General features: G+C 39.1%; 1 protein-coding gene and 1 long non-coding RNA gene across 4 annotated transcripts in view; one reads left to right on the top strand and one right to left on the bottom strand.

The window, feature by feature from the left end:
• Positions 1 to 520, bottom strand: part of LOC147602279 (uncharacterized) — a 6,569-nt gene extending 6,049 nt beyond the window's left edge. Inside the window, exons 1-2 of one of the 2 annotated variants that reach the window (XR_015257621.1) lie at positions 321 to 520; positions 1 to 10 (exon numbers count right to left, since the gene is read on the bottom strand). The exon at positions 1 to 10 is cut by the window's left edge and continues 38 nt beyond it. This is a non-coding gene — a long non-coding RNA (uncharacterized LOC147602279). The remainder of the gene's footprint in view (positions 11 to 320) is intronic. The other variant, XR_015257620.1, reaches the window with a different exon arrangement.
• An 18,638-nt stretch (positions 521 to 19,158) lies between these two features.
• PDK3 (pyruvate dehydrogenase kinase 3) lies at positions 19,159 to 70,094 on the top strand. Of its 2 annotated transcripts, none has more exons than XR_015261117.1 (11): positions 19,159 to 19,447; positions 37,686 to 37,827; positions 47,492 to 47,563; positions 52,649 to 52,833; positions 54,918 to 55,007; positions 58,653 to 58,730; positions 60,832 to 60,908; positions 62,122 to 62,223; positions 62,827 to 62,937; positions 65,679 to 65,756; positions 67,369 to 67,482. XR_015261117.1 is itself a non-coding variant. In XM_086766882.1 (11 exons), exons 1-11 carry the CDS (start codon positions 19,342 to 19,344, stop codon positions 68,691 to 68,693), a joined length of 1,221 nt encoding a protein of 406 aa, XP_086623008.1. In that variant the 5' UTR covers positions 19,159 to 19,341; the 3' UTR covers positions 68,694 to 70,094. The 2 variants fall into 2 exon arrangements, 1 of the variants encoding a protein (XP_086623008.1); XM_086766882.1 differs by lacking the exon at positions 65,679 to 65,756 and adding an exon at positions 68,550 to 70,094.
• The last annotated feature ends 1,734 nt before the right edge of the window (positions 70,095 to 71,828 follow it).

The raw sequence follows: 71,828 nt of genomic DNA, 5'->3' as shown, positions 1-71,828 counted from the left end.
CCCAGCAGTACTGGGGAAAAAAAAAAAAAAATAATTAACTCTTCGTGATTCTCCCAACATAGTCATGCACACACACAAATCCCTCCTATAATTTCTCTATTTTAAACCACTTGTACAGATTTAACAGTGACATGCAAAACTGGTATCAAAGCCATATTAAGTAACGCATGTACACTACGCTAAGCATGAGAAATGAAGTTTTTCAGGAGTTAGTTGTGTCCAATCCAACATAAAAATTACTTTACTGTAATTTTTACACTGATATTTCCAAACCACTATCAGCGCTACCAAGCTGTTCTCTGTTTTTAATGTAAATTCACCTGTTGGTAAGCGGTGGCCCAGCAGAGCATCCATTTGAAGGCAACAGGCAGGCACCTGCTTTGCTCACATCCTCCAACTCCTGAGCACCCAATGCCGCTCATCACTTTACAAGGCAGCAACCGGCAGCAGCTGGGTGGCATTAGAAAGCAGCTCTCAGGTTAGCCTTGCTTCCGCCCTACGGTGCCCTCAGCAACAGCTTCTTCAGGAGAACTGCGTTCACGAATCCCTTGCAAAGGAATGAGTTAAATTTTTCCTTGTAATCATTGTAATGAGATTGGGAATTGCTTTTGTAATGTTAAAGAAGAGACAATGCTAGTATCCGTACCAACACCCCCATCATCATTTTTAGCCTGCCTCTCCCTCTGGAAAAGAATGCTGATAAATTGAGAGATATTAAAAGGATTTAATTTGGATTTATCATTCTTAATTTTCTAGACTTAAACCCACCCTTTGAATGGCTCTTTTTGAGGAAGCGATCTGACTCCTTTATTAGTTTAATAGGATTTGGCTAAGATTATTGACCGTATCCTATCCTCAAGCTGGATTTCCACCGGTAATCTAAACAGATTTCCCTGACACTAAGGTAAATCCTCTCTGCAAACAGTTGTAGCTGCCTGAGACAAGACTTGCTACCCATCCTTTCCCTCCATTGTGAGTAAGCAATCTCTGCTGAAACCCTCTCCTAAGAAGAGGTGAGACAAGCATGACTAAGTGCCAGCTGGCTGTTTGGTTTTCTTTAAAATCGTGTGATTAATTACTTTCAAACGTTCTTATCTTCTGTTTGTATTCTTCTGCTACCCAAAGCTGGGTGAAGAACCCCTGTAATTGCATCACACTAAAAAATTTGTGTTGAGAGATGATTAGTAAAACTTAACTGACCATCTTCCGTTCCCCCCCCCTCCCCCCCCCAGCTCCTGTATTCCTGGGAAGCTACAGGCTGACTGCCCAGCAATGCACAACAGCTGTCCCCATCCTGGAGCCACCTGAGGGTTTTTCGTCTCTTTTCCAGTTATTGGTAATCACTGAAAATGGCAAGCAAGTGCAATGTGGTGTTTCCCCTCCCTCTTGCATCTCTTTCTGTTTCTTTCATATTGCAGGTAGAAGGACACCTGGGTTTGGAGTCTATACTGTGCCCTCTTTCAAATATTTTTAGCAGAGAACTCATATCCATTTTGCTTTTCTTTGCATACTCATTCTAGCTTTCTAGGAAAGCTAAAGGACACATTATATTAGATGCATTTTTTTAAAAAATTGTGAAAATAATTCTCAGAAAAGTAAAATATTTTTCATGGAAAAAAAATGTTAAGCACCCTCCATGATGCTCTCAATGAGCAAATTACCTCATATTGTTTTCCTGATTTGTAATATCTGCACTATTCTCACTGTGTGTGTGTCCCAAGCAAAGCCTGTTTGGTGTAGTCTTCCGTGGTTCTATACAGCAGTAAGAGCTAAATCAAGTTAACGTGATTATTTTTTTTGCAGCTAATATGTTTAGCTTTTTAAATTTGCATGTGCAGAAGTGGCAAACAGAGCAAGGGCAGGGGAGCTACTGGAGAACTGTTGGTGAAGGAGGGGCAGTCGCCAAGGGTAACGGCAAATAACAGTCTCAGAGGTTCCAGCACATCATCACTGGGACAGCAAAAGAGGCTGGAGTTTATATTTCTGCCACAATGGGAAATAGGCTTCATCCCTGTTCAATTTATTTTTATTCTACATTGTCTACAGGGGCTTTAGTGCTACACCTTGAGAAGGAACTTCATTCTGCTCATGAAGTCAAAATCGCTGTATTTGAGATAATTCCCCGCTCTGGTTAGAAAGGAAGAAAAAAAAAAAACCCGAATATGACAAAATAATTGTATGTCACCCCTCCTGTTTCCACATTTTGTCACAGCTGAGGCGTTAACTGCAGCAGCCGCAGGGCAAGGCAGTGATTTCCCGGAGGTACAGAGCGATGCCGACTGCTGGGCGCCCAGCGCCTCCGCCGAAGAGCAAGCAGCCTCCAAGGGCGGAACCCGCTCCCTCCCACCTTCCCCAGTAACCCCGCGTTACCAGCAACCGCGGCCGCGCCGGCAGCCTGAAGCATCCAGCCTAACATCTGGGAGCCGCCAGATGTTCCCAGGAAGAGCGGCGCGAGGCACAACCTCTGCCTGGGCGCGGCGAGTGGCGACCTTGGCCACCGGCGGGGGAGTTCCCCGAGGAGTCACTAGATGGCACCCCGAAACAGCGCACGGGGCCTCCCCGCCCTCCGCTGCCGCCCTGGGGTGCAGCCCACGGGAGACAAGGGACGCCGTGACGCGCGGTCTCGTTCTGTGGACGTTGTGGTTCTCTTGCCTTCACTGGTGAGCTCACCATTTATTATTAGCAGGCAAAGCTCAATTTCATAGCATCACAGAATGGTTTGGGTTGGGAGGGACCTTTAAAAGTCACCTAGTGCAACCCCCCCTGCAAGGGCAGGGACATCCTTGCCTTCAGTTACAGTTAAAATAGTCTTTAATTTTGCAGGGCGGCTCGTTTCGGCTGCTGTGAGGAATGTTCGCACGAAGCGATATGAACCGGGCTTGTCGCTCCAGCAGCCGTCACACAGCTGCAAGGTTAGGGAGATCTGGGATTTATTTTAGGAGAAAAAATGCATGGTCACAGTCTCTCCTGGATACTGTTTTGAATGAACAATATCTCCCTTCCACCATTTTACTTACGCTCCTCAAAGTATTTAGTAGGAGTCACTGTTGTTATTGTTGCTACCCATAGCGTAAGCAGTAAGAATGAAAACCTTCTAACTACCCCTGTAGAGGAAAAATGTAAATCAAACTTGACGGTCGGCAGTTTCAGTTGTTCTCGCTCAGACCCTGCTGTACGAGTCCTGCCAGGCGGGCACTGCTGCTCCTTTACCGCACAGTACGCCTTTGTGTCGCAAAAATCACCAACGCAGTGAAGTCACTCCTATGGCACCTTTAACCCTGACTTCCAGTCTGGCCAACACAGGATCTTTTGTGGTCTGTGAAGCTATACACACACGGAGCTCTTCACTCCTGCCCTCCAAATGGAGGCACCCAGGGCGGGGACTCTGGTTCTTCGGCTTGTGTGGAAGTTGAAGTTCACCCCCTGCCCGGCACAAAGCAGATAACTCCTCGGGGATGCATTTTTACTGCTTATCAGGCTGGAGGTGTTTACGCTAATGTTTCAAATTGGATTAGTGTTTGTAGAACAGATCTCCTAATGGTGTTTCTAATGATGCCTTGGGCTGCCCCGGAGGCTGATCTCCGGGCACTCCAGCGGGATGCCTTTGGGATGAAGCTCAAGGGAGAGATGAGCTCCAGGAGTGCACCTACCACTCCTCAGCTGCCAGCAGGCTTTCAGCCCACGGGACCAGCCTAGAGCTAGGCCAAAATGTGAATGATGGAGATACAAAGTCCTCAGAACGAACCATCACACTGTACGATTTACCCCTAAGGGTGGCACACTGCCGGCCACATGTAGGTGGAGATACTGTTCCTGATGCTCAGTGTGACATTTCCCCCGGTCTTAATTTGGGAGCCATCCTTGAATTTGTCCCTCAGTGATGTCTATACTATATGTTGTTTCCTTCAAGTTAAAGCTTTTAGATAATTTTGCCATCCATTAGTGAGAACATGCCTACTGTCTCATATTTTTCTTTCCTTCTTTTTCCTTGGCCCTGCACAAAGTACCACTCATGGCTGTCCCAGGGACTTGTTTTTCTGCAGCACTGATGGACATGGTACCAGACACAGGAAAAAATTTATTTAATACAGAGAAGTAACATAACTCACTGCCCTACCCTGTAGCTGTGGTGCCTAGGGGTTGGGGCATTTTAAAGGCATGCTGCAATTTGCCATCTAGGAGGATTCAGTCGCACAGGGTCGCTGTTTTCAGCCTTGCTGTTCTTCACCTTATCACTCTGGTTTGGAATAGGATGTATAAAATTCAAGCTCAATGTGCCCTCTAGTGAGAGCCTATTCCTTCCTTCTTCTGGTTAAAGAGGCACTGTCAGAATTTAACGTCTTAGTTTATTCTCCCTTTAAATATGGCTAAAGAGAGCCTGCTGATGCCACTTACTTGCGTAAAAAAAATTCTTCACCCCTTCACAGCAGCCCCTTCTGTTAGATAGTGATACTACCTAGTGATCCATGTTATCCATCTCCATTTTACTTGGTGGTATGTGATAACTTCAGATCTTAAAGTCTTTCTGCATGGCAAGAAGAAATGCAGCAGGGGCAGAGGGAGAGGAGGAAGAGAGCCAGGATGAGCGCTCACACCTGCAACCATTTCTCAACGTGTCATTTTGCCTTGAGCACCTTCTGCTATGACAAAAGACTGCAAGGTTTAAAAACATACAGCAACTATGTGTATCAACTAATGCGTACGGTACATAGGTATGATTAACAGGCTATTCAGCTAAGTATTGCTTGAGTATTAACTAGTACTTAAGTATAGGCTCCTCAGCTAAGTATTACAAGTCAGGCAGGCAGCTGTTCGTCAGGAGGTGAAGTCTGTATTTCCATGGCTCTTTGGAGAGGATCATAGAATGACAGAACAGTTTGGGTTGGAAGGGACCTTCAAAAGTCATCTAGTCCAAGCCCCCTGCAAGGAGCAGGGACATCTCCAACCAGATGAGGTTGCTCAGAGCCTCATCCAACCTGGCCTTAAACGTTTCCAGGGATGGGGCATCCACCACCTCTCTGGGCAACCTGTGCCAGTGTTCCATCAACCTTATTGTAAAAAATTTTTTCCTAATATCTAATCTTAATACACCTCCCTCTATTTTAAACCCATTACCCCTCGTCCTGTCACAACAGGCCCTACTAAAGAGTTTCTGCCTATCTTTCTTATCGTGATCCCTCATCCAGCCAAGTTGCTGTCTGCTGAATCTCTGCCTTCTTTCTTAGGGTGCTGCATCTCCCCACTCCCAAGAATTTTTCCACTATTACTGCCTCTACAATTGCATTTCTGCCTGTGTACTTACTTTCACGTGGCTTTTGCTTACACTCTCTCTTGCGGCTGGACAGCAACTTTCTAAGCAAAACTCAGCTCAGGCATCACAGCTGTGCCACCGCAAAAGCAAGCCTTGGGTCACAGGCACCTGAACATCTGGGCTGCTGTTCAGTGTTTGAAAGTTAGCTGCACATTCCCATCAGAACAAAGGTAAAGGCATAATATTGCTCTCTGTTGTGACACCTAGACCGATGTGACATCAGTCATTAACATCAGAGTTTTTAAATTGTGATTAGGGCAGGTTAGACTACTGTTCCTTCAGATGTTTTCAGTACCATCATGAAGAAGTTCAGGCTAGACAACTCATCATAACATCAGCAACAGACTCCTTGAACTAACCATTGATTATAGCACAGTCTTTCAGATAAACACAGTGAGTTTGATTTCTGAAAAAAATCTTCCAGTGATAGAAAATGTCCCATAGGCTCAGATAAATTGTCCTAGTGCTTGCTTTAACACCTTAAGAAGGACCAAGTGCACCAAACGCTTTTAGCAAGACGTGCTGGTTTTGAAACAGGCTGTAAAAGATCTGAACCACAAATTTTGTGGGGGAGTCTTCCGTAGTGAACAAAGAGAACGTTAGAATCCACCTTTTGAAAGTTCACAAATACAGGACAAAGACCAAACTTTTTGGATAGCAGAGCTGAAAAGCCCCCAAGGTACCTGATAACAAAAAGAAGCATGCATTTATTAGAAGCCACACATGGAAAGAATGAAGAATGTGATCTTGGTGGAGCAGCTAGAAAAAAAACTCTTTGATTCACCAGTTAATCAGAATGTACTACAGAGAAATAAATATAAGGGTAACCTCATTTGCTATTTATTTCTGGCTCATATTTTCACAAGCTTTGAAATGTGCATTTCATCAGTCATCTGATGAAATGTCATCTCCATCTACTCTGGAGAGGGAGAGGAACAACATGAATTTCAGTGCTTCTGTTTTTGCCTGCAAAATATCCAAAATGGTTTCTGCAGAAGCCATGGGCAGCAGTGGGGAACATTTATTTAAAGAAATTTGGAACAATGGATCACTAGTGATTAAAATAAAAATGGAAATTACATTCTGGATGCAGGAGGCAAATGAGAATTGCATTTACAATCTTTTGGCATTTTGCATGTATGAACTATTCCCAAGTAGTTGCATTTTGAAAATTTTGAAGCCCGGTTGTCTTTCGAAGGTTATGAAAAATGCAGATTCAAGCTCTTCATTTTATGCTAATGTAAACAGGTGAAGGAGAATACTGGTTTGTTGAAACGAGGGAATTAGCATGTGAATGGGGAGTATTGGACTTCTCCCTCTTGAAAAGGCAGTTTTCAAAGTAGAAACAACGACTTAAATATCAGACTGTGATTTTTCTCTTTTCATATCCTGAAATCATGTCACTTGCAGTGCATTAACAGCCTTCGAGTCCATACCATTGGGCTACAGGTGCTGTCATTTTGACTAATAGCCATCATCTACAAATCCAACCATCAATGGCTCAACTTGTTTTCTCTCCCCGCTTCCTAATTCTTTTGGATCTCAGTTGCAGTTTTCAGGACTGACAGTTATAAAAATACTTACAAAGTAAGAATCTGACTGGAAGACCAGCCCTTGTCAAATCCTTTTTTTTTCAGAGGACTGCATTGTCAGCCTTGCCAGAGAGGTTTGCTTTTGGTGCTAATGGATTCCTTGAGAACAAATCAAGCTTGCAGTAGTATGTTGCTGAGTAAGCTAGATTGCAGTGACACAGGCGAATTCATGCCTACTGAAGGGAAAAGATTTGTGGAGATAGTTTCACGAATGTTTCCAGCACAAGGAGCCATCCATGTGTCTAAAACTGCACAGCTCAGCCAACCCAGTCACGTACTGTGATGTGTCAAGCCACCTTCAGCAGAGACTACGACATTCTTCGCTTACATGAGGTAAAAACTCAGGAATCTCTGCTGTGAATGTAATTCCCCAATGAAAGCAAATTTTTGCCTTTCGAGCTCCTCTCCTGCCTCTCCCTGACCTCCATTCCTCCAAATAAGCCACAGTAACCTGCCCTGCGTTTCAAAAACCATCTTGAGTTTGTGCGATGGTGTGCATGTTTACTCTCCTTCATGGTGTTTTATTTGCCTCTGATTAATGACTAAAGCAAACCAAACCCACTGCAGCTGGTTTTAAGTGCCTCCTTTGGCAGAGAACAGTGCTTGTAGTAAGTCTGCTCTGGTGGCACGACTGCTCCTGCCTCCGCCAGCCCCAGAGCTGGGCCACTCAGAAGGACGGAGCACAGCACCGCTCTCCAGCCAAGTCCTGCAAATGCAACTTGATACGATGCTCCCTGCCCCGCCCAGCCTGCTTTTATCTGCAAATACATTCACATGATTTTGAAACCAACATTTTATTTGACAATAGCATGGAGGTTTTTCAGTTTTAGCCTGCTTATTTGTTTGGGGTAATCATGGTAGACTTCTTATGAAGGAACACTGGTCTGAGCTCCCTGGCAACTGGATGTTCTCACTGCAATACCTGAGAGCGGTGGCTAAAACCCACTTCTGCTGCACTGTCGGTGGGAAAGGTGGCAGGAGGTGCAGCTATATTATGCTGCTTTAAAGGCCATAAAAGTCTTCTTTCTCCTGGCAATGCCAATGTTTGCCTTTCTCACTAAATGACTGACTTCTTGATGCAACAGCTGCTTTGCTCCGTAGGTGAAATGTAAGTCACTCAATAAAACAAGTGTTTACAGTCGTAAGATTACAAAGGTTGTTTGGTTTTGTTTGTTGTTAAAACGGATGTGTACTTGTCTTGATTGCCTTACTGGGCAATAAAAATTTTCTAATTAGGTCAGCGAAAATCTTAATTGGTACAGAATGGGTGTTGTTGCTGACTCGTAATGAGATGTAGTGTCTTCCAAAAGGATTTACCCTAAGACACCTGTAATCTTCTCAAGAGAAGGCAATTTAGGTGGTAGCTGGTGGGAGAAAACACACCACTTTTCAGTTCAAGTCGCTCTGACCGTCTTGTGAAACCAGTAACTGGTGTCACATTCCTAAATCTGCTTTACATTGTGCTGATTTAAATGAAGTCCCACCTGATGGCTGAATTGGAAAGCTACTGCTGTGGTTACAGTCAGGCTGTGCTTAAAGACGAGATACTTTAATACGGCTGAGCAAATCTCACGCTGAAAGGAGTGGCTCTAGTATTACCCTGGTTCCTTCGCAGCTCTGGAGAGGATCTGTAACCTCTTCTCTTTGCCATTTTGGTGAGGAGTGTAGAAGTGGGAGCACTTCTCTGCTTCTGCAGATTAACTGCCCAAGATGGCACAGCCTAATGTTGGGTTTGTGCCCTCAGTGAAGCAAGGAGGCAAAACCGGGAAAGGGAGGGGGGGAGGCGGGACAGCCCCTCTCAGTGGTTGGAGGTGCCTGTGGCAGGGTGGGAGCTTGATACAGCCACAGGCACCAGCTGTACTCTTCACTGGTTAGAGCAAAAGGCTCAAAATCAGCTGGAACTGCAAAGTTCAGCTGTTTGCAGACAGCACTCCATGACAACTCAGTACCGGCTTATCTGGAGCCGTGAACTGCTGGGTGCCCTTTGATTCTTAAGCCTGAGCATTAGCAAGGCAGCCGAGTGACTTTCGGCTGGGGCCAGGACACAGATTCTTCCTCAGAGCTGTCTCACCTTCCTACCTTCCTTGAAATTATTTACCAAGAGATGTCTTAAGCTATTTCTCTATATCGTGAATATTATTCTTAGGAGCTCCTTTTGGTTGTTCAGTGTGCCAAGGCAGAATACTGTGCTGTATTGAGCTGAATGTTTTAAGTGCACTTTTCTCCCATATCCTGCGAGAGTACATGCTTATACAGACATGCCCCGCATTTGTCTTTGTCTCTTTGTGAACCTACATCAAATAACAAGGATTGAGAGAAATGTCTATATTTTACTAAAAAGAAAAAGAAGCTTCTGTGATACCAGTATATATGGCCAGGAGACGTTTTGGCAGAACATTTTAGTAAAAAGTATTTGTTAAAAATTGAGATGTTGAAATAAATACATTAATTTTATACAAATTTCTTGCTGGGGGAATGGGCTGAGACAATAAGTAAATATGGGAACATTTACAAAAAATATCTCAGTGTTAATGCTGAGTAACAATAAATATGAAAATCAGCTTCATAATTCCTATTCTATAACCACAGGATCACAGACTGGTTGAGGTTGGAAGGCACCTCTGGAGGTCATCTGGTCCAAATCCCCTGCTCAAGCAGGGCTGTCTAGAGCTCGTTGCCCAAGACCACATCCAGACGTCTTTGAATATCTCCAAGGAGGGAGACTCCACAACCCCCCTGGGCAACCTGTGCCAGGGCTTGGTCATCCTCACAGAGAAAGAGTATTTCCTGATGTTCAGAGGGAACCTCCTGTGCTTCAGTTTGTGCCCCTTGCCTCTAGTCCTGTCACTGGGCACCACTGAAAAGAGTGTGGCTCAGTCGTATTTGCACTCTCCCTCCAGGTATATACATTATATACATTGAAGAGATCCCTTCTGAGCCTTCTCTTCTCCAGGCTGAACAGTCCCAGCTCTCTCAGCCTGTCCTCACAGAAGAGATGCTCCTTCATCATCTTTGTGGCCCTTCATTGGATTCCCTCCAGTATGTCCATATCTCTCTTGTACTAGGAAGCCCAGAGCTGGACACAGCACTCCAGGTCTGGCCTCACCAGTGCTGAGAAGAGGGGAAGGATCTCTTCTCTCAACCTGCTGGCAATGCTGGCAATAATAATAACAATTGAAATATTTAATTCATTTTCACAAATAAAATTATTTAGAAGGATGATACTAAACAATTTTGTAGAAGAAAAACATTTTACACTTAGGTTTTTTGATAACCTAAGTGAACTCAAACCTGTAAGATCAGAATTGCAACTGTGATACTCAGGAACACGTGACGTGATTTGGAAGGGAGATGTAGTTTGAATGAAAAAGACAGGAAAATATCTTAGAAATGGTGTGCATTGCCTAATTTCTACAGTCAGAATCTAGTACCCTGCTGACCATCACTGCAGCACATTTAAAATATTTCACACACATAGTAGTCACATAATCAGTTTGTGTCACTTATAATGTGTCTGTGAGAAGGAAAGGGGCTCAGTTTCACTTATATAGTAAGAAATTTATTTGGGAGGAACAATGTTTAATATTCTTATGGCATTAATTTTTCAGCTGTTACTGAACAGCAATGAAAACATTTTTAATGCAAAAATACAAACTACAATAAAATAATCAAATTCTGATGTTTACAGGTGGAAAATTATACAATAGGTCTAAGTGTGACAAACAAGCTGGTAAATACCATACCGTTATAACCAGCGAGTCAGGAGACAAAGGCAAAACACCTGAAAAATGCATCCTTACACTGAGTATTGTTATCCTTCCCTTCACTCTGCCTGGCTCAGAAAGATTATTTTTCATGTTAGCAGAATGGGACTCCAGCTTTCACTAAAATACATTAAAAAAGGACAGTGAGGAGTGACACGAGTGCCTTTATGTCCACCTCAGAGTGATGTGAAAGTACCAAGCAAAGGATGATTTCTTACAGCAACTCCCCCCAGTGCTGCTTGATCTCAGGTGATTGCTCATCCCCAGGCTATCTGGATGCTTTCTGTAGAGAAGCCCAGCTCCTATTTGACACTGGATCTTCTCTGGAAATGTGAGATTCAATAGCTGTGCTCCTCCCAGGGTAATAGCTGTAGCACAAACAAAACACAGCCCCTTTGAGCTACAGGTTGCAGATATCTAGGCCTGCTTATGCTGTAGCTTCAGTCATGAGTGCACCTGATGAACCTTTTTTTTCCTTTCCCCTGACTTAGGAAAGTCATCTTGCATTTGTATCTTATTCATTATCCACATGTAATACCAAACTACCAGAAGTCAGTATTGGCCAAGTGGTTAAGGGCTGGTGAACATCTGCTGAACACAACTGAAAATGGCTTCAAAAGGCAAGCATTCAGCAACCTTAATAATAAAAATGGCCTGTGCTCTCCATTCTGCTTTTCGTGTGTGTCCATCACACACTGCTCCTGGCTTCAGCAGAGAAGAAATGCATTAAAACTACACAGACATGGAAATGTTGTTAATTATGTAAGCGTGACACCCTCATGTTTAGTATTTGGTCGCTTAACCAAGTGTAAAGATTACCTTGGACCACCAGTAATTCCATTCTTATCCATGTAAACATCCATGTCCATATCTAATCTTTCAAAGCTAATCCATCCTACAACAAAAGTGTAGATCTGAGCGATGGTGCAACATGGAGAAAGTTAAGACTTCCAGGTAGTCAGGTCTCTGCACAGAATCCATTTTCACCTGAAGAATGGCATTTTATTACTCCTGTTATCTCAAAGCACACACCTACAAGCAAACACTGAAGCAGAAGTTTTCTCCCCATCCATGAAGCTCTCGGGCTATGCTTTCCCAAATAATACTTTGCAAAGTAAGCTGCATATTATGCTCAGTAGGTAGAACAGTTTAAAAATATCTGTTTGTTTCTCTTGGTAAGTTACAGTATTTTTCAGTCACCTTCTTTGAGGAAGCTCTGTATAGACACCCAGAATATTTTACCAAATGATACTCCTGGAAAAGCCACCAGCTGTTGACAGCAGTCATTCAAGCCTGAACCAAGGCCTACTACATTTACCAAGATCAGACGAATGAAGATGCCAAATGAACGCGATGCATTTGCTTTTCCCTTGGACTGCGTATATAAAGACAAATTAAAATGTTGTGGGATTCTTATTTGGCACTGATCTTGAGCCCCACTACAGGCATGGATCTGAGCAAACACACTTGGATCCTGATGTGAATCCCCACTGTTACGAGGAACTGGAACCTACAATCATGATGCAAGAACAGCTGTACGATACATACCAGAAAGCTCATCTCTAACCAAAAACCAGTGCTATCATAACCCCAACAAAGATTTCTTGTGTTAGTGAGGAGAAACAATCTTCCTTTAATGCTTCTTTATTCTTGCAGAACTTTATCAGCTGGAAGTCATGCTTAGGGTTAATTTGTTAAATTACTGTAAATAGACATCATCAATGTATTTGCCTATTTTCTCATCTAGACCAGTCTACAAGCTACAGTTTGCAAACTGTTACAGAAAATCAAATTAAATAAGTCTTGCTCTTTACTCTACAGTGAAGAGGAACTCCAGAATCTGGCAAAAAGCAGTACCAGCAAAAGGTGCAAAAGTATAGTTGAAGTTCAGGATGTCACAAAAAGGTTGAAGATCATGTTTAACTTCTGCTATGTAAACCTGTTCAATTTGTTTACTGTACTTCCAAATCTATAGTAAATAAAGTGAATAAATATATGAAAATGGGAACAATAAAAGCTTATTTGTTGAATAAATGTAGAAAAGTGGTTTTAACAGAGAAACTACAATCATTAGTTTAAACTTTTGATGGCCTCAAGTTAAGATTAAAAAAATCACCAATTAATGTGTAAGTCTATAGAGTGAAAAGCCCAATAAACAGGAAGAACCAAGGGTTAATAAAACATATCAGGTCAGACAAATCTGATACCCGCTGTCATTGCCTCTGTGTTATATAAAGGCATCCTAGTGCATCTAATGCTTATTGATTTCAGAAAAAGCACTTGATATGATACCGAGTTATAAAACTTTTAACATTTGGTGCCTGACACACAGGAAAATATCCTAATGGGGTGAAAGGAGACTGGTCGATGGAGAAAACAAACTATTGTATCACTGCATCCTCAGAGGGCAGAACTGCTATTGGAACATCCCATTTTCTACTGCCATGATCTAGGAGAGGAGGCAATCAGAAAATGCACTTGTGTTTCCCTAAAATGTCTTTTTTTTTGAGAGGAAAATAGCTGATAATTCAGTACAAGGGTGTATTTGGACTCCCAAATTTTTAAGAATTGGTTTGTTTCTTAGCATACAGATACCTCTGGACACCTCAGGAGCAAGAATTATTCTTGGAAAGATTTTTAACATTCAGAAAGCTCCACAATGACAAGCACAACAGCCCTTCTTACCAGTTGTTTTTGGAGCTGAACTTCTATACTATTTTGTTCAAAGAGTCCCAAGAAATTTGTGGATTCTCAAAGAAGAATTTTTTGATGTTTCTATAAAAACTATGATATTTCCTGTAATCTTTAGTTCTCACGTCACAGGTCCAGTGAAACCCCAAAGCCCCAGTTTCAGGACAGTCCATATGGCACCGCTGTGGAGGCTGGGGCATAAAAACCTTGGAACTATATTTCTCCAGTCCTCCAGCCTGCTTGATAGGGTGTCAAGTACCAGCATAGATGGGAACAACTTCCGATGAGATTATGGTGCTTTTCAGACAAAACTGGTGGTTTTGTCTTGAAGATTTGAGTGCATGGATAACAAATGTTCTATGCAAAATGAAAAAAAAAAGTGCATTTCTCTCCAGCTGAGACTTTTCAGAGCCAAGATGGCCCAAATCTACTCCCCTGAATAGCAGATCTTATTCAATTTATCTGAGGATACAAGAACTTCTCCTGCCGCAGCATAAATTCCATGTAGCAAGATCTAACTCCTTTTCAGCTTTTTCCTCACAAGGCCCCTGTAGGCTTCAATTTCAGTGAACAAAAAGGTGCTGAGATGATTTTCCCCAAAGAAAAGTTATGCCAAGATGCGGTTACAGCTACTCAAACTGAAATAAAATTTTGAATTTTCCCCTAGAAGACTCCCTAGCAAGGCAAGACAAAAAAAAATATCAAGAGATGGAATTTCTTTCAGGGGCACTCCCCTTCTACTAATGCCAAACTAGTGCTGTCCTCCTCCTTGAAGTAGGCTGACAATCCCATTTTAAAAGATCTAGTACCAAACCCAAAGATATATTTCTTGCGTGCATCCAGTGACTCTTCCGCAGCTGGTGTTCTTCCAAGCTATGTCTGGAAGAGAAGATTAAATGTAAATCCTTGGCGTAAGTGTACTGACTGCTGGTTAGATTCAGTTTGCATGTTTTAGATGTGAGTTAGGACCTAGCTGTAGTTTTTTTTTTTTGTCCATTTGACTGGTAAAAGGAGCACCAAGACATAGTCTTATGGGGAAGGGGTTGTTCTAGTATGGTTCTGTGCCACCCAGTACAGCTCTAACTCACTTGTTCCAAAGGTCGCTCTTACGGCACAGGCAGGACAAACTACATGGCAATAAGGATACTCCTCCTAGACAGTTTCCTTCTTCCTTTCTGACAAGTTATTTTGCTTCATCCTGTCTGTTAGGTTATATTGGGACTTTCCACCTCACTGACACTTTAACCTGCCTGCTGGGAGAACAGCCCCCTGTGACAGGAGCATGTGGGTCAGAACTCTGCTTATGCCTTTGGGGTGCTGGTAGGACAATCACAAAGTCTGGTTCCTGCCTAGAGGAGCCCACAAAGACTTGTCCTCCTTCCACTAAAATGCATTTGAGTAAGGGGCAGACGTGAAATTCTGTTGGGGAAAAAAAGAGAGAGGAGCATACACAAAACAAAAGGAAAAAGCGGGGCTAATGGTGCAGTGTTAAATAAGAGTGGGTAAACTCACAAACTTAAAGTGAGCTTTCCTCACTGTCGAGAGAAGTTGGTAAACTCTTTTTCTCTGCATTTACTGTCAGTTATCTCAGTGGCAAGGATTTTCTTTTTTTTTTTTTTTAGCATGCCTTAACAATTTCAAAAGAAAATAACCTATTTGTTTTTCCTTAGAGATGAAATTTTTATGGGCTATTAAAAAATAATGTAGCTCTGTCCATTAATATTGGACACACAGATGGTGTTATCTGATAGAGGGCTGACATGGTCACCATGGTGGCACCACTCTACTTACTCTGAAGCAAATTACTGAGGATAGCTATGGAATTGAAGGAGTCGTGGAGTACATACTGTAAAAACCCCTAATACATCTGAGCCAGCTAATTAGAAACACTTTGACAAGCCATGGCATTTTAATTTACAAAGAGAGTCAAGATTTTCTTAGAACTCTTGTTGAACATATTTTTTTGTAGTCCCTGATGGTTCCTCTAGAAAGACTGCTGAACTTTGCTGGTCAACTAGCTAGGATGAGGAATTGCAATGACTACCAGCTTTTGCTGGCAAAAAAAAAAAAACTTGGTAAAGAAACTTTGTTTTCTTTGGTAATAGACAAATGGCTGAAAATGTAGATTACTGTATTTACTTTAAACTCATGCCTTGAGTGTTATCAATCTTCTGACCATTATGGGTAACAGTCCATCCAAACTTACCCATCTGAGTGCATAAATACTAGGAAAAGATAAATTAATAAACATGAAAATAGGTCTTTTTTGAAGTTTATCAAAGCTTCTTTAAGAAACCTTATCCCTTTCTAACTCCATGGGTTCCCAATGTGGCTTTACACAATCCACTACTTGAATCTACCCTTGAAAGCATATAATGGCAGGTGGGAAAATACAGCAGTGTTATTGAGAAAAATTAGTACTCCAGACAGAAGGAATTTGTATGAAATATCACACTACTCTATACTAGCTTTTCCTGTTCTGTGCTGGATTTCTGTCATCTTGTAAAATGTACATTGGGACTATAATTCTCTGTGTGAAATTCCCCCAAATAACTGTTATTGGTTACTGTTATTGTTAGCGTTTCAATTGTATTATACCCATTCTCAACGAGTGCTTCTGAACATTGAAGTGTAGGGGTTACAACTTCAATATGGGGGGGGGGGGTTAGTTAAAAAAATTACCATGAATTCCACAAAGTCAATGTGTCTAGAAAACACTAATAACCACGTTTTCTTGTTTTACAGTTTAACATTCCTTTTCCTCTTCTATGACATCCATACAAAGAAGTTCATTATGCTGAATCCCCTGCAGCTAGTTTCTAGACCAACTTGAGTATTCTGCAGTGAAGAAAAACAAGCTTTGTTAAGGAGATTATGCCTCTAGTGTTTTAACAATCTGAAATTCTCTCTGTGAATAAATCTTAATTGGACAAAACATTACATGCAAAAGTTTTGCTCCCTGAAAACAGAATTACATATAATATAAAGGTTCAGAAAGAACAAGATCTGAAAATGTAACAAAAATGTTTCTTCTAAATTGTCCAGATGAACTTTTTCTACAAATTTCTCTAGGAGTGAATCTCTAATCGTAACTAAGCGCTAAGAAAACTCAAACTTAGAGAGACCTTTCTTTTCCAGTAACTTAATTTTGTGACTGTTAGTCATATAAGTGTTCCTTATTTATCCCTGTGTATAAAGACCCGTCCCATACACAGAGAAGCAAAGGCTCTTCCGTGTACGCTCTGCCATTAGGGTACACAACCCCAGCTAAAACACAAAACTAGAGCAGGGCAATTTTTAAATACTGTCACCAAAGTCAATGGGAAGCAGTCAGCACTTAAAACTTCTGAGGGTAAGAAACACCAAAAAGCTTTTGGTTATGTAAATACGCTTTATGTCATATCCTGTGTTTTAGGGAATCACTCTGCAGCAAAACGTGGTATCGCTACTTTTCCCTCCCAAAGTTTCTATGGTTTGTGAGTCAGAAGCATTGATTTTACACCAGCTCCAATGCAGAAAACCAAGAAAAATAACTAAGGCAAGACTGGCTACTCAGATTCCTTTACCCATCTCCTTTGTCACAGCAATGACCCAACAAACCCTGATCAGAGGTGTCAGGGTGCCGTGAAGGCTAGAGCTGATGGAAGGCGTCCCTGGGGTGGCTGGGCAGGTGCAGTGGGGCTGGGTGGTGCCCTCGGGGCCAGAATACCCCGGCCATCTCAACCTCAGCATAGGGTTCTGGCAAGTGTCCATACCAAGACTCTAATTCACTTACAGGTGCTGAGGTTTCCGATTGCCTGCATGCCCAACATTTTTTTACCTGAACAGGGACTAAGATGTTCTGTCTACTAAAGGGCCACGTAAAACTGGGGCATCTTTGAGCCCCTAGCCTACTTCTAGATACTCCGGCTTTGAACTTCCCTGGAAAATACAAAAATAATACCCTTGATAAAAGCGAGATGCTAAGCGCCCAAGAAATTCAGTGGTGTTAGATGTGTTGTCAATGTTGTAATTAACTTTTCCTTTCTCCCCTGCACACCTGTAGAGGTTCTTCAGCATATAAAAAAAAAATTCAGGGAGGCACTTACAGAATGAGTTGCAGGAAACATTTCTACACCATAAGTGTGCTGAAATACATAAAGGAGGCAGGTATGAAGCACAAGAAATCCAAATGGCCCAAAAACCTGCTCTTAGCAAAACTCAGCTTGTACTTTTTAGCACAGTTTATGCCACTAACTTATCTTTATTTAGGTGGATTGTTTAAGAACTAGGTTTGCATGCTGTCTTGCACGGGTAAAACAGCCATAGATTTACCTAATGGTAGCATTTTATGTTCTCTCAAGCAAGTCTTGCATCTTCATACACACCAGGTCAGGCAGAGTTGTTGGGTCAGTTTGGCGTGAGTGATGCTGTGACAGAGTTTATATTGTGAAAGAGATTTTGTGTGTAGAAAGACAACTCAGTAGTTAAATGTTGTCTTGCTGTTTTTGGAGGCTGAAGTGAAATCACACTAGGATTACTTATGAATGTGAAAGATATATAAAATCAAGTGGCTTAAATTTTTACCTCGCATCATCCTTTGATGAAGTTGCTAATTTCATCTTAATTTGGGGAAACATCATTCTATCTTTAACACAAATGATATTATATTCTGACAGATAATTCTGCAACTCATCTCGGAGTTATGCTATAAATAAATCAAAATTAAATCCTGAAGAGTGTATAACAAAAGTTTTAAAACACTTTTCCTCATCTTCTAAAAAAGCTTCAGAATTACAGGAGATGTTTCGGTTTGGCAGCCTTGATTACCTGTTCAAAGCGGTAATTTTGATAACCTGCAATTGAAGTGATTTTAAAATGTTTTCCAGCTATTAGAAGTTATTTTGTACATTAGGTTAGGATTTCTCAAGTTCCAATTCTGTAGAGCAAATCACGATCGGAAGGATGAAGAGAGACTTTCAGTAACTGAAGAGTACCTGTTTCTCCTGTGAGTCATTTATAAAATTAGGGCAGTATTATCTTCTATGTGCCGAAGTTTATATTGAATCCATTGGAGAAAAAATAAAGGAATTTGTGACCAGTTATTTGTCATCAGATGCATTTGTTATAAATGTATCTAAACCACGTAACAGCAAAGCAGGAGAAAATGGACAGCGATTTCGTTCAGTGGTACCTTTGAGCTCTCAAATACCTGGCTTCACTTTGGGTTTTAGCAATCAAATTATTTTTAATTGTATCCAGGTGCTTTCTCAGATAGAAAAGGACCTCTCAGGGAATTAGGTATAATCAAGAGCTGAAACTTGGCGGACACTGGACAGGGGCTGTCTTCAAAGGGAGCACAGGCTGTAAGAGCCAGTAGGGCCCCACCCACAGCCACGGTAGGCCTCGTCTTACGACATGGTGGAGTCTTCCACCGTTAAACCTTGTCCCCTCCACTGATCCACCCTGAACCGTTGCCCAGCGCCTGCAGCTGAATCAGTGTCACAGGCTGGGAACGGGCTGTGCCCAGAAGGTGCGGGGGTCACCCCGCCAAGGCGGGGGGGTACACCGTTCCCTGCCCCCGCTGCCCCTCAGCCGCCCGCCCCGCCCGCCCCCGCGCAGCCCCGCGGCCGCGCGCCAGGGCGCCCCGGGCCGCTGGGAGAGGACGGCGGAGCGACGACACGCGCCGACCCCCCGCGCCCGCCCCGCTCCGCTCCAAGCGCTCCCTCCGCGGGCGCGCGCGTGCGCGTGCGCCAGGCCGGGCGGGAGAGAGCGAGCTCGCGGGGCGGGGCGGGTGCCTCCGGTCGCCCCTCCCGCCGGGCCGGGCCGGGCTGCGGAGGGCGACGGGCGGCGCCGGGCCCGCTGCTCCCGCCGCTCCCCTGGCACCAGCGCGGGTGGCTGCGCCGCCGCCGCCGCCGCCCCAGCGCCCTACTGCCGCTGCCGGGGAGGGGAGAGAAGCGGCAACCGGAGCGGCGGAGAAGAGCCGGGCGGGCCGCGCCGCGCCATGCGGCTGTGCGGGGCGCTGCTGAAGAGCCCCATCCCCAAGCAGATCGAGTACTACTCCCGCTTCTCCCCCTCGCCCCTCTCCATCAAGCAGTTCCTCGACTTCGGTGAGTGGCGGGGCCGTCCGGGGAGCGGGGTGGTGGTCATCCCGGCTCCTCCCGCCGCGCAGGAGCGGCGAGGGCCCGGCCGGGGCCGGGGGGAGCGGCGGCCGGCGCCTGGGCCTCGTCTCCTCGCCCGGCATCAGCGTGCGGCCTGGGGAGCCCGGGGTGCGCAGTCACGGCGGGGGGCGGCCCGGCAGTGCGCGCTGCCGCCGTGGGGTCGGCCCGGCCGCCGTTCCGCCGCCCCGGGAGGCCCCGCGGGCTGGTGGGGGGCCGTGGTGTGCAAGGGGGGCGGCTGCGGGGCCGGCCGGCTGTGCGGAGCCGTGTGGTAAACACCGGCGCTGCGCTGCCTGGTAAACACCTCGGCGTGCTGAGGTGCGGGGCCGGGCGGCTGGAGGGGCAGGCTTGGCGCCCTCTCTTTCCTCGCGTTGTTCCCAGGCAGCAAGCTCCCTGGGGAGGGAGGGTCGAAATAAGGGGGTTTGGCCCTAAAATTTGTGTGCTTAGCAACTGAAGATGAGAGTAAATTACTTGTCAGGAGTGTGAAAATTTTAATCTGCGGTGCGGAGATTGGCTTACTTCAACTTCAGGCATGAACTGTGACAGTACTTGTGTAGGAGACCTGTTCATGGGAAATTCATACGCTTTAGGAAGCATTGCTGATGAATAAATCGCGTTTTTCTTTTCAGAAGCACTGAACTGAAACCCAGGAATGACTTGTGGTGTTATTAGAAAACTGACGTTTTGATCTAGAGAACAATAAACTTCTCGTGTCTGTATCAGAGGTTGTTTGGCTCCTGCTCTCTGACACAGGAGTTGTTTAGATTTTATTATCCTATGAATGGTGCTAGTAGAGTAAACAAAAAGGCTGTACATAACACAGTGAAGCTTAATAGAGCGTTCCTTCATTCCAGTATTACACTAAAGGTACAAGGGGACAAAAATGAGCCAGTCGTGTTAAGCCAGAAAGTGATTAAAAGTGGAAACAATTGCACATTTATGGCAATGGTATTAGTGAAAGAATGCTGCAAGTATAAAGAGCCAGCACTGGGCTTGCTACCACGTCTCAGTGAGACAGGGTTTTCTACCATTTTAAGAAAAACAACATCACACCATGTCCTATGTTACGTTAAAAGGAGAACCTGACTAGAACCCATGCTTTCCTCCTTTGGTCTCCGGTCATGTGCGTCTGTTCTCCTCGCTTGCCCACCCCATCCGTTGCTACTGTGCTTCCCCTACTCTGGCCTCTGTGCTCCCTGTGCCATGTCTTTCTGTACTGGCAAAAGCAATGACCTAAGAGTTAGAATGACTTTATTTTAGCCCTGGCACTAAATAAGTAATTTCACCATCATCTTTGAAAGTTGGGTTTGTAAATTGTTGCTAGGGAAGTGTTAGCATTAATGGAACTTTTCAGTTGTAACTAGAGAAGTGTAAAGATTTCAGTTTTTGCTTTAACGACTCAGGTCTTCTGGCAAAACTTTGCTTTTTGGTAAGGATTTCTACAGTTCTGCATTGTCCCTGCATTACTGCTTGATTTTGGACATCTCTTGCGTGGCAGCCTTTTAATAATGCTGTTGGTTTTTGGGTTTTTTTTTTAACACTGTAGTATCTATTACTGTATTATGATTTGAAGAATGTCTCATGATTCTTCAGGAAGAAGTAGTCCTATTTTATGCTTTTAAGCCTGGTTTATGTTAGTGGAAATGAACAGGGTAAGAACGGTATGTTACAGCCTGGCCAGCCATGTCCTTTGGATGTGTTCCAGTCTGTTGTCACTGAATGTGTCCATGGAATTTTGTGTGTGCGTAGGCTGTATATTTAAATGTATTCGTGTCTTAAGACTGACAGGAAACTAATTGACATTTAAAACTTCTGAAATAAAAAATGCCTACGATTTAGGCTTCCAAGACCACCAGGAGTTTTTAAGATTAGTAATCTTATGTCACATCAGCCTTGCTAAAACTATCAGCTTGATCTTAATAAGCCTTATAGGCCACTTAGCATCTCCACTTACTTTCTTTTTAGTGCCTGTATTTATTTAGGAAACTGCGAGTAGGAAGTTTACAGCAGTTTAATCGAATAGATAAAAAACCAATGTAGTTACTTAATTTATATGACCTTCGGTGTTGACAGCTTTGGGTAATTTCAAGATCTGTTGGAGCCTTTAGAGGCCTGGAGGAGAAACTGACAATAAAACGTAAGATGTTGGTGCAAGAGTTTCGTCACTTGAGGCATGGAAGGCCTGGACAATATGCACTGTATCAGGAGGCTGTGTTACTTATGCCTAAACTACCTAAAAGAGAATTTGCTGGTGGCTTAGAACACAAGTATTCAAGAGACCAAATATGCCAAGCATGAGGAGCATGGTACTCAAGGTGCAGTTCAGTTGTGTTTGCCTAGCCTGAATGTTTGATGGGAAGAAGACACTCTGCTTTGTAGTCAGCTTATAGAGGCTACCTAATGTCTCACTTAAAAAGAAGTGATGTTTTTTGTTGAGCTACGTAAATGTAGTGCTTGTATTACAAAAACATGACTAAATTTTCAACAAGTGTTAAGAATAAGCCTGAAGGAAATGAGTGAATAACCCTCTCATGGCAGTCTGTTATTTTGTTATCTGATGTACGTGTGTTTCTTCTGTTAAAAAAAAAAAAAAATTCTACTTATTGTAATTCAAATTTATTTGGAGAAGGATTTTTTACTTCATTTCTGACAATAATGAAACTACAATATGATTTTTTTGCTGTGTGCATAGTGAGGCTGTAGAGTCTCTATTCCTTTCCAGTGATAGAAATTAATGCCGTTTATTTTGAAACCTTCTTGGGTAGCTTAATTCAGTTAATTAAACCACTGTAAAAGAGAGTTTGGCTGTTTAAGCTAACTCACTAGTACTAAAAACCTGTCAAAACAGCAAGCAATAAAGCAGTGATTCTCAGCTGGTTTTTATAGCTGAGTCCTATTTGTGTCTGCATACCATGCTCTGCCATATGTGATTTAATTTCTGTTGAGCTTGCAGCTATCTTTGTAACTGCCACAACTGTGTAAGAGGTTACTGTGTCACAGGCTTGGGACTTCTATGTTGCAAAGTATGGTTTCTTTTTTTCTTTTCTTTTTTTTTTTTTTCCTCTCCTGTGTTCATTTTCCGTTTGCACACTCTTCTTGAATACTGTTCTTTCAATTTCTTTCTTAAAAAGTGCATTTCCCAAGATTCTTGTGCAATCTCATTCCTTTGCAAAAGAATGACCTTCTGTAAGTGTGTTTTAGTGTAAACAAGTTTTGACTTTGTTTAATGTTAGCGGATCATTCTAGGTTTATCCAGGCCTTTGTGATTGTTCTGATCTAGAAAAAACAAACCCAAACCCCAGCCCACTGGATTCAGCTCTGGAAGTTATTTTGGTAAATTTCCAAGTGCAGGCATTCCTAAATGACCTTGTCTGCTATAATTACTAAAGTATCTTTTCTGAAATAAACATGTACTGTGTGGTTTTGGAGCTTGTTTACTACTAAAGCTATCTTGGCCAATTGTACTTAGCTATATTCTAGCCTTTTCTGTTTTAAGGTTCAAACCAAATGTTTTGGATGAATTTTGTACCTATGGGGTTAAACTTTGCTTTTCATTAGCTCTTTGTACATATAGGTAAAACTTCACAAAATGGCACTTACCCTTCCTTATTTGTCATGTGTTAATGTTCATGTAGCTCGTAGTTACTAATGAGTTTGGACAAAAATGTCATGTATATACTTAAGATAGAAGATAGTGAATCATAGCGATTCTTGTGGTGGAATGTGGCTTGGGAGAACCTGATTTCATAGGTTATAATCAAAATATCTGTGGCAACTGCTACAGCTACTGGCATTGAAAAAATATCACAAAGGTTGTAATTTAGCTATAATTTTACTATACTGTGAACAGCTGAGCACACAGCAGATAATCACAGTGAGTGCATGCAGTTTGGGAACTGCTATGTCCTGGGGCATATATGGGGAAAAAGATGAGCAATGGATCATCCTCACTTTAAAATATAATTTTTGGTATGAAATTGTTTAGTTTATTAAACTTACCTGTACCTATTAAACTTACTTGTCTTGAGGAAACTTGTAGGCCTGTTCCAAGACTGATATAAAGAGTAAACCAGGCATTGACGTTGCTGTTGATTGCTGTCGGTCGTATGTGCAACATTAGATCAGGTTTCTGCAAGAGTGCTTACACTGCGTGTTGCGTTGTTGGCAGCGGGTGTGCACCAGCACTGGAACTGAAAGCGTGCCACTGAAAAGGTAGCTAGCACACACAATTTGAACAACAAGATATGGGGGTAGGAAAATAAAGATTGAAAGCAGCCTTATGTCTCCAAATATAATTATTAATCCTCTGATGGAAGATGACTGTTAGAAGATTTTTTTTTTTTTAAACATAAAAATATGTTAGAAGTTTAGTGGGCTTTTTTTTTTTTTAACACAGCATTAATGAAGAGACTGTGCATCTAAGATACTTTAAAAAGTTTAGGGCTGAAAGATGCTGATAAATTACCTGCTATTTATTGTCTGCAACTGTTTTTTTTTTTTTCTACTGCTGTCTGTGCATTGACCTTAAAACCTTACGCTTGATTTAAATTGCGTCTGCAGAAAATGTTTCCTCTTAACATGAATGTTAACCATTGGTATGCTAACCATTGAATCGGATCAGAAAGATGAAAGCTAGTCAGACATTATTGTCTCTTATTTTCATCTGACTGACTTCAGCTTCCAACCAGCAATTTTGTTATAGTTTTCGTTGGCAGGTTAGGATACTTTGATGCCTGGATTTTTTTCACTATGGCGTATTTGTACATTGTGATAGAGTATTTTGTCTTGATTTTGTAAAGCTAAATATGTTGAGTTATTTCAAGCCTTATGAGAATACCATGGAATTATCTTTTTTTGCTTTCTCAGGATTTTCAATATTATCCTTCAAATATGTCTGTTAAAGCTTTAAATAGAATTCTGATAGGAGGAATAGGATCATTTCACTGCTGTTTTGTTTTTACCTTGAAAGGCTAGACTTTTGTCACAGTGAAAGCTGGACGTGTGGGCTGGATTTTCTGTCTGCTTTTGGTCTTGAATTATTTTGGGGTTATTACTTTTCTGTATTCGATCTTTCATTCGTTAGATCTAAGCATGGATAATGTTTGCATTTCATAATATAAAAAGGTTGTCTTTGAATGGACTATCGCACAGCAAGTAGCTGGAAGCCTTTATTTAGTGCAGCTGTTGTTATTTATAACCTGTTACTGTTTACAACCCTGCCAGTCTCTCACAGGCAGTAATGTTCCAGTGCTGTGTACAATATTGAAGGGTTTTATAAGGCCTAATATTGATTGTTGTGAAGGCCTGGAAGAGTCATTGCAGTTAGATAACTTTGTTCAGCAGTCACTATTGAACTGTGGTATGATTGAGATATTTGTGTGTGTGGGAGTACTATGTAATGTTAGATCATGGTGCATTTCATTTACAGAATTATCTGCATCAGTCACTTTTCGAGGCTCTTACATGGATTAAGTGTGCTTGTTTGATAATTATCTTTTGTTTTTTTTCAGAAAAGGTTTGTTTTCAAATTTTATACTGCTAGTTAAATCTTTGTTAGTGCAGTTCTGCAAAGTTCTTAAGAAAAATGTTAGTTTTGGTTTAAATTCTAACTATTAAAGGAATACTTCAATTCTATAAGTAATTGAGACTTCATATAGTCTGAATTCAGTATTTTAACATAGTTATAGTACAGATTCCATAAATTGCTTTGGATGATCGAACTGGATCACCAAGGCAGTAGATTTTTTTTGACTCCTATAAAGCCTAAGCATTGGAAATTGTGCCTTCAGTAGTTGATTTGATTGGCCACTTCTTGCCTGTAAGCACAGGCTAGTAGTCTGCAAGTGAGCATCCTCCAACTGATGGAGTTGTGTTTTGTTTCCCTAAACAGCAGAAAATTTCTTAGCCTGCATTCTGTTTGTCTTTGGACTCACTGAAGGTGCTGCTGCAGTCCTCTGCCTTCAGGTGCTTGGAAAGGGTGATGATGTTATGTTGCACGCCTACATGTGTGGATACTCAAGCATTTTTTTTTGCTGAAGCTGATGTGGCATTGAAGCAGACAGTGGAATGTCTTTTAATGAAAGAAAGAAGATGAGAATGCCAAATCTGCATGAAGCAGTAAATAATTTTGGTTGCTTGGTTTTGGGTTGTGGATGTTATTTTTTTACCAAGTAACAGAAGTGATAGAGAGTACAACTTGACATAAATTGGGAACTTGGCAAAACTACTTTCTGGAAGAACAAAAATACAGGATTTGTTCTTGAAGATCTAATACTGTTTGGGACACTTCCCCCCTCCTCCCCCACCACCCCCTGTCCCCAAACTGGTAGAAATTGTTGAAGTGCCTGAAACTTCGTTGAATTTTTATCAAAATGATCATGAATTTATAGCATTCCATTCTCTCAGGAAGGGAAGAAGTGACAGCTGGTAATTTTTAAGTAGCATAACTTTTACGAGTAAGGGAATAGGTAGATAAGATCTCTCTTACAACGCAGGGAATATAAGATCGTTTGTCAATTTCAGAAAGGTAAATTCTGATGCAGGCGAAAGACAGAGCAGAAGAGCAATGTTAGGAATTCTAGAAATACTGTTCGTTATAAAAGAATCATACGAAAACTAGAAGCAAGGACATATCTCGGGTGCAGTACAAATAACAGGGAAAGTGAAAGGTCAGGGGATAGAAAAGCAGAGAAAAAGATGCTGAGATAACTTACGGTAATTGGGGAAAACGCTGAAGTGTAGTATTTACTTGATTAAAGTAAGTACATAATGATAAAGACTGCTTTGTTCATCTTTGCTTTGATCTTCAGAAAAAGATAAATTGTATCCAGAACCTTAAGGGAAATCTCAACTTCCCCCTGTTCCTGATACAAATTTTAGATAAACTGAAATATCTCTAGCTCCTCTTGGCTTAGCGTGTGTCAGTAGAAGTAAGCCATTGCTGTGTTTTGTGAGTAGCTGAGCACTTTCTTCTGCAAATATGAGTGGCCTGGTGCGGCACAGCTGTTGCTTTATGGGTTTCATGGAAATAACTGATAGTGATGGGCTCAGTGTTGTGGAAGTGGGAAAATACACCACTTGTCTTTCAAAGATGACGTTAGTGAGTCAGGTTGGGTGAAGCAGCTGAAAAAATGATAATGATAATAATGAAGTAATACACAGATAAGGACCAGGAGATAGTAAGGTGGTGAAGAGACAATAAATTGCCTTGAGGCAGTCTGGTTTAGAGTCATAGAATAGTTTGGGTTGGAAGGGACCTTCAAAGGCCATCTAGTCCAACCCCCATGCAAGGAGCAGGGACATCTCTAACCAGATCAGGTTGCTCAGGGCCCCGTCCAGCCTGGCCTTGAATGTTTCCAGGGATGGGGCATCCACCACCTCTCTGGGCAACCTGTTCCAATGTTCCACCACCCTCACTGTAAAAATTTATTCCTTATGTCTGATTGCCAAGTAAATTTGATGCTTGTTAATGCAGTAGCAGTAGATACTATACTTGACTTTTTATAAAGTTTTGGCACAGTCCCATGTGAAATTCTTAACTTTTAAAAAAAAAAAAAACCACTAAAAAACCTATGGAGTAACTTTTGAGATGAGATTGCTGTGTAGCATATGTGCAGCGTTCTGGTGAGTTGACCCTGTCCAGCAGCTGAGCACTTACGCAGGTCCTTGCTCCCCTCCTCCCAGCCCACACTGGCATGGGAAGGAGAATACAAAGGGCAAAAGTGAGAAAACTTGTGGGTTTAGATGAAGACAGTTTAATAAGGAAGGAAAGAGGAACATGTGATGCAAAGGCAGTCACTTGTCACCTCCCACAAGCAGAACAATGTCCAGTCTATCTCTGTGTAATGACTATCTTGGGAGACAGAGACACCTATTTTTTTTTTTTTTTTTATTGCTGGATATGATGTTGTGTGGTGTGGAACATCCTTTTGGCCAGCTTAAGTCAGCTGTCCTGGCTCTGTCCCCTTCCAGCTTCTCACTCTCCCGCAAACCTACTCGCTGGGGTGGGGGGCCAGTGCAAGTACTACTCTGCAATACCTAAAACACAGGTGCGTCATCAGTACTGTTCTGGTCACAGATCTGAAGCCAAGCACCTTATGCGTTGCTGTGAGGACAACTCCATCCCAGCCAGACTCAGCACACATGTTTATGAAAAACACTGCATATCTACTCTGCATTTCACTAGCAATTACTGACCTTCACAGTACCGTTCTGCGGAGAGTGAGTAGTATTTCTCCAGGTCCCCATGGTCCAAACCAACATAATCCATAATAGAATTTGGCATAGATTTAGGAATTTTTATCTACTTCCATAGGTGCTATATTAAAGCAGCTTTTCTTTATGCCAGTTATCCATAATGTAGTAGTATTTTTAATAAGTCACCTTCTTCCCAAAATTGCTGAAGTGTTTTATAGGCTGTTACTTATCCATTTAAAAATATGTTTATGATTTTTTTATTTTTTAGAGGCTGCTTGTGCTTGGTTAGGGAGGGAGTCTTTGGGTTGCCTGGATAGCTCTAGGATCAGGAACCTGATCTGGGCCATGGTTTCTCCTAAGAACGTTTTGGCTCTTTGCATGTTGTACTATGGGAGTGTGTGTGATACAGTCAAGACAAAGCTTAGGTGCTGAAAGGATTAATCTGACTTCCAGCCCACTCTCAAAATGTCCTGACAAAAGACAACCTTGAGCCTATGTGAATTGATCTAAAAAATGATACAGCCTGTGAGTGGTTGCGTGAGCATCTCTGCATTAAACTTTATAGATCCTAACATTATTATAACTAGGTTATTTATTATTACATTAGTCTATAGCTAATGTAATAATAAGTTTAATTATTTCATTCATGTTGAGCTGTCCAGTTGTGCTAATGACAGCTATCTGACATTTTGTCCTTAAACTGCATTTACATGAATGCATGAACTGACTTCCTCTTGGCACCAGTGTTATTCATCTATATGGCCATGATGATTAGTACACATAAGACATAAACAAGTGGAATCTTTAAAGTAACTGGGGATAAGTATGTTTTTTTTCTGTGCACAAATTGAAGAGTAGCTGTACTTATTTAATTTTGAACTTTTTAGGTTGAAATCTAGGCCTTTGGCTTGACAGTGGGATTTAGTCTGGTCATTTAAACAACAGAATATAGGCTAATGCATTCTCATTAGTGAATGATATCCTGAAATTTTCCTTTGGAAATAGAAAGCAAATGCTGCAGTTGGCCTGGTAGTCAAAGTTGTAAGTTGAATTGCATAAATCAGAAATGCTTTATTGAGCTCAACTGTTTCTGTACTTCAGCTCTGGAATTTATGTGTGCTGTGTCACATGACTGTTGGAAAGTTTAACTGGAAGCATGTGAGCTTGCTAGTTTGGATTGCACTTAGCAATGAAATGGCACAGACTGGAAAGCAATAATTGTACAGTGTAACAACTAAGTTCTCATTTATGAACATAAATAATTTAGATTGAGGAGATGTACCTCTATCGGTGCGTTTTCATTCAGATTGCAGAGGTGCAAGCAGTAACGGGAGTTGGACTGAAGGCCAGAAACAAGTTGTGTGAAAGTTTACTCGCAGACTTAATTCCTCTGGCTTTAGCTGGTTTTCTGGCAGTAGTTGTTTAACAAAATTTAATTGTTCAGACTTCATAAAAGTGATACTTTTATTATAGTCCAGTAAGATCTAAAAATATTTTCCTGTCCTTAATTCTTCAACTTTCATTTTTTGAGACTTCAGAGTTTCTCCAGTTTTCTTACTGACATAGAATGAATCTCTTAATATAGAATCACAGAATAGTTTGGATTGGAAGGGATCTTTGAAGGTTATCTAGTCCAGCCCCCCTGCAAGGAGCAGAGATATACATGACAAGTGAAAGCATGTCCTTAAAATAGGGCACTTTAATTAAAAAATCGTAGGTGTTGGTGGAAGTAGCTTTAGAGAGCAGTGATGGAACTTGAGCTGAAGCTTAGATCTGGGATATCTAAAAACAGGCTGAATACCTAAGGTTAGTGTGGGCTTGAGCCTTAAATTTGGCCATCCGCTGCTGCATGGGTTGGAACAGTTGTACAGGCTGTGGTAGCTATCCTGCAGCACAGTGTGGTAAGTTGGAAAAGGGAATCCAGTTTCAATGTACAGCTTCCTTAGAGGCAACATGTGGTAGAGAGTGAGGGTCAGCATCTCCAATTACGTTGTGTATGTTCTTTTTCCCTTTGCTCCATCATCTTCACTGGGTTTACAAAGCCCTGTCTTTTACCAGGCAAACAAACCCTGTATGCTTTTTGTGGGATTGGTATTTTTAGTGGTTGGTGAGATAAATACCTAGAGAGTATGCTGAAAATGTCTTCATTTCTGTTGGGGAATAGGAATCATTTTGGAGTTGGGGTTGTTTTGGGTGGGTGGTTTGGTTTTTTGGTGGTTTGGTTTTTTTTTTTTTTGTAGCCACATTTATTGAGGCTGTGCAAGCATAGCTTGTTTGCCTTTTAATATATAGCCCATGCTCCTGAGATGGTGTAAAATCAGTGAAAATAATTGATCCATCTTTAGTTGTGTTTTCCTCGCTTCAGCAGCAAGTTATTAGTTTTAGCCTTTGCTCGGTCTGCTCTGATGCCTCAATATTTTTGCGTATTCTTTTGAAGATTTCTCAGTTTCTCTACTTCATTTTTTTGTTTGTTTTATTTTGTTTGCCTGTACAAGTATTCTGGAATCTCAAGAGGGTAGATATGGTTGATCACTCCTGCCTTCTCATGTTTCTTCCTTTATTTTGTCCTAGATGAAAGCAATAGTAGTAGTTTCACAGAGACAGGAGGTTAAAGGCTTCTTACCTTGTTTTTATGCATTCTGAATGGAGTTCCTCTTCTCAGACGTACAACAGGTGTGACTTTGCTACTTTTGAGTCTTAAAATGATGTGGTATCTAATCTCTGAGCTTGGTGTTAAATACCTTGTTAATGGAGAGAAGTAGACCTCTGGGTGTAGTGAAGAGACTGAAAGGAGCATTTAGTTTCTTCTTTGCCTGTCTTGTCTGACAGATAAGTGTTAATACTCAGGCGCTACTAATGCTTTTGTGCTGTAACCATGGCAGTCCTGTACCTGCTAGGGATGTGACAGCCGTATGAGGTTTTCAAAGCAGGTAGCTTTGATCATCATCTGTCTGATCTCACATGGATATTTCCTGAATGTGGGAATCTGGCAGCTGAACTGAGAGCATTTGATAATGTTCTGGAGGAACTAGAGTTCATGGTCTCATGCTGAGTTTCTGCTCTCTTCTCGAGCAAAATTGAGATTTGCGTACAGCCTTCTATATGATACTAATCCTTTTGTAATCTGAATCTTAGCGTAGTATTTCTCTGGCAATTTGTAGAATTTGCCAGAATTGAATCAGTCCACTGCTTGTGTGTGAAGAGCCTCTACGTTTGTGCCTCTTGTTGCAGGGCCCAGAACAAGTTTTTTCTAGGTCCAGCTTTGCAATAGCTGTTTAATTCTATCACTGCAGTGGAAGGAACTGAAAAGACACTTGTTCAGAGAGAGCACTGTGGTGAATGTTCCAGTTGAAAAATACAGGTTTTTTTCCCCTATATGCCACAGGCGTATGATCCCTAGAGCCTGAGGGGACCTTGTAATCAACATTACATTTGTTTTCCATTTCTTAGCACTGTGTGGTAAAAGATGAAAGAGGAAAACAGGGAAGAGATGAGTAAATGTTCAGAGAAGAGTTGAATGTCAGAGAGGGAAAAATAGATTAGTAGAAAAAACTGTCTGGAAGTAGAACTCTGCTTCCTGAATTCCCTGTGGGTTGAAGGTCCACCAGTGATAATATTGATGTATAACCCCAAGGCATTCCACTTTTAATCTTTTCCCATCTGATGGTATCGCATTTGGAAGACCTAATGCGTTCAAGCCTGCTTTTGTGACCTGCAATACCTTGAAGCTTCTGGGTCATGTTTTATTTATGATCTTTCTTACCTTTTTTTTCCTCTTCTGATACCTGTCTAATTGAATAAATGGCATGATTTATTTTTGGTGGAAATGTTTAACAGTTTTTCACATCTAAGAAAATGAGTATTAATATTAAATGCCACTTTCTGGGTGAACTTCTTATGAAATCTTAGTGTCTTTTTTATTTATATAATTTTACCTATATTCTCTACTTAAACTTGAGCAAGGACAGTTAAATAGTTCTTCAGGTGTGTCATACTTCACTGCTTAAGCAAATCCACCAAAATTTAGAGACAGACACTCTCATGGATGGTGACCATTCCAAATGCAGCAATGTTTGTTGAGGTACCATGCCCCACTGTGTTGTTACAAACCCTGGCTTGTTTCTATCATGTCTAAGGTTTATTGTCAGTTTGTTACATTGACTCATACTTAAACAAAAGAATCTCAAGATTGGCATCACAGTCTTTGGTGCTCGATTTGAACTGCAGATTTGAAGGTGACAGAGGGGAGGCCATGAATGTGCTTTTCTATGTAACTTTTGCATAGGGTGACTGACTAGCCCAGACAGGTAAGATTGCTCAGAAGACTCAAGGTAGTAGAGCGTTTATTAAGCAACTTCTTTTTTAAAAACCTTTTTAAAGACCTACTGTGGTGACACTTGGCATTTCTTTCAGTTTTTGCACTAGGTATGCATGCAGTAGTAATCATCTGAAATAATTTGAAGATTACTTCCTGCGTAAATGTCTTGCTTTTTATTGCTGTTTTTCTGTTAAAGTAACTGCTATTGTATAACTTAATTTACACAGTCTCTTCTGCTTTTTTACTAACCCTCCTTCAGAGTTCTCACTTTTTGCTGGTTTCTCTCCCTGTGCAAAATTGCACTGTTTTCTTTTTGCAGGTGATTGACAAAGTACACGGTGATCACTTTCTTCCTCTTGAGTGGTGAAAGAATTAGGGCTACAAAGGATGTTAGGCAGTGTTCAGTCTAATCTCCAGTTCAGAGGCTGAGTCAACTAGCTTAATATAATTTTGGGGAGATGTCTAACTTAACTAGTGAAAGAGAAAGGAAAAAAACCAGAGCAGGTTACTTTTTTTTTTTAGTGTTCACTGTCAGGAAGTTTCTGTCAAATTATGACTTGAATCTTCTGCAGTTTGAGTCTAATACTTGTTTGGTTCTTGATGGACTAGGTTACTGCTGCCTCCTCTATAGTGAACTGTAAGGCTTTGAAGAGTGTTGCTATATTCTTTATCTATATCTTCTTAGGTAAATCCACTCGGATTCATTCATTCCTTTGTCACAGACTGTTTTACTGTTGTGGTCATCTGGTGGTCAAATTCTGGGTGAAGTTGTAAGCCCTGTAGGTATGATCTGGGAGTTTCTTAACCAGCTTGAAAATATAACTTTCATTAAGAAGAGTAAAAATCTAAAGATAATCGAGCTTCTTCACTCTGAATTAAAATCTAGTCCCTTAGAAAAGGTAATTACTTCATAGGATTATTTTCTACCATGAAGAGTAGTGCAGGGCTGCTTTGTTCACTACAACAGAGTAGACCTATAGTAAAGAGGTAGTATGTTGCACGATTTGTTCTTTATGTTGCCTTAATGTGATACTCCTCACCAAAGGAAACCTGTTTCAGTGCCTAACTTGAGAATTCGGTCTGCACAATTTTTCCACTTAAAGCAACAAAATTGAATTATTGTTCAACTGAAATAAAGTGTTACTTTATTACAGACACTGGGAAATAAACGTTGATGGTGTGTGTAAAATTGTGAACCCCCTACACCATGTGATGTGTTCTGACGTGCAGAAAATTGTCAGTATCTTGAAATATCACTCTGAAACTTTTAATCTGCTTTAAAATCTTTAAAAAACAAACAAAATGATTTTAAGTCTTCTGAAATGCTTTACTTTTAAGTATTAAAACCACAAGTTGAACAAACAACTTTTTGTTGTGCTTGTTTGTTACTAGTGCTTGAAACCTAAATTTAAGTATTTAACAACTAAGCAGAAGTACATCGTATATCCTTACTGAGTCTGTAGAAACAAACTGCAATGCCATCTCAGCAGATCAGTCTTCATGTAAAGAAAATAAATATATATTTATGTTGTAACACTCTTTAGGGTGAAATGTTAACCTAGCCTTTATTGAAATAACTCAAACTCAGCGTGAATATAAAAGTTGTGCAGAAATCCTTAGTTATTAAAGGTGTAATACTTCAATGGAAGCGCATCCAACACATGGAGAAAGTTGAATCTAAAAGTTTGGAAAGAATCTTGGTGGCCAGTTTGCTGTTTTTAATTTGAACATACTAATTTTGCTTAGAAAAATGTAGATGGAAAGCACTAGTAAAGAAGGAGAGACAAAAAAAATAACCCTAATTAATCACTAATAGTTAAATAATGACTAGTGGAGTGTCAAAGAGAAGGCAAAGGCCTTGCCGTGGGTTTAATATCAAGGTGGGAATGCTGTATGGATAACCTTATTAGAAACTGTTCTGACTCCAGCAGTACAGATTCTGTTTTGTCATTAGTTGAACAGTGAGGTCCTGCTTCCTCACCTTGGAGCTCAGTCTGTTGCTGGCCATTGACAGGATGGCTGTTCTGAGGCAGACTCCACATCTTTTTGTTTCTTCTTAAGTGTTGAATGCTTTTCCTATTTATATCCTGTCTCTGGAAGAAACTTAATATACAGTATTTAACCAGTAGTTGCACTGATGTCTGTAGGACTAATCAAGACATTAAAATTACAAATAAAATATGTATGTGAAGTTTTTTCCTTTATGCCAGTGATCCTTACATCGCATCTTCTAACCAGACTCTTCTGCAGTATTCCTGTAGTTCAGTGATTCAGTGATTTAGAAGTGAAATTCGTGACTCCTTGGAGTTAAAAATTGTTAATTTTGTATAATTTAATGAGATAGCATACAGCAGTATTTGCAGTGCATTGCTTCAGGTATAAAAGCAGTGAGCCTTTATTAGTAATTCATAACAAAAGCTGTACTCCTAATGTATTATAATGCCATGTTAGCATTATACTTCCACGTTATTACATTCTACTTTGAAGTCTGTTGCTACTGTTGGTCTTCAGTGCACCATAATTAAACAACGCTCTGACATCTGGCACAGCACCTCCTGTTATTGGAAATAAAGCTAAATACAGTCCTTGATGTCTGGTGCAGTGTAGTCTGCACTAGGGCATAAAATTACTGTATTCTTCCATTTGAATTCATTGAATTCTTCAATTTGAATTCTCTTCTACAAAGGTAAGCACGTCATTGTATGATTGAGTAACTTCTTGTGTAACTTCTTCTCAAGGAGAGATTATTCACAAGTTTCACTTTCACTTTAACCCTGAGAGAGTGACTTTAAATTCCCTTGAGCTGAAACTGATGGATTTAAACTATCTTGAGCCTACAGTGTTTAAGACAAAAGCCTGATTCTGGCAATGTGTATTGACCTAGTTGGAGTGATAACAAAATCAAGAAAGAATGCTGTATATTTTGTAAAAAGATGTAATGAATAAAGCAAAAATAAAGCCAATCTATAAAAACAGAAGATATTTGACCATCGTCTGAACCTGCAAAAGTGGCATTACAGCTTGCTAGAATGCTGTTTCTGGAAAGATCTTTAGAACTTGGACTTAACTTGTGTATGATAAGTTATAATAAGAAAATACCTTACCTTAATAGACACACATTTTATTTTTTGTACTTTGTAGAATGTCTCTTGTTTGATGAATGTGGTTGTACAGGTGTTACTGTGAGGAACAGCAGCCAAGGAGCAACAGGACACAGTATGCTTTTTGTTTTGAAAGCTGGAGGGTATCTGATTATTGCTGATCTTGGTGAAAAGTCATTTTCTCTTCCCACGCACACACTGTTTGGTAAGCAGGTAATTGACTATGCTAGAAGCCAAAGCAACTCCATGGAGGTTCTCAGCTAAATGGCATACAGCTAAGCAGCCACTATTGTGACTGCACACCCCAAACCAAAAAGATGTACTGAAGTTATGGTGAAGCAAGTCTTCAAGCTAGGCAGACGAAGCAGAACTTCTTTCCTTTTCCTGCCCTGAACATGCAAAAGGACTCCAAAGGGCTCTGTACACAAAACATAGCTGTACGTTAGAGCAAGGCAACTCCTTAAAAACGAACAGTTTAGAACTGCTGGGGTGAGACAGGTTGGATAAAGTGTGACCTTGCACATGGGAGGCGACAAAATGGGTCTCTTCTGCCAGTCCTGCTTTCCAGTCTAGCGACTTTTGTTGTCTACCTTGTACAAACCTGCGGACTGTGTCCGTGAGGGGCCCCCACGCCCTTTCACAGATGGGCTGTGAGTTCTTGTTCCCCATTTCCTCATTCTCTGTCTGGGCTGGTTTTCATTCCTTTATTGCCTAGAAAATAACTGAACTTGCTCTCAAGTCACTCTTGGGAAGAAGCAACTGTCGTCTTTGTTCCTGGGGGTTTTTCCAGCCCAGAAGGTGTAGGGTGAGCTAGTTGGAGAGTTTTTTCCTGCTGTCCAGCCACAGTCTTCCTAAAGCCCTGCTATATATAATGACTTGTGAACAAAGTGTCTATTCTCTACCATAGGTGAATTGATATCTAACTTAATTGAAGGATTGAACTTGGAATTTATTACTGTGCTTCACAGAAAACAATAATTTAATGTAACATTTCCTCTGTCTAATTGTGACGGGATGTGTGTATTTGTAATTGAAGATGTGAAAATGCAAATAAGTAAAATAGGTGTCAATGTTTGCTGGAAGAACAGTAATAGAATTGCTGCCAGTAATAGAATGTAATGATCCACTGATTGATGATACCTAATTGAGCAAGATAAAAGGGAAACCCTAATCCTTCGTCCATATTCCCCTAAGCTTGTGTTAGGGTTTGGTTTGGGAACTAATCCATCACAGCATGTTACCTATGCAAAGAAGGTGAAAACTCTACTGTTCAGCTGATTATAATGAGACTATCTTAGAAAGTAACACCTTGATTGTGCTGATTCCATAGTACTTGAGTCTTTCAAAATTGCAAATCTTGGTGATTGTGAGCCTTGCAATGCTTTTAACACTTTCTGGTTTGCTTGAACATAATTTATAGCTCTTGTATTATCCCTTCACTCACAAATTTTGCAGGCGATTGTGCTAGTTATCATCACAAAAAGACATTTGCTGTCTTTCTAGACTAAAGCAGAATAATGACTGTTCATTACAAGTAAAACATCATTTTTTTTCTTTTAATTTACTTGGACTCTTTAGAAATTAGTTATGGTGGGGAGTTCCTCCACTTGCAAAAGGCTGCAGAATACAAAAACGTGTGTCAAGTCAGATCTGATCTTCCATCTGAACTATTTGGGCAAGAATCTTAGCATCTCATACTTTCAAATATTTGTAGTTAAAGTTCTATAGGTATCTCCAGTAACTGATTTAGCTTAAGAATTCTGTCAGTCATGTCAGTCTTCTGGTTCGTGTGGGGTGGCTGCAGAGAATTCTCGTTGTTCCGACTATATCTGCAGCAAAGTATTCTTACTTTGCTGGGTCCCTTTTGTTTGCTTTCTGAGGACTGGGAGGTTTTTAAATTTTATTTTCAAAGTATTGTGCTGGATAAACATGTTTTGCAAGTGAAAGTCCAGGATAATCTCAGCTGCAGCGTTTCCAAATTGGAATGTGCTGGTGAGCACTGCACTTTCCTTCCGGGTGGCTAGTGAGCATCCTAGTCATAGGAGGGATGATGACTTTTGCTGATCTTTCCAGGTGCTACTGAAATGTTTAAGTACTTAGCAGGTTTGAAGAGGTTGTGTCATGAAACATCAGCCAGCTGTTGCCATTCTGTTTTGTCCCTTTGTTTTTACTGCTCATTGTCTGTTATGTGTGCAGCATGCACTTTTTAAAAGCTCGCTTTAGTAGAAAAGTCATACTGATAAAAGCTAGTATTTTAGGGTCTTATTTCCAACTAATATCAAGTCATTGGTATTTGATTAGGATGAGAGATTTTTATTTTTAGGAGAGAGGATGAGATTATGTGAAATGAAGAATGTCAGATAAAAGGGATTAAGCTCTGGGAAGGTAAAAGTATAATATGTGTCTTGGGAGTGGAAGAGGAGTGAAGGTGGATACTGTAAGAAATTATTTTTAAACTGTATTTCCACAAGTTGTTTGTTTGTTTGGTTTTTTTTTTTTTTTAATTTTCTAGCACTGGGAAGTCTGCAACTTTATCTGCTGCAATGAACATCTGTTTTTTCCTTCCTTCTAACAGGTCGTGACAATGCATGTGAGAAGACTTCGTACATGTTTCTGCGGAAAGAACTTCCTGTACGACTAGCTAACACTATGAGAGAAGTCAATTTGTTGCCTGATAACTTACTTAACAGGCCTTCAGTTGGGCTAGTACAGAGTTGGTAAGTTTAAAAAAAAAAAAAAAAAGTGGCTTGAAAAAATTAGTGTAAAACTAACACTACGAGTTGCTTTACTTGCAATTCAGCTTGAATTGTCTTGAACTGAAGTCTCTGTTTTCTGTTTTGACTTGTTTATAATATGTTTCTTGTCAAATGAAGTTTCATTTTCTTCTATCTAACGTTAAGTAAATACTCTAGTATGGATCTTAGAGATAAGAATTGTAAGTTAGTAAAAGCGTACTGTTGTCTCGCAGATAATTAGACTCAGTCAATAACTTCCAAGAGCGAGCTTCTACAATATTCCTTACTGTGTTACACCCATGACTCTTGAAATAGCTGTTCGTTCTCCTTATTCTTCCTTTGTAAAAGAAATACTGAAAGAAGATTTAAACCTCGTCTGTTCTTTTCATTGCTAAATCTTTAAAAACATAATCTGTTATTCAGTGGAAGTTGTGGAATGAGACAAAAATCTGGTGTCATCCAGTAAGTAACATTCTTCATTGTAGTAACTCATGTACACCCAAAGTGATTCAAAGTCCTGTCATCTTTTTCACAGTAAGTAATTTCTAGCCAACTTGTGTGTTCAGTGAGATTTGGAGACTACTGTCTTTCGTCTATTAAGTTCTAAATATTAAAATATTCATCGGGTATTTGTTGTCTCTCTACCTGCAAGTACTGGATCCAAAGAATTTATGTAACAACGTTTTTACAGTATACAACAAACTTCCCTTTCATCTATTAGGTGTGTGAGTTGCAACTAATGTTGTAGGCTTCTGTTAGTTTCTCAGTCATAGCCCTTGAGCCAAGAAGTTCCGTGTTGACTGTACATTGCTCAGTTTCATCTCATATTTATCAAGCTTTAGGCTTAGAAAATATAAAGTAGATACGTGATGTTGTGTACTTTGCTTTAAATATGTTTGTCTATGAAAAGTAATACTAGCTGTCTTGATGACCACTTCCCAAGTACTGATTAGGTGCTTGAAATAAATGTAAATGTTGTGGAGCCACACAACAGCAATCACTTTAAGGTTAAATGGCAGCTTGCAAGGTTTGAAGGCTTATATGGTGTCTGATGTTGCCAGAAGCTGTTACACCAAATAGGAAGAAGTGGATAATATGCAGGCCTTTTAGGCTTTTCTGGTATAGATGACTTGTGAAGCTGTCTTTGCTGTAATGTGGACAGATAGGTGAGTGAAGAAAAGGAAATAATTTTTCTGTAATGACTCTGCAGTATAATTCTTCTAGTCTTAATATTATGTTCTGTGGCATATGCTTCTGCCTTGATAATACAGAGTCAAGCAACATTTGGGTCACTTTTGGCAAAGGAACTGAATAGGTATTCAGAGTGGATGGCCCCTTCAGAATTTTTGATTAGAGGTTTGAGAACTCATGGGATGTCTTTTATGGCTACAATAGATACTACTGATTAAAAAAAAATAAATCAGTCTCTAGTCTATTGGACTATGTATAATGATGTAAGATACTTGTCCAAATCATGTGTATTTTATATGATAATGTGATTTGCACTATCACAGCTGTAGACTGACAATTTTCTGTTAAATGGGCCAAAATATCAGCCTTTAACGTGATAAGGAAGTTCAAGTGGATATCCAACCCAGAGGTGGAAGTTTGAAATCAACGTTTTTGTCGTGGTGTTCTTCTAATTCGGATCCTCAGTTGACTAACAGTTTTTGTGGAAAGGAGTATCTTCACCTAGATTATGTAAGAATATTTTTGTGATTGTTTTCCTGGTTATAGATGTGGACTTTAAAGAGCTTATTTATTATATTTCTGTTTAGAGGTTTTTAGTTGTTTTTTTAAAAATATCCTTGTATATTATAAGTCTTAGTGATATACTGGTGATGAAGCTTGGGCAAAACTTACTGTATCAGTTAGAACTGTTTTGTTTTGGTCTTTTTAAAAGCTATTAACTTCAGTATGAATGACCTTGAGTATTATGCAGCTATGCTGATAGCAGGTTTTGAAGCATATTTGTAATTTTTTATCCTAAAATTTAGATACATCTAGAGAGAGATTCCTGAATTTTATGCAGTAGAATAAATAAATATAAATTCAGTTGTTCAGCTGCTTTGTGAACTTGTAAAATGAAGAAACCTCTACTTGGTGCACTTGTTTGATACTTCAAGAAATAATTTTTTTCAGATCAGATTTTGTGATTCTTTGTTTTTACTACACCATAGGTTGAGGAAGCTTGACTAGGTTATTAATATGCAAACAAAAAATCTGGTGGAAATTTGCCACAAGTGAGCAAAGACATAGTTTAATGCATTATTCACCTTATTCTGTTTATTTGCTAATTTTTGGTAGTTTTTGTAGTCATCAGCAGATTTATGATTTATTTATGCTACTTTGCACTAGAAGCCAATGGTTTTTACGTGTTTTTGGTGAGACTGCAAGTTAGCTGGAGCTGTAAAATTTGAGTTCCCAGTCTATTCCTTAATGTCAGCATGCCAAAAATACAATACACTCCTAATCTTTAAAGTTTGTTATATTAAACTTTTAAATTAGATCCTACTTAGGTTTGGTGGAGTAAGAAAACAAATTGTACAGCATGGATCCTTTCCTGTCAATCCTCTGTCCAGTCAGGCAGTGACATTTTTGTTTGCATGAATTTCCTAGTCCCTTGTAGGTCTCTTGGGAAGCAACTTCATCTTGTTACTTTGGAGAATATGCTCCTTGCTGCAGGCAAGCCCTGTTCTCCTCTCAGTTCTCAAATCCACCTTCATGGTCATGCTGTAGGCACTTTGCTTCCTGTACCATGCTCCTTGACTGCGCTGCCTAACAGATTTTACAACTGATTGCTTGATTGTTCTCAGGAAAGGTGCTTTGTTCTTTTTTTTTTTCTTCTCCTTGTTTCTGGGTTCCTTAGCCTGATGTGTGCAGCAATGAGGATAGGCAGGACAGCTGTCCTTCCTTTGTGCTACTCAGCTATGCTTTCCTGAATAAAGCTGACATTACTAACAGAGGGGACTATGAACAACAACAAAAAAAAGGTTTGCATTTCAGTCTGTGCAAAGGTAAAACATTAGCTGTGTTCCAGTTCAAGTTTATAGCTTAGTTTATGTGTATGTTTTGCATGGAGTAGCAAGGGGAAGAATAAATTGAATCAAAATAATAACAAAGTTAGTATGTTCTGGCTGTTAATTGCAGTGATTCCAAATAACAGATCAACAACCAGTGTACTAGAGATCAGCAACTTATTTTCCGTATTTCAAAAGTAATGGGCAATTTCCTAGTTCCAAAGAAGTGGGCCTTTTTTAGGCCAGCTTTCAGAGGACACTCTGTAGCTAAAGTGCACTGCAGGTAGGATTGCATAAGAAAGGATATAATCACTAATATGATATGGAGAGGGGAAACAGTTACAATAAAACTTTATGGTGGATAAGGTCAGAGCTTGTAAAATACCTCAAGTGAGTGTGAGGGTTGCACAATATGCTACTTAGTCATATCTAAAATTCACATTTTAATTAACCTTGACCAAATTTCTCTATTCTTCTTTAGTACTTTCCCTGGAAGAGACTATAAATTTCCATTTATTCAACTTGGAAAGACCCCTTAGAGAAATCAGCACCTTTTTGGGCATTAATAATTGTTATTCCTCTATCTTTTACATTCGGACTGTGCTAGCAAGATTGTGTTACGGTGGAGATACATTTTATCTTTTCAGTGCTTTGGTGTTAGAGAGATTCTAAAGGAAAATCTGAGTGAAATACACATAGGGGAAAAAATCAAAGGTATCTTGCATGAGTGTGTTTTTTTTTTTTTTTAAAAAAAAAAAAGAAAATAACATCTGGAGTTGACACTATGGATGTTTACAGTTATTTAATGTATAAAATGTGCCATTCTAGAATTATTACATTTGGCAGACTAACAGGGATTCAATGTACCTGGCAGTAATTAGTAAAAGAACAAGGCTAAAGGGTACTTGAAACCAAAGAGCTTGCCTAGTGAATTGTGGTGTATTGTGATAAAAAAGTTAAAACACCAGAAAGACAACAGATTTGAAGGTCATAGGCTTTGATTTCTACTTTTGATGACTGACTGAAGATAGGAAAATATCACTTATGTTCTTGTGGGTTTTGTTTTGGTTTTTTTGGTCTCTGCTGAGTGTTTTTTTTTTTTTTTTTTTGTAGATTTATGTTCTGTATAGTTGTATTCATTTACTAATTCTATAGCGAGTTATCTCTTTTTCTGGTACTTTTGTCCTCTGTTCTAGCTGGCTGATAATTGTGTGTGAAGTGTGTTTAAAACATCACAAGGTCTTGCTTTTCAGTGCTTGATAAATCCTGTAGTTACCACCTTCATTTATTGATATATGCACCCACAATTCAAATAAAAATAAAATTCAAGGAAATGGATGATTGTATGAAAGGGGACTGATTTTTTTTTTTTTTTTACACACCGTAGCTGTTAGAGAAGTGAACTGTATTGCTGAATGCTCACCTTTAGGCAGATTGTACTGTTGGTGGTGTTTAAGACAATGTTGTGAATTATTTGTTACAGCTAATCAGATTTATAAATCTCCTTTTAAACAAGATTTTACTTAATTTCCTTAATTTTGAGCTGTTTGGGAGGGAGGGGATGAGTTTTGTGTAAAAACGGTAAATCACAACTGGGTAGAAGAAAAATATTTTCAGCTCCAAGTTGTTTTGTGGAGACTTGGACTAATGTACATGGTATTACAACATCCCAGGTAGGGTGACGTATAGTGGTAGACATTGGACAGTGGGTTAGACTTGTTACTTTTTTCTAGCTTTATTTAGTCAAGGGATTGGAAAAAATAGTGAAAGCTATGGAAGAAATTTTAATAACTTAGATTTGAAATTAATAACTTTTTCTCTGAGCATGTCCCTCTAACTTGCTGGATATAGTGCTTGTGCTAATGAACTTGACTTCTAAAGAGACAACTAAATATTGTACCTAATTCTATCTAAAGGAAAAGCATTTTCCATAGTTTCTCCATCACCACAGACTTTACAGATAAATTACGTTAGTACATTTATAAATTTCCTTAGTTTAGAGCATTTAGCTTGTGTAATTTTCCTTTGTTTCAGAAATTCTCAGTTCCCCTTTGGTGCTATGTTGAGTCTGCAGTGTAATGACCTCAGAGGCTGTTCCGCCTGCTGGTTACGCGGGTGGACTGGTTACCGTGTTTGGCAGCTTTTTTCTGGTTGAGACCTGCTGACTGACTCAGTCAGTTTTTCTGACTGAGACAGTTTTCCGCACAATTACTTCCTGCATTAGATGAGAGAAACACTTGACTTGCCCCTCTAGTAAAAGTGCTGATACTTCAACACAAGAGTAGTGATGTTTGATTATTCCAGGGGCTGCAGGACCAATATCCCAATAAGCTAACAGAGAGTATAAATCTCTACACAACGTACCAGTGCTGGTAGGCAACCTGTCAAATACACACAGCACTAAAGTCAGGTATTAACTACCTTCAGTACCAGAAATACTCATTACTGTTTTATCCTTAGCATCAGCAAAAGATTGCTGATGTTCAAGATTTCTTGTAGGAGGTCTGCAGTAAAAAGCACCTGCTGTGTTGCTTTTCAAGTGTGATGGTTGTCCTGGATCTTCAGAAACAAGACTTTCGTAATACTGTGTGATGGCAGATGGTGAGCAGCTTCCTAATAACCTTCTCTGGCTTAGTTTGCCATGAGAGAAGGTGTCCTTTCTTTCATGACACAGATTTATTGAAGCATCTCTCATGTGGGAAGAAGCTGGGAGAACTGAATATCTCCTTAGAGATACTCAGAAAGCTGTTTGGGCTGTTAAACCTGAAGAAGAGAAGGCGCGGGTGGGCGATGTGGATATTTTCCTTGAGTATAAATGCCTAAAATGGGAGAGAATAAAGATGAAGGGAACCAGACTTTTTTCAGTAATGCCCAGTGACAGGGCAAGAGGCAATGAATACAAATTAAAGCACATGAAATTCCATCTGAACATAAGAAACTTTTTTTGCAGTGAGGATGATCAAATACCACAAGAAGGTTGCCCAGAGAGGCTATGGAGTCTCCATCTGTTGAGATTTTCAAAACTCAACTGGACACTGTCCTGGACAGCCTGCTCTATCTGAATTTGCTTGAGCAGGGAGGTTGTACTAGATGATTTCAAGACATCTCTTCTAACCTTAAGAATTCTGTGATTCTGAGTTTCCTTGGAAAGCTGGTTTGCAGCCCTGGGTGTTCTGGGAGGCAGAAAGGGCTATTGTTGCCTTTATGGAAATGGGTGTAGAAGAGTGGACTGGGGAGAAAAAAGAGAAGGCAAGGAAAAGAGATAAAGGCCTCCACAAAATAGTGAGGATGGCAACAGAAATTAAAGTAGGAAGGGAAAGGATTTCAAACTAGGGGGAAGACTTGAAATGATGGGAGAGGGGAGCATAATGAGTAGAGGGGTGGTTGTTGGCAAGCTTGCTGACACCTCCAGCATCTGGTCTTTTATGTAATATGAGAAACACTTTACAGTGTGGAAGGTTCTTGTCACAGTCCATAGTCCATCTCCTGGCATGTGCCTGTTTATAGTATTATAGTATTTTGGCCCACTCATTGCTTCAGGTCATGACGGCAGCCTTGGGTTTTGCACAGTTGATGCACATCTACAGTAGCTTCCAGTATAGTTTCTTCTGAGAAGAGCCTGATCTTCTGAGAAGTGTAGAAACCACTTTGCAAATATAAGCAGTGTGGATTAAGTGAAGACTATTGGAGGATTCCTTTCAAAACCATACTTCAGGTGTAGATGTGGAAATAAAAATGATAATGTAGACATAGTCATCGACTGGCAAGAGATCAACCTATATTCGAGGAATTAGAATAAGACTCTTTCACAGAAATACTGCAGATATTTTGGAGGTAGATTGCTTTTCTCTGTAGAATCAAATACGTATTTTGCCTGATTTCCTTTTACCACACGAACAAATTTAAGACAGCAAATATTTATTTAATTGCCAAGGAAGATCTTAGCTTTCTTGTTATATTATAACCCACAGCATGAGAGAACTATTCCAATCCAACAATGCTGGTGGTCTTAAGTTACATGGCTTTTTAAATTCCTAAATGTATTTGCAAGAAAAGGACGCCACATGAACGATACCCTTTTTTCTATTCACAGAAAAAGTCCAGAAAGTGTTTCCTCTTTGAGACAATTATGAATTGAATGATTTAGATATGTTCTCATCACCCATCAAGGAAATGGTGAAGGAGGTAGCCAAGATTGGTTGTGGAGTGTCATGTATTCACTAAAGGCAGAGCAAAACTGGGTACAGGAATGGGTCTTAAGCACTGCTTCTATGTGACATTGCCTGGTTTGGCAAGAAGTTAAAAGCTCATCTTACTGCCTCCATAGAGCCAAACTTATGATGCCCTGACTTGCCGCAGTGCCTCATCCACCACTTTCCTAGATTTCATTTTGGAGTTCCTTTGATGATTGTTTATTGTTTTGTTTTGCTCAGTGTAATAATAGTACCTTCTTCCCCCATCCTGTATCCATAATTAACTTGATTGACCTTGATTCATATGAGGTAGATGATACTGAGGAACATGTACCTCTTTGAAACAAAGGAGTGAGGGTGATCATAACTTGTTATATCTTGCAGGTAAGTTCAGAGAGTTCAGAGACCTGAGTTCAGAGAGCAAAGCAGCTTTTTCCAGTGAGAATTAATAAAAGGGGAATGTGTGCAAGGACATGTTCTCAAAGGAAATTAGTTCTCATTCACTCTTTCAGAAGCTCGGTCTCTCCAGCTGATGGTCCTGATGATTCTTCCACTGCCTCTCTATCCTCCACATCGCGTGTACTGTCCCTGCATAGTTAGAGCTGCTTTAGCGTCTTCTAACTGCTAAATGAGGAACACCTCTTCAGTGGATAGTGGGCTGGGACTTTAAGTTACTTCCTGTTCCCTGAAATGACCCTAGGCAATTTCTTGAATTCCTGGGAATATGGTGTGATGGTTGTTCTAAACTGGTACTACCTCTTAGCAGTGTAAAAAAACAGTGATTTTAAATAAGCAGTAACAGAGACATCAACTACGTCTCAAACTTTTAACTGACAAACATTTGAGGGATTTCTGTAGTTATTGATGATGGTTGTGGGAGGGCAAAAACACACAGAGGGACAGGAGTTAGTGTCCCTGTGTTGACCGTGTTGAAAATATCAATTTCCCCGGAGAAATGTTGCGGTCACTGTGACTGCTGCAGCATGTTCTGGATGAAGCTGTGTAGACAGGAGTGTTGTCTTAAGCTTTGCTGTAGCTTGAAGATGTAGGGTGAAGTTTCATAGCCTGTTTAAGCTGACCTCAACATAGAACTGCTACCAAAAGAGGTTTTGTTCTAATGAGAAGTTGTCCAAGCTTCAATGACTGTGGTGTGTCTCATAGGCACTGAGCTTATGCATAGGCTGTTCTGTTGAGCTGGTGTAATGGGTTGCTGCTACTGAAAGGGGAATGGCTTGGTGACTTGTTTTGCTTTTTCCTTATCTTATGTAGGCTTTGTGGTTGTATTTTATCTCCTGTGCTAGCTTTAGCCAGTTAGACCTTTCTATGAGTTGTTTTCATGCGTGATTAAAAAATGCAAGCGAACCTATCTGGCTGGCTGTTTTGCCATTGCAGGGAGTTAGAGCTGTTGACAGACACATCTGATTAGCACTCATGTTATCAGTGTAAGTGGCAGTGCTTAACCAGGAGTGAAGGGAGGGCAAAAGGGAGAGAGGAATGACAGCTCCTTCTGGTAATGTTGAAACCCTACATTTTATTGAAACCGTGCCTTTTAATATGTGATTGAGACCTTGTATGATTCAAGAAATAGGTCCAGTTCTGTAATCTTTAAAGCTACATCTGTACTGCGAAATGCAACCCCCTATCAGGGGTTGATACCTGGTCCTCAGACCCAGTGGTTTGAGATGGTGGCATTTATACTGGTGTTGGGCTAGTTTCCTACAGAGCAGGCTGGCCATGTTCCTGTTGAGTGGTACTTTGCCTTAAATCTTCTTTGGGTCCTGTGTGGCACCTCTGTAGCTCAGTTAGTATCTCATGTGTACCAAATGTCTGAACTAGAGAGAGTACTGTTGCATAAGTAGTGCTTTTATGAAACTGAGGGTTGTGTCACTTGGCCTGAGGTACAATGTGAGGAGATGTGGGAGTGCGTGAAGGGGTGTACTCTTCTAGAGTACTGTGGTAGGACCAGCTTGGCGCAGTTCCATTACCACGGCTTCTGGGGAGTGTTCCCTGGAGCTTTACTTTGGAAGGAAGATGAGATTGCTTTCTGAGGAATGTGGGAGCACGCTAACGTCTCTACAAAGTGGATGACCAGGAAATCAAGATCCAGGGATGAACTAAGTTTCCTGAAATTACAGACCTACCCGAAGAGAGAGTTTGCTCCTGTTAACTTCAGCTTGATATATATAGTACTTTCCCTGAATTGTGGACTGTAAGATCATAAATAATATTTTAAAACTCAGTATAATATATTGTAGTTGCTTTCTTTCCCTTTGTTGCAGCGTCCTACTTCATTTTAGCCTTTGCAGAGAACTGTGTACTATGCTTCTGTTGTTGCAGATGAGGTTCTGGTCTTAAGATTAAAAAAAAATACAAAGTAATTTAGATTTAAGTATTTTAACTCCTTCTTTATTTTTTTTTTTTTGCTTTTTTCAGGTACATGCAGAGTTTCCTTGAGCTTTTAGAATATGAAAATAAAAGTCCTGAGGATCCTCATGTTCTGGATGAGTGAGTAATTTGTTTTCTTGTGATGGTTCATTTTGAAATAATCTGTCTCAAAAAAGAAGTGGTTTTGTACTATAGGATAACAGTGATTGTATTTGTAAGGTAGAATTTGTGCAGGAAAGGCCAAAATTGTTATTTGGAGCAGAATCTTAAGTGCTTTTGAGCAATATATTTTGCATTTATGCAGTCTAATAGTTTAAGAAATGGCATGAAATGCTTCCTCCAAGGCTGTGTTGAGAAGATAACATGCACGTGAGAATATACTTGCATATCAAATACTTAAGACTAAAATGTCATTTTACTATACATTGTGCTTAATACTTTGTTGTATATAATGTATATTAACACATTAATACTTCAGGTTTTATTCATTTGAAAACATTTAATGTGACAATCATTGTTTTTAGCGAAAAGCTTTTTTAATGGACTTGAATTATTGGTGTTCATCTACCTCATTGAATAATATTACTGATGTTTTGAGAAGAAAGGAAAGCTCAGCCAATTTTCTTGTCAACAAAATAATATTAAAATTGTCATTAAATGTTTCCTTGAGATTTGTATGCATAAAAGGAAAAAACCCACATGTAAGTGAGAACAACAGGTGCAACATATGCATCAGAAACTTAAAAAAAAAAAAACAACACAAAAAACCCCAAAAACCAACCAACCAAAAAAAAAAACCCAACCCTAAAACACAGCCATCATCAACACTAAGGTCTATAGCCCTCAGCTTTGTTTCAGATTACTTCTTGCAGGTTTTTATTGTGCCATTGATTAGTTTCCTTGTGTTGTGGTTTTGTTTAGTGAGGGGGGGCCTAAGGTGGTCCCGATAGGGGCTGAACTACGACACCTTGGTTCCTCTCAGCTGTCTTGTTCCTGCTTTGAGCACACTGTAGAAGCTAGCTTTGTATTACAGAAAACCCAGTCCTGCATCCTTGGGTCATGGTAGTGCACATCCTTGTTAGTGCCCTGTGTGGTATCAGATGACTTACACATTTCACGATGGCCCCCATCTCTTTGTCCTTTAGATTAATTAGTATCACAAAATGTGAGACTTGCCTGGATGGAAGTACCTCAGTACAACCCCAGCAGCTTTTGTTTGGAGCCGAATGTCATGTCCACCTCAACTGCTCAGAAAACTTGAAGGCTTACAGAGGAGTTGATTTTTGGAAATTTTAATGAGTGTTTTGGTAGGCACTGACTTCGGTTTATGTTATGACTAATCAGAGTAACAGTATCAAAGGAAAAAAGGGGAGCTAAAATGATCTTTTAAAGAGGTTTGATATCAACAGATGTGCTGTATCAGTGTTGGCAGTAGTTCTTCAATTAATGCTTTCTAAAATAGTGGAATAAATTGATCAGTTGAACATAAAACTACCCCCTGACTATTTGTGTTATATCTGTCTGTCTGAGGAGCCTGCTCTGCTATTCTCAAGAGTTCAGGTCCTCTTTCTGAGGAAACCTTGGTCCATATCAGTGATAGGGGATTACAGATCTTACCTATGTACTGGCACAGCTGTCTGAAGTAATCAGTGGAGTGAATTGTGAAATTGATCTAGTGGAAAGATAGCCCACTTCCAGCCCTGTGGTCCCGAAATTGTTACACTGCTTGGCCAACAAAGCAGTGCCAATGCAATAGAGGAGGTGAACAGTTAGGAGTTAAGTACAGAGATGAAACTAATGCTGATGCTTGTCAGTGTGGCCCAGTTTGTCTCTGCTCTTAGCAGATAAATTTGATGACAGATGTACCTTCATGAGTGTTACATTTTTGTGAGCACTGGACAAAATCCTTTAAAAGGACTATTTGTCTCAGTATTTGTGATTAAGAGGTTCAGAGGTTCTTCGGTTTCTTTATTATGTCCTATTGGTTAGCAGACCTTATGAAGACTTAGCTACAGTGTCGCCAGATTACTGTGGCCAAAACGTCAGGTTACTTTTGCATTTTTGATAACACAAGTATCTTTCCTCAAGCTACAGAGTGGTCAGGTGGAGGTCTTTTCACAGTTCTGTCAAACAGTGTGATTGCAGGAGTGTTAAGACAAGGTGTCCACGCTTGGTAGAGGGTGTCAGCTGGCAGAAGTGCTGGAAATCTCCCTTGCTGTCAATATGCATCCAGATAAACACCCAGAGGCAGAAATTGTTTTTCAAAAATTGAGGGGTTTGTAAAATGTGCTGTTTACATGTACTTTCAAAGAACACTTACTCTACCCCCTATATTTGTGAGTTTCTTTGCTGGCTTTTCTTTGTGGCACTCTGGTGGGGAGGGTGTGTGGGGAGCTCGGTTCCAGGATGCTGGAACTGAGAGCAACCAAAGTAGTAAACTGCCAGTGTGTCTAGAGAAACACGGACACAAGAAGCTTAGTAAATCAGAAGTAGCTTTCCTTTCTGCAGCACTAAGATTAAAATAGTGATTCTGGTAGCAATTTGAACAGAGTAATACTGGAGTAGATTTGATCAAGAAGATGCCATTTTGTTACTTTCAAGTAATGTGAAATGCTGCTTCAGTTAGTTTTGCACTTCGAAAGTAGCTGTGTTTTCTAGAGAAATCTTTCAGAGTGTGAACTTGTACCTGTCTCTTGGGTGACTCTCGGTTAGCAGCTAGCACTTTGAAAAAGGGTAGCCGATCAAAAAAACCCCGTTGCATGATTGTTGCATTTAAAATTATTTTTTTTTTCCAGTCTACTGATCTTTGTCTTTAACATTTCAGATAATACTGTCCATAACATAAGCGTAGGAAAAAATCACTTTGTCTTTATATTGACTCCTTTTCTTGCACTATGATGACAGATCAAAACAGAATAATATATTACAGTCATTAGGGAGTTAAATAATAATTTGTGACATACATTAATTGTCTTTGCTATTAAATAAATTAAATCTATAGACTTCTGCAATGGTAATACCTTAAATATTCTTTCGTTAATACAGAAGCCGCTGAAGCTTACTTTACTAAAATAGCTTCGTATTAATAATTCCTCCTCTGTCAAACAAACTGTATTATTTATTCACTGTAGTTCTGAAAATACAATACACTGAATTTTGAAAAAAAAACAGTCATTGCTAAATAAAATTTTCAGAGCTGTTCTGGAATATTGTCCCCCGACAGCTAATCCCGTGAGCATTTTAAATATTCCTGTGTGTATTTGCACACTACATCTTTGATTTACTAGTCTATAGTAGATAAACCTCCTAGCCTCTTGTTTGCCCTTCAGCATGCTCTGTGCATTTAAGCACTTTGGTAGCGGGATGTCTGTGAGCAGTTTGGCTTTGTGGAGCACATAGACATCATGTTATGTATGTTGTGGGTAGCGGAGGTATTTAAAAACAAATAGCAAAGCTGTCAGCAATAGCAGTTAGTAGAGAGTGTTGTCAGTTGTCTTTCATTTGTGATTGTTGCTTCTCAGCTCTGTTCTTAGCTAGTGTCTTGTTGCTCTAAAACAGAGCAGCAGTGTGAATACAGCTGGGCAGTAGTCTTGAAAACTAATGTCAGATCTCGGTGGTTACAAGTCACGCAGACTTAATAAATGTAAAAAGAGTCTACAAACCTTTTAAGCATTGAAATATTTTAAGCTGTCCAGTCAGAAAGATTGCTAAGAGAAGTCATTCTGTACTGTGATAGTATTTAGATTGGGGGATTAGGCAGTTAAAACTTCCCCTTTGTTATGCAACAAAATAGTGTTGAAAGACTACAGAACTGTTTGTTAATACCCAGGCAAAAATTGGTGGTTAGACTGAAGATGATGGAAAAGCTATTAAAAATGAGTCCTACATTCCTTTGGAGCTGGCACGGAACAGTAGGAGAAATAATTTTAAAAGCATATAACTTGTTAAGAATGGTGTGGTGTAGTATTAATTGATTGTATTGGCAAAGTGGTTATGGCAAGGAAGCATCTGTTTTAAATGTGGTGACTAATTTGGTAGTCTTTTTGTACTTTTGCTGGTCTTAATATTCTTTCCTTTCTTAGTTGGTGTATATTCTACTTTTGATAAAAATAATTAATACGCCTCCTTTCCATGTTCATTATCAATCTACTGAGAATGTTTTGCTGTTGATGTTTTTTAAAAAGGATCTGTAAATTTGCAGATACAGGCATAGGTGAACAAGTCTTCTAGACGTGCTTTCTTTTGAAAACTGAATTTCACTGTGTGCACTTTTTTTAAACAAGATCGTGTAATCATTGTGGTGTTAATATTCCTCTAGTATTGGAGATTGTAGCAGAGTGGAGCAGTACTGATTTTCTGTGTCTAGGCTTTAGAGTGCTAGTTACAATTAACATTTCAAGTATGTATGAGTTTGCATGTTGGGGGAAAAAAAAGGATGAGCACTTGACGATTGTAGGTGTTGAACTGCCTTGGCAGGAGAAACAAAAATCCTCTCAGCTGTTTCAAAGTGCTTATTAACAGGTGCTTGTTAAAAGCAGTGAAAGCCATATCCTAAAACTTCTCCAGCTTCCTCAGGGAAGAGCCCCTCAGAGCACCGTTGTATGTGCTCTGCCATCCAGCGGTGTAAAAGGAAACTGAACAGAAGTCATGCTAATAATAATTAGCTATCCTGATGTTCACACTTACCAGGATAGATGCTAGGTAAAGGAAATACATTCCAGAGTTACACTGCATGGGTTGAGGTGTTGGGAAGAAAGTACGACGTGTAAAACTTCTCAGGAAATTATGAAGGACAGTCAGGTTGTTTTTCTTGAGTTTACTTGCCCATCTCCCAGCTACTGTTGGTTGCAGAGAATGAGAGTTACAATGGTGCATATGATTGCAATAAAAAAAAAAATAATCTTTTGTTCTCCTTTAATGACAAAGAGAGATATAATTTAAAGGAATATTTTGGGAAGCAATAACTTAATTTGAGGCCTTAAATATGTCAAAGATCTCGTGAGTGAGAGGTTGACCAAGTATTTATCTTTAAATAGATTTGTTTAGGTACTGTTGTATTTTTATCTCTCCCTCTGATAATTTTTTGTGGACTGAGAGGGATAGTAGATAGATAAAATTATTATGCTGTGGGGAGCTGAAAACAGAAGTGAGAGATCGAGTTTAATTATACTTTTAACAATCTGTTTCTGATTTTGTTTCCTCTAGCTTTTTAGATGTATTAATTAAAGTCAGGAACAGACACAATGATGTGGTTCCAACCATGGCGCAAGGGGTGATTGAATACAAGGAAAAATATGGCTTTGATCCATTTGTTAGCAGTAACATCCAGTATTTTCTAGATAGATTCTACACCAACCGCATCTCTTTCCGTATGCTTATTAACCAACACAGTAAGTAATTGCTTTTTCATCTTTGACAACTCATTAGTTATTGCTTGTAAACCTGAAGCCATAGCTTTGTTTTGGATTTTTTTCATATTCATGACTAATTGTTAATGTTCTGTGCTAATTATGGTAAAAGATATACTGACAACTGGTTAATTTGGTACTTTAGTTATCAGAAATTAATCCAAAACACCAGTACTCTTTCTTCTAGAATTGTCAGGCTTTGTCAGCCCGGCTGTCACTTCTTAATCTTGTTGGCAGAGATGGCTTGCATAGTAGTACTAGAGTAGCTGTGTCTTCTCACAATTCTCTCATCATACCTTGTAGACTTGACATTTATTTCATAATGAAATGCAAGGATGCCATAAACTTGGAATAGGTTGTGTATGATACGCATTTTTATTGTTGATTTTTCAGCAAGTTATCGGGACTTTCTTGCCTTCTAAAGAGGTTGTGTATTTTTAACTTGAGTTTTTAATTATATCCATTGTCTTCCTCTACTTCGTATTCCCTATTTAGGAATAAATGCTAGAATTACTAAGCCTTTGTCATTAGGTTCTGGTTCGTTTGTTGTTACTTATAAACTTTTAACATTCGTATTAGAGTGAAAGGAGTTACTTGCGTAGCTCCTATTAACCAATATATGCAGCTATGCAGAAAGTGATCTGTATAAAGTTAAGGACAATCTTGGGATCTCTTTTAGTTTATCTTGTACCTTTTAGCTCTAGAGCTTCATTCTCTGCCCTGTATTCTGCTCTTATGAGCTCTTAAAAATTGTAGTATGCTACAGATAATGCGGACACTAGTGTACTGTTGTGTAAGGTATTTTACTACAAGTTATGTATCTTTCCAGTAACCTTTTATGTCACTAGCAAATGCCTTGCTGTATGTGTACAAGTAACTTCTATGTGGCAAAGCATACGAAATTAGATAAATGTGCAGCTTGTTCTCTGCTTGAACCTGGGCTGACAAATGACAGACATAAAATCAAGTTAAGTTAAAAGGCTCTCATAGAAGAGTTCTAGCAATAAGTAAAAACATCCTAATAGAATTCTTGGGACAAGCATTAGCATAATTTGCTCTAGTTTTAAAACATTAAACTTATTTCATTGCACTGAAATGGCTTTTCCTCTGGACACTCTTATTTAACTGATTGAAACTTAAAACCACTTATAGATGCTTAAAGTTTAGTTAACATTGTACAATTTCTCTGCACTAAGCAATGTTAATGATCCATCCATGATGGCAAATATTAATCTTGAAGCACTGATGAAAAAGACAATTGGAAAGCAAAATGCAGAAACAGGTTTTTATGTAGTTTATATTTTTGTTTCATATGTTATTGACTGTTTTTTATAGTGCAGTCTGCAAAGGTGCAGTGTGCCAGTGTATTAGCTCACCACCATGACCGGAATAGCAAAAGCTTTCAGAACTTTATTTTGCTGACCTCATACTGCATCTGTTTCGTATCAGAGTTGACTAACTTGCTAAAATAGCAGAAAATCACTTCTGCAAAAACGTGTAAAACCGTTCTACTTCTTTGAGAGCTGAACTCTCAGTGAAGGATCTGGTGAGTGCCAGACCCTTGTGTAAAGAAGGGAGTGGGGATCATGCTGCTGAGAGTGAGGGAGAAAGTCAAGTGACTAAGACCTCAGTGCCAGCTGTGAAATTGCAGCTTAGGTGAGTGTAAAAGGCTTTTAATGCTGTCTTACAGTTCCTCAGTCCTTGTTACTATAACATTTTCATTGTTGTGAGTGCTACTGTTCTCACATAATGGTAGGAATGAAGTATTTTACATATTAGTTTTGTCTAATTTTTAATAGTCCGCTTTGAAATGTAGGTTTTCACCGTAACCCACACACACCATTGTTTCTGTATTAACTAGCCTTAGCTATAAAAAAATGGAAAAGGGAGGTGAGGAAGAGGAGGGAGGCAAGTAGTCTTCCTTACCAAGGATTCTGGCAATTTGCTAGATTTGCTTTTTACAAAATGATGTACTATCCAGTAAGTTTCAGATACCATCAGATTTAAACTTTCTGGGCTGCCTCAAGTGTAATAAACAATTTACAGCCATTTCTTTTTCCTTTTAGCGCTTCTTTTTGGTGGAGATATTAATCCTGCTCATCCCAAACATATTGGAAGTATTGATCCTAATTGTAATGTGGCAGAGGTGGTTAAAGGTAAGATGAAGTTAATATTTTTGCTGACTAAAAAACCCCCACAACTTAGAATGTGTATATATTTTGGTTTTGAGGTACAAAAGACTGAAGGTGATTTAAATTCGTTTAATAAAATGTAAAAAAAAAAAAAAAAAAAGAAATTTAAGTTCTGTCATTGCTCACAATAAAGCCACGGGCTTATTGAGACTTTCTAATGTCTTCATTAGTGGGAATGGAGGAACTTTTGGTATGTTAACAGAACTAAGAAAACAATTGAATTTTTAAAATAACTTTAATCTATCCTTTTAAATATCAGATTGAGTATCTAAGTGTTTTGTTAAACTTCAGATTTTTTTTTTTTTTCCCTGAAATACTTAGAAGCAAGTTCTCATGTACTCATCTTTTATCTGATGCTGGTACTAAGGAAGGGAGAATAAATTAAACTTTCCAATTTGTTTAGTTAGACCTTTCAGTAAAATGTCCTCAGATATACAAATACTCCAGTGAAACTCCCCATTACTTTGTGCATTTGATTATACCACAGCCTGTTCTTGCAGTGAAGACATGTGTGATGGTTGTAACTGAATGATCCAGCACAGTCGCATTAGAAATCATATTTGCTTAATAAATTCTGTTTGCTTAACGTTGTGAATGTTCATAGGCTTTCAGAATGTTAGGTCATGTCATGCCTGCTTTCAGAAGTAGGCATGACACAATGCTGTCCACTTCAGGAACTTGTTGAAGGCTCACACCCTGGGTGTATCTATTTAAAATACAGGTCTTGTGGGAGTGAGCTCCACCCTCTATCCTTCCCTGCTGTTTGTGCAGCTGCAAGGGGGGAAGCATGTGTTCCTCCCCTTTAGTTTCCCTCAGCCTTTGAGGTAAGAGGGAAATCTTTATGTCAGACTCTGACCTGCATGATAGCTTGCTTTGTAATGTAGATGCTTTTTACTGTTATGAAGGCTTCTTGGATTGTAGTTCTTTCTGGCTCTAAGGTGGCCTTTTTTCGGCAGCTTTCTCTTCTTTCTATTGAGCTTACTCCGCTTTGACCTCAGCATTATATATGTTAGTCATGTTGTTTATTTAGATATTCCTTCTAATAGCAATATTTGAATCTATTTTGACCATCAAATTCATAGTTACTGCCTTGGACAGAGTAGTGCATAGTGTCAGAAGGTGCTTAGTTCCATCTTCAAGCCAGTGGCTAAAATAGATCTTCCACATCTGAAAATAAAAAATCACTGACAAAATGAGGGCATCGTAAACAGTATCTAGTGTTGTCTTTCAAAGAAACAAAATGTCCTTAAAGACAGAATCTGTCTAGGGTCAAGGTGATTGAGGCCATTTCCTTGTAGAATTGATAGAGGGGTTAATTTAGATACTGTGCTAGCTCCAGAATGTTCTGATTCGCAGACGGCATTCTGAGCAATTTATCAGTGTTAAGATGTTGATTTTGGCACTGTATGTGGCAGCTACAAGCTCTGTATGCTCTTCAAACATTGAAGAAATTATTTAAACAGCCACTTCTTACTTCAAGCAGCTCCACCAAGTGTTGTATCTCTAGTTGCCTGAGGTGGATCCCTGTATCTCACTGACTGTCCATACAATAAGATTTTTGAGCTGACAGCAAATCCAGGCTTGTCCCTGGAGATAAGATTTAAGATGTATACTGATAGATCCTTCACTCTTGTTGCTACTTACCTCCAGCCACGACATGAAGAGTGCTTTGAACTTTGCAGGAACCTTTACAGTCTTAGGACTCTGCCAGCGAGTTGACTTTTAGAGTAAGACTGCACTCAGACTCTGTTTAATCTAGTTTTTCTTGGGGCTGGGTATTTTACTGGATGAAGTGATAGTGCCTTCCTGTTCATCTCAAGGCTGTTAGGGTGGCTACTTTTTGAAAATGGATGAGGGTCCTATATTAAATTTAGGGAGGCTAAAGGGATTTATTCAGAGCCTCTTTGTTCTCTCAAGGTTTGCATACTGGCTGTGTCTGCTCCATATCCATGTGTTGAGGGCTTTTGATTTATTCCCACACAGTTATTAATTCACTTTTCAGATGCCTTGAAGTTATTCTCCTCAATAAGAATACAACTCCTGCACCCTGGATCCATATCTAATTTTCACTTCTGTGACGTGGAAACTTTGAAATGTGTTAACATATTCCTTTCTCCATATAGATGGGCTTATGGTTGTACTAGCTACATTGCTATCTTCAGCTTTTGATGACTGAGTCAAGATTGTGGCTGTGCTTCTTATGCCCTTTTTTCTAGGGCATAGAAAGGATTACTCCCAAGGCCATCAGAAGTTCTGAGATGATCTTAGAATGCCATGTAAGTGTAGGTATTCCTGCATCTCTTTTTCCTAGATTATGCACATCCCAGGCTGAAGTTCTCTGTACAGCTTGGTTGTTAAATGGGATTTTGATCTTTTTACTAGGGCAGGTTTTATTGTGCTAATGACAGGACCCTTTTAGAAAGTCTTTGGAGCTTACCATCTTGTCACAAAAGATTCCTGCTGGATAGCTGATTCTGTGAGAGATTCCTGGGACTTTATTAAGAATGTTTCCAGTGTTGATTAGCTCCATTTTACTAGGCTTCAAGCAGCATTTGTGTCAGCCTTGTGTGATATGTCCAGCCTTGCAGATGTCAGAACAACTGATATAATTTTTTTCGGTTAACAGGGCACGTTATTTCTGTAGACATCTTGAAGGAGAACAATTACAGATAAACAACCCTTTCTGGGGACTAGTGATTTTACTTTCTTTGTACTTGTCACATAGCGCTGAGTCTTAGCAGTGACTGTTTTGTTTTGTAGTGTCACTTTGGACAGGTGGAAGAATATATATGTAGGGGGAGGTCAAATGAAATTGTTACGGTATCTTAGCAAATTTTTCTCTTTCTGCAGAACTACTTATCTGTTTATGTGCTTGCTCTTAGCTCACACTTACTATGACGAAGCCATTTTCATTAACGTAGCTTAAGCAAGGGAGTTAGAACATCTTTGAGTTTGTGGTTTTTCTTTAAGCTAGCACTTGCTGCTTGTTTCAAAAATATTTTTGCAAATGAGATACTAGTGAATGTTTAGAACCACTAAGAACTCTTTCAAACACAACATGACTTAAACTTTCTTGCTATATTTTGACAATACATAAAGCCTTATCTGGGTTCTGGGGAGGCTTTCTGGCCTTTTTTTTTTTTTTTTTTGTTCAGTAGGAAAGAATGAAGAATCTGAAAGATTCCAGCTTTCCTCCTGAAAGCCCTTGAAAATCAAGTATTTTCCTGTGTTTGGAAAAACTGAATTTATGGTTGCAATGTCGTCCTTTTTTATTTGAAATGGAAAGAACAGGCATTAAATTGTGATCAGGACATTACAAATAAGTAGATATTCTGGTCAGCCTAAGATTATGCCCTTCTGGTTTTCAAACCCTGAGCAAAGATTAAAAATAGTTTGTCTCTAGTAATCTGCTTTTGTTCATAGAGCTTTCTTAACAAATGGGCTATAATCATACAGAGAAGAAGAGATTAGAATAGATACCAGTTTCACGCTTGTAAACTTGTTACTAAAATGAGTGTTCTGCTTGTAGTCTTTCATATACAGGATGAACTTTGCTAGTTGTCTCTAGATGATTTTGGTAAATCAGTGTTCTGTTCTGTTGTTTTGTAGATGCTTATGAAACAGCAAAGATGTTATGTGAACAGTACTATCTGGTGGCACCTGATCTGGAAGTTGAAGAATTCAATGGTAACTGTGAAATTAATTTAAGTGATGTATGTAAGAAAAAGCATTTCTAATATCTGTGATTTCTAGTTCAGTTAATTAATTGTAAATTATGTAAATTATGCAGTCCAGAGTTACTTTTCTTCTTCTAATGTGTCTACATGGGCACCTAAATTATCGTTTATCATCATGACTTTTTCACTTCTTGATGCTAAAAGCAGAATGCTATCTGCTGAATTCGCTATCACTTTAAGGGAAGTAAAGTGGTCAAGAATCTTCCTAACTGAGGAAGCATGCCTGCTTTCTAACTAATCTTTTAATAGTGCTGAAATTTGTTTCATTTTGAAGTATTCCACCATCAGTCCCTGTACCAGTGGTGAGCTCTTCTGTGTAAGATGGCAAAATTAGACCTTTTTTTTTTACATAGTCTGTGCTTTAAGTCCTATCATAAACTTCTTACATGAAAATCTGTTTCAAGTTGATTGCAAAGATGAAAATTGGATGCTATGAAACTGATGTGACAATCCTTGTCTCAGTGTATTGACTGATTTTTTTGTTGTTGTTTATAATTTCTTCTGACAACAGGTAGATTATCTTTTTAAGCTAGGAAAAAAAAATTTGTCGTGAGTGATCCTCTCACAAATTTTGGACAGCTGTCCAAACAAGACTAAGATGTTTCCAAACTTCAGCAGGAAGAATTGCAAAAGTCTCAGAAATAGGTAACACTCAAAACAGAGAGTGTGATATATGGGAACATGTTACTCAAAGTATTATTTAATATTGTAGAAATGCTTCTCTACACAAAGTAATGTTGTCAACACTGACGCATTATGCTTCTCTCCCAAAACTAAAGGACCCAACCTTCCCCCTCCAAAACTGAGTGATTTTCAGACCTAAAAGTACTGAGTGCTGCAGCAGATTAATCAATGCAAAATTCACTTGAAGGCCGAAGTAAAAAGTTCGAATAGTGGAGAAAACAAGTTGCTAGATCTCATTTTCAGAAAAGTGAGGAAAGAATTATTCTTTTCCTTTAAACTAGCTTATAATCAACATGAAGAAAATGACTTCACAAATTACCTCACAAGAGCAACAATAACATGTTTTCTGTGTGTATGCTGTGCCTCAGACCAGTATAAATCAGTCTACTTTGGTTCTGGTGATGCACAAGAGAATTGGAGTATGGACTGACCAAATGAACATCATAAAACAGCAAGCTGCCTTGCAACTAATTATGAAGACCATTGTTGTGGTCTTCTCCTTTTTCTAGGAGTTTTTACTACTGTGTCTCTTAAAGTAATAACTGGTGGTATTACCAGCCAAAAAGTTGACTCCAGTCATATTCTGTGTGCGTGTTGGTATCTTCCTGAAATGTATGAAGCAGACACCTAGAGATTTTTCTTCAGTCTGATCTGCTGCAGAGTCTGACAAGCTGTGACTCTATAATTTAATGCTAGTAGATGTTTGAATGCATCTTCAGCACCAAAACTGTCCTGGAATGTATTAAATGCAGCTAATTGATTTCGCAGGAAATAATACATTACTCCAGTATTCAGAACTCTGCCAAGCTGTACACCTCTGCCGAAACACTAACAACAGGACAACAGTGGACAAACAATTCAATTGTGATCTGGAATAAGAAAACTGTAATATTGTTTGAAATATATTTTGAATTTTTTAATGAATACTTACACTTTAATGTTAAAGGAAAATAGTTGCTTTTAGAATATTTAGAAAGTTATTTTTTTGTAGTTTAAGAATCTTTTTGTGCAGCAAATACTATGCTTAAATACTGTGTGTGTTAAGAAAAAAAAGTTTCCCACTTAAGTGGGAAAGTACTTAGTACTTAAGTACTAAACCAACCACTATTTAGTGAAGTTTCATATCTAAACAAAGTCTGCTAACAGATGTCTTTGAGAATCATCATTAGAATGTGTTATTTCAAGTGATAGCAGTAACTGGAATTCATGGTTTTACTTCATGGAGCTAATTTTGCACTTGGAAAGTTAGAACATGTTTACGTACTTGTCTTTGCCTACAGTTTCATGTTATTCCTGTAAATAGAAATGCTACAAAATACTGTTCTGGAAAAAAAAATATTTGTCTTTTTTGTTTTTATTTTTTTTAGCTAAAGCTCCAAACAAGCCTATTCAAGTAGTCTATGTACCTTCTCATTTGTTTCATATGTTATTTGAATTATTCAAGGTAGGTCGCACTTGTTAATATTTCAAGAGGTTTATGAACTTACATTACTGTTGAAATTGAGATTCTTTTCAGTTACAGCTCTTAAATGTTACATCAGTTTTCCTTTCTTAGGCTTATTCTTAAACAAGTGAAGAGGGTTTGAAACTGTTAAAAGTTAGGCTTACAACCCTCTTTTATGCGCTTGTGTACTTTAAAAAAAATTCTGTTTTCCCACTTCTCCTTTTGTGCTTTTGCAGCTGATTAACTTAAAACACTCAGTCTATTTTTGCAACGGTGATATATTCATTACCTTGCAGTTTTCATAAGCTTGCTGCTTTATTGCATATTTGAGGACTGGTTAGGATCAGTGTGAAAACAGCCGATATGTCTTCGATTAGTGTAAATGACATGCTTTGTTTTTGTTTTATGTGTGTTTTCTGAATGACTGGAACAACAGTGAAAATTGAATACATGAGAGCTGTTGTATGCTTTCAAATAAGATAGGCAGTCTCTAGGTGGTGCAATTGAACACTAGAAATTCAGGAGAAAAAAATGCATTTGGTCAGAGAAAGTTTTCCTAAAGAAGGTGTTTTGGGGTTGATTTCTGACATTTGTCAAGTATGTTCATTTAAATCTTCCCCTATTTTGTGATTTGTAACATTAGTTCTAGGGCAGAACAGGTGAGAATTTGTGTACTACTACTAAGTATGTTTTGGTACAAGTCATGAAACAGTGTGAAACCAGTAAGTTGTAGCTGTAGGTAATAGTAATCTATGACAGGCTGGCAGTGGAAACTCTGTTAATAGATATGATAAAGTCAGATTGGTATATGGTAACTTAACAATTATGTGGCTCAGGCTAAGAAAATCAAAGCTTGTTCTCTGTGGTGAACATCACTATTGGTGTTCTGCAAGGTGGAGGTGAAGGATGTTATCATTCCTCATATATAATTACTTGATTTCATACAGGGAAAAAAAATCTTGCTTTATATACTCTGACTCTATATCAAAGAGATAATATACATATAATGGGGTTCTGATTTAAAAGTTTAACTGGACAACTCGTTGACTTGAAAGCACTTCTTGGCTTTATTTTAAATATGGCCTTTTCTATCTTGTATACAAATGTAGGACACAGTATCTAGATTCAACAAAATAAATGCAATTTCTAAGTTGTCATGAAAAGCGTATATGGTAAAGTTAGATTTAAAGACACTTTCTTTTTTTACCTTCAGAATTCAATGAGAGCTACAGTGGAATTGCACGAAGGTAAGAGAGAAGTCTATCCATCGATCAAAACCTTAGTCACTTTGGGGAAAGAAGATCTATCTATTAAGGTAAATGCCTAAAAATACTGTGCAACTTACAAACCTACTAGGTTTAGAATAGTGTGACTCGTAATTTGAAAAGGCAAATTAGTCACTGCATCACTTCTGACACTTGCTTCGTATTCATTGGAACAGAATATTTCAGATGGAAGTGACCTACAATGATGATCTAGTCCAACTGCCTGACCACTTCAAGGCTGACCAAAAGTTAAAGCATGTTAAGGGCTTTGTCCAAATGCCTCTTAAGCACTGACAGGCTTGGGACATTGACCACCTCTCTAGGAAGCCTGTTCAAGTGGTTGAACACCTCGGTAAAGAAGTGGTTCCTGAAGTCCAGTCTAAACCTATCCTGAGGCAACTTTGAACCATTCCCATGCATCTTATTACTGGATACCCGGGAGGAGAGATCTGCACCTCCCTTTCTGCTTCCACTCCTCAGGAAGCTGTAGAAAGCAATGAGGTCACCCCTCAGCCTTCTTTTTCCTAACTAGACAAACCAAAAGTCTTTAGCCACTCCTTTAATATTTCTGAAGCCATTTAGATAATGCTGCTTGAATCTTGCAGGTTTTTTTCAGAACAGAATGTTTAAAATTCTAACTTTTCATTCCTTAGATAAGTGATCAAGGTGGAGGTGTACCTTTAAGAAAAATAGACAGATTGTTTAACTACATGTACTCAACAGCACCCAGGCCTAGTTTGGAGCCCTCGAGAGCTGTGCCTTTGGTAAGCAATTGCAGTATGTATTTAAATGTCCCTTTGCACTACTCTAGTTGTACGTTTCCCTTCACTGTAATCTACTGGATCAGGTTTTCCTTTGAATAAATTGTTTGTCATTAGCAATTCTATGCAGATAAAACATTATCAGGAGAAAATGGGGTCTGTTATCATCACTTCGTCTTTGGAAGAGAAAATTGCTTTTCTTTGTCTTGACATTTTATTCTTGGAAACAAGCATAGCTGCATAAGCACAATATTTTCACAGGTTAATGGACAGGATTTTTAGTGCTGTATTACTGAGAAGGTGGATAACCTAAATCAACCTCTGTGATGTGTAAATTACTGTTTATTTAAGTTTCCTATAATAAATATATTGGAAAGATGAGCCGCACTGTCAGAACTATAGCACTTGAAACACCTCCTGGTAATGCACAAGCTTATATTGAACTTGGAAAATTATTTTTATATAAGTTATGGACTGTAAAAATGCGTTTTAAAAAAGATTACCCAACTTACATGGGATATGAACACTTTTGGTATATTCCCGTTCAATCAGAGATACCTCACATCTTCTGAGATGTATCAGGGTCAGATTTCAAACAAACAAAATTTCCCTATAGTTTCTTCTAAGCAGGGAATTGTTTCGGTGTTCAATGCACACATTCTTTTAGCAAGCATGATTTAAAAAAACTACTATTAAAATTAAATTATTATTATGAAGTTATTTTATTAAATTGCACATTGGGTCATTGTGATAAAAATTATATAGCTACTCTTCCATTTGACTGGCTTTCAATAAGTGGATTAATACTGATACTGTATTTTGCCTCTTCTCATCTTTATTCTCTGTTGCTTCTGATGCAATCTTTTATCTTCAAGTATGTCAAGAAAAAGTTGGTTCTTTGAGCAATTTTCTTTCCCTGTTTAGGAACACTTGCATCTAGCATGTTCTAAGTGGGGTTTGTTTTTTTTTTTTTTTTTCTTTCTTTTTCCTGCTGATACATCTGTGTTTGAGCTGCCTTCAGGCAGCTAATAAAATGTGGTGCAGAGAATATGTGACTATTTCTGATACAGAATAATTAACAGTGAACTGAGGATGAAACCAGTTCAGAATGGTTCAGAAATAATTAATTTCCTTTTAGATTTTTAGCAGAGAGTCTTTACAGTACTATCTTACTCCACATTTCATAGCATTGTGGCACATCCGTGTATTGCAGTGTTTTCACCAATGTTTGATGCCACCGTGGTGGTTGTGAAAGCCAGTTCAATATCTGCATTGACTTGATACTAATCCTTCATAGCTCCTAACTCTGCAGCACATCTTACTTTCAAACAATGATGTGGCTTTTTCAGAGAAAATTTTCTTGGATGGGATGAGTGATAGAGAACAGGCCTTAATTAAAATATAAGCTTTTTTCTTACATCAAGAATGGTAGAATCTTTCTTGACTCATAATCTGCCTTTGTTCTGCCTCACTTTTGATCAGCAATTTACTATATCGGCCTACAAAGATTTCCTGAAACTTGTTCTCCCTATAAACTTATACCTTGATTACCAGTTATATTCACTATTAAATGTCTCTTCCTTTGTGGCTCTTTGATTGTAAAACATGTTCAGTTTAGGATTGATGCTTTTCTCTCCTCTGCCTCTTTAGCAATGCATTCCTGTGATTCCTGTGGTTATTTCCTCAACTTCAAGACTGCTTACTTTGATTCTGTGGCATTTGTTCTTAGTTTTCTTCTACTGTACACCATTTTCAGACTTTGTTTTACTCTTCCATCTATATGTCACTATAGTCAGACCTGCAAAGTATCCCTCTCCCTTGTGAACCTGGCAGCTTTTGCCCTGTGAGTCTGATTGTTCATGACTGAATGTTGAGAAGAGTTGTTAAGTTCTGTTATTCGTATGAGTGTGCAGAAAGAAAAAAAAAAAAAATCAAAAACTGGGAGTCTGTGACACATCTTTCCACTAAAAGGAAAAAACTTCAGCAGTGAAGCTAGAAACACATTATGTATTATGGCTCAGATCAGTTATAAAAACAATTATGCTATAGCTTGTCAGTCTAGAAATAAAAATCTTCCAAAGGTTCTGCATAAATCCTTTTTGAAGTCCATACAGAAGGAGATTTTTCTTTATTGCTTAGTGCCAGACTTAGTGCCACTTCAGAATTACGGTGCTCCAGAAGGTGTGTAGGTCTGTGCTAGTGTCATTCTTGACTTAGTATTCATAAGCTAAATTGCAGTACAGTGTAAATAGACATATTTTTCTGTTCTCTCTCCCTCCCCTTGTTACATGATCCCTTGTCTAGTTTATGAAACATTCATGGACTTGGGGAGTGGAAGAGAGGGATCTTTTTGTTGATTGGTGAAAATTTTTTCTCGATGTTATTGCAAATGTTCTTTAAAAGCTGCTAAGAAACCTTGTTACCATGGCAGCATTTGAATTCTAGCAGGTCTTGCGCTCATCTGTACTGCTATATACATAGTGGAAACATTAGGAACACATGGTGATGTTTAATGATAATTAGATTTTCTTAGAGAATTTAATGATTCTCCCTGTGGCAGCATTTGTCTGTAGTGGGAGAAATGTGGCTTAAATTAGGTTTAATGAAACCTGTAGACACTAGTAACAGAAATTTAATAATTTCCTATTTGTATAATGCATACTGTAATATTTAATGAGAAATTGGCTCTAAAAAGCTTTTTCTCATGGCAGATGTGCCATCACTGACTGTATCCTGTCCTCTAGGTCAAGCACAGACCTATGTAGTAGTCACTTCTTCGTCTTTTGCAAAATAGACCTTTTGCAAGGTCTTGCCTTAACAAGGTACTCCTCTGGAATCTGGTGTCTTCATATTTCTTATAAGTTGTCTGTTTTTGGAAAATACCCTGAAAACAGGGAGAAGAGAAGAGACTGACAGGAAATTTTTGGAAGATGGAAGTATGAAATAAATATGTATGCTAGCACAAAATGTAAAAAGATTTTCCTGGAAGGAGCAGGAGGGAAACAGAAGTTGGGCATGGGTTTTAAGGAGACATAATTCTGGAGAGAGGGAAGTAGAATGTGTTTTCAGGATTGCTTGGATACTGCTCTTTGCTTGAGCTGTTCCTGGGGGTATGTACTATCTACAATTTGCCTTTCAGTTACTGTGCTTTTTAATTTCTGTAACGTATTTATTGGCCGGTCTCCAGAAAAGATGTAAGTCAGCTTTGGGAATTTTTTTTTTAGTTCTTTCTAAGACAGTCAAATAACCTCCAGTTTTTAGAGATTAAGAAAGAAATGCATCTAGTTTCAAGATCAGATGTTTGAAAGTGATGCATGCATCTCTAATGGAAGTCTGAGAAATAGGTTTTTAAAGCATACTGTTGTTTGAAAAAGTGCAGCTAAGCAACTGTTTTAACTGCGGAAACGGGCACTAATAACTGTGACAAGCAGTGTAAGTAGAAAAGCGCATCTTTAGCATCATTTTGCTCAGAACTGTTACAGTCATTGGTGTAAGCAACTGTAACCAATTTAAGATCACTAAATTTAGACTTCTGTAAAGAACAAGTCAAAGAGGTCAAAAGGTACTGTAGAGTAGTAGATGACAGCAAGAGAATTTGTGATGTATGCTCTAGTACAGAGTTCTTTAATGTTCACCACTCCCTCAAGGGATTCCTTATAAAGTGATACCATATATTAGCTGTGTATAATGCTTGCAAGTCCTGCATCTTAGCGTTCTCTTTGTATCGTTTTGTGGTTTGTTTTTAAGATTTGGGAACACGATTCTCAGTATCTGTCAGGTTGCCTTTGTAGAAATATTATAGGGGAGTGAGTTTATTGTTTTTCTGCAAACTTTAGGTGTCTAATGCTTCTTGTAATCCACCCTTATGGAAAAGTTTTATTACTCCATTACCTTGTATATCATTCTTTACAAATGCTTGTATGTCTGGAATCCTTCCTTTATTGCTCTGGATAGTCCTGAAAAATTCAGGGCATGTAGATCAGGTGAATAATCAAGCATTAGAATTATTTGCCATGTATTGCTTTGTATGTGGTGTTCTGATCTCTGTTGCAGTATGGCATCAGCAATCACTTAATAGCGTGACCTAGACGAAGTAAACAGAGTTATCTCTGACTTTCTTGTGTAATCTCCTAAGTGTGGAAATGTTTGAGAATAATAATCCCAGGCTTGGGGGTATTGGTTTACTTTGGTGATTGGAGGTAGAGTGTACTGTATGTTACACCTACCTGCCTCTTTGAGAAAATGCAAAATGGCCAAAGTAGTCCTAACAAAGGACTCTGATACTTTTCCCTTTTCCCTAAAGGAAAGCTTGAAGAGTCATTTGATGCAGATCTAATATATATGTATCTTCTGTTTTATAAATTACGGAAGTGATTTGTTGCATTTTTTTTAACTTTCCACCATGTTTTTCCTTTTGTTTTCTTGGTTTTGTAGGCTGGGTTTGGCTATGGCTTGCCAATTTCTCGTCTGTACGCTAGGTACTTTCAAGGTGACCTTAAACTCTACTCAATGGAAGGCGTTGGTTCAGATGCTGTAATTTATTTGAAGGTATGAATTTGACCTTTTAATAAACTAGTAGTGCAGTGCAATTTGATAGTTTATAGCTAGTTGAATAAGTGGATGTTCTCTATTTTCACTCTTCAACTTGTTTTCAAATCTGTAATTGCTGTCTTCATTATATTTTATCTAAATCAGTTACACAGAATTCTAAAAGCAGAGGTTATAAATGTTAACCTGGTACTAATACTAGTTAGCTTGCTATCAGGTTTTTTCCCCCCAGTCCCTTGTGTTGATTCTTTGTGTTTTGTTAATCTGTCATAAGTGCTCAGTTTTCAAAGAACTGTGATGAGAGATGATTTTGGTTAATACTTTTTGATCCTGAAAGTTTTGAGTAAAATAAACCTGAGAAGACTGTTGACTGACTCCTGACTGTACTGGTTTTTTTTTCTATGCAGTTTTGTGCAATAGACTATATTGATCCCATTGTATTTTTCTGGGGAGATCCCAGGCTACTCAGGGGCTTAAGATTGAAACTGGCTGCTTGAATTTCATCAGGGAATTTAAAAGAATACAGCGTATAGCTCATGTCGATTATTGACTTAGTGTTGTCACTTTGCCTTGCTGTACATAGTGAGTGAGTTGTGCTAACTGCATGTATGTGTGGAAGAAAAACATATGGTCTTTCTCAGAGGAAGAAAGCATGCTAATGGACTGAACTAGATCAGTCCTCACAGATCATTGTGCTGACAGTCAGAGTTTGTTGGAGAAGTGAAATGTTTAAGTAGCTGTCAGCCCCATGTCAGTAACAAATCTTGCTAATATGTTTTTCACCGAAACTATTCTTCTTGCTGTCTTTGTAGACACTGCTCCCTGGAAAGAAGGGAAATACTTTAAAGTGTTATTATTTACTTTTAATTTTTACTATGACTAGTACTTTGATGACTAGAATGATTAGTCACAGCCAAAGTATTTTCAAAATAGTGTTGTGACGTGTAATGCTTGAATAATTGAGACACTTGTTCGATACAGAAGTTGTAACTCTAGAATTCCCCAGAGTACCATCTTGCTCTTGATATCTCTAATTATATCTTACCATTCCTTTTGTTTTTCCATAGGCCCTTTCAAGTGAATCATTTGAAAGACTTCCCGTTTTTAATAAGTCAGCATGGCGACACTACAAGACCACACCTGAAGCAGATGACTGGAGCAATCCTAGCAGTGAACCAAGGGATGCTTCTAAATATAAAGCTAATCGATAATTCGCTACCTTTTTGTCTCTGTTGGAGATGACCTCTGCGTTCAGTATAAAGTCTCTGCTTTGTTCCAAAATCCTTCAAACCACAATAGCTAATTACTTCCAAACAAAGACCTAATCAGGGCATTGAAAAATAGCAAGAACAAAGTGATGACTGGGACTTAAAGGAAGGCGCTAAGCGTGTTTGGTATGTGAATCCTGTCTACTTCACCAGAATATGCTTGGTTGCTTCAGTCATGCATCGACAAAAGGGATTGCACTGTGATTGCACTTAAGAATACAATAAGAAAAAGATAGTCTTTGAAATGGCCAATTCTTATTCCAATATAAGGATTGGCAAGATGTGCAGAATCCGTTTAAATGGTGAATAGTGTCTTGCACAGCAATATGGTATAAGACAAAAATTCTAATGTAGTTAAACATACGCTTTGAAAATCCACTCTTTGCTGCATTTTGTATTGCACGGTGTCACCTCTTAGAGAAAATCCCTTTGAGCTCTTCAGATTTTATATCTAATGAGCTTATAAATGCATAGTACTAAAAAGGGTTGTGCAGCTTTAAACTGATGCTTTCCCAGATTCCCAAATCCATTTGTCAAGTGCATACAAAAATTATGTTGTTGTAAGACGTTGGGATTTCTACTTCTTGGTATGCACCTTAATGATTTTCTTGACACAAACACAGAAACGTGTTGCTGTACGTTTTTCCTTGTTTTGAGGAAAAATCCAAAGTAGTTAGATAATTTCTCCAAACAAGAAATTCTGTCAATACAGGGGTAGGGGGTAATTCAATCTCATGTTTATTGCCTGTAATTTTTATGGGGCTGGGGAGGAGAGAGAAATACTGAAAGGCCAGACAGCCAGTCATACAAATGAATTTGCCTTAAGAGTGTTGGTTGCTTGGAACCTGATTAGTTTAAAACCTGTAAATAGTTTGCAAAGTTATTTATATATTCAGTGTCTGACTATAGTCTGGTAATCTGAATTTGTAGTGTATATAAAGATGTTGTACACCAGCTTTTGGAAAGTGTCTTTGGTCTAAATACAAGAAACTGAAAATATCATAGAAATGGGAGGGATTAAATATATCTGGTACCTGATTTAAGAAAAAAAAAATTAAACTGAAAAAAGCTAAGTATTTTCCCCTTAAATTTATTGTAAGGGTTACTGCTGAATACTAGGAAACTGTTCTTCACCAAGTCTTTGCCAAATACTGTTTCTGATACTATGGCCTTTCAGAAAAATTAGTGAGGTTTAGAAGTTCTGGTGATATCCTAGCCATGGGAATAAAGTAGATGAGTTGCAAGCAACTCTGATGCACCTTCAGTTTCTCTTAGGTGTTTTGATATTTTTTTTGAAAGATATTGCAGATTTTAGCATGGAAAAATTAAACTTGTTTACTAAGATTGGGGAGAGAATGATCCCTTTTGTCCTCCCTATATTTATTTTTATAAAGAACTGATCTGTTAGGTAAACAGGGAAATGCTAAGAAATTCCTAGATATTTTAAAAAAAAAAAATCGTAGTTTGACTTAACGATAGTACTTTGCACTTATATAGCACATTTCATCAAAGGATTACAAAGTGCTTTGAGCAATAAGCTTCATACAGCCTCATTTCTGAAGAATTGGAGTCCTTACCGTACAAACCCTTACCTGTTGCAGTCTGTTCAGGAATTTGTACATGAATAGTTCATGAGTTTGCAGGGCTTGGGGTTCTGTGGGCTTATCTATGCTGTACAGTTAAGTCACACTGGAGCACCAGGTTGTTTTGGTGCACTCTCATACATGTCCCTGTCCTCTGCCATACTGTTCAGAGGCGAAGATACCAGGACAGCTGCTGAAGGCTGTCTGATTTGTTAGCTCATAAGCAGTGCCCTTCTGAGCACCCTCTGCCAGCAGGTAGGAAGAGGGAGCGTGCTGATGGGGCTGTCGTCTTCTGTTCCTGAACGATACTCATTTGACCCTAGGGGTCTTTACGTGGCGTGGTGAAGGTGTAACATGTGTGGCCTCCAAGAGCAATTTCCCATGACTTCAGGCATTGTAGAGAATGCAAATTGCTATTCAAGCGATACAGCTATGCTGCCTGCATGAAATCAAAGTAATAAGTTGACTGAAACACCAGCTGGAAGTCACATTACTAAAATTTAGTCACTTCTGCCCTCACACGTAACTTCTTACTGTTTTTAAAATACATTTCAAGTTGTGTGTCTTCTAGTAATTGCAGAGGAGGGCTTGAGTAAAAATAGAAATTTGTGATGAAACTAATATTTTCCTGGTTGTGTGTGGTCATTTTTTCCTAGAACATCACCTAAAACATTCCAAGGAATAAGACAGGTTGTGTAAGAAGCTGAGTTTCAGCTTTTGTTAGAAATCGTATTTTGAAGTAGTTAATCCTGACCTGGTGCTTCTTTTTGGCTGTCTCCTTGTATGTGAAGAGGAGAGGGAACAGAAAGAAAAGAAAGGATGCAGGTATATTGAACTTGTTTTCCTGAAGTGAATATAAACCATGGAAGCCAATGAACGAAAGCTGAAGATACCATGGAGGGTATTATAGTATATTAGTCACTTCACTACTTTATTCACAAAAACAACTGTCTGACTTTCAGGACTGAAGTACTCTAGTACTTGAAAGCTGCAGTCCCCTGAAATGGCACCTATTTCCAAGAACCTTGAGCATGTACAAACAGCTCAAAGCAGGAAGGTAGAGCACAAGGAGTGCATTTTCTTTCCATTTCCTAAGGTCTCTTTGTGGGCACTACGGTGAATATGAGCAAGAAGCAACTTTTCTCCTCTCCAGCCTTGTCTAGGCAGCTTGTGCTTTAGTGGAGATCCCAGGTATGCCATAAATTGTTCTTCACCGATAGTCCTTGTGCCATGTTTCTACGTAGGTGTATTATTAGTCTGACGACTATCTTAGGAAACAGCAGCAGCAGACTTGTGATGAGAAGAGAGCTTTTCAATGGGTATGCATGAAAAATGAGGGTGGATGGGTTTTTAATATGGCTTGTTTAACTACAGGTACTGATCTTTTTTCAGTTACTTCTGTCTTTGATTGGAGTATGTTACAACTATTCATTTTAGTATTTTGGGGCTGTTAATGTCAAAATTTCTGATGATATAGAAGTATATTTCTTTTTTG

Source organism: Chlamydotis macqueenii, chromosome 1, assembly GCF_036417535.1.
Source record: "Chlamydotis macqueenii isolate bChlMac1 chromosome 1, bChlMac1.mat, whole genome shotgun sequence".
NCBI lineage: Eukaryota > Metazoa > Chordata > Aves > Otidiformes > Otididae > Chlamydotis > Chlamydotis macqueenii.
The sequence above is the reverse complement of the archived record's forward strand: the minus strand, read 5'-3'. Positions and strand labels throughout refer to the sequence as shown.

Bases quoted from the DNA above. Each gene is read 5' to 3' on its own strand.
- PDK3 (XM_086766882.1), top strand. From the start codon at position 19,342: ATGCGGCTGTGCGGGGCGCTGCTGAAGAGCCCCATCCCCAAGCAGATC. The intron at 52,834-54,917 runs GTAAGTAATTGC...TTTTCCTTTTAG, and splicing joins TATGCTTATTAACCAACACA to CGCTTCTTTTTGGTGGAGAT. The intron at 55,008-58,652 runs GTAAGATGAAGT...GTTGTTTTGTAG, and splicing joins TGTGGCAGAGGTGGTTAAAG to ATGCTTATGAAACAGCAAAG.